Raw genomic sequence first — 72,089 nt, forward strand, 5'->3', positions numbered from 1 at the left:
CATAGAAGGCAACCTTATTATTTTATTTTATTTTTGTGGTTTTGTTTCTTTTTCCTTGGGATTTCTTTTTTTCTTTCCTTTTTTTTTAACACGTAAACTTTCATCTTTTGTTTTATTTTTTTCTTCCTTTTTTCTATTTTATTTTATTTCTTATTTTGACCCACTTTTCTTGTTGATTATTTTTTTAGTATGGTCGTTTTAACAAAATCAAACTAATATTCTTCTTTTTTTCTCAGATTCAAAATTTTCTAGCGAATAGAGAGTTTTGATGTTCGAGATTTTCTATGTGTAGAGGTTAAATTTTCATGCCGCAATTATTTTATGAGTTCAGAAAATCGACTCAAAATTGCAAAAATTTTTACGTACATTGAGGACCAAAGACTACCACTTTGCACCATCCAATGTACTTTTTGTTGGGACCAATGACCTGCTCGTTCGACGTCCAAGGCACTTTATGTTGAGGACCAAGGACAGACTCATTCGACGGTCCAAGGCACTTTGTATTAAGGACCAAGGATATTTCTTCGACCATTCAAGGCACTTTGTGTTGAGGGCCAAGGACTTGCTCCTTCGATCGTCTAAGATAATTTGTTTTGAGGACCAATGACCCGTTCCTTCGACTATCCAGGACACTTTGTTTTTGGGACCAAGGACTGGCTCCTTCCACTATCTAAGGCACTTTGTGTTGAGGACTAAGGACCTGTTCTTTCGACCGTCCAAGACACTTTGTGTTGATGACCAAGGACTTGTTTCTTCGACCATCCAAGGCACCTTGTGTTGAGGACCAATGATTGACTCCTTCGACCGTCCAATGAGCTTTGTATTGAAGACTATTGACCTGTTCCTTCGACCATCCAAAGCACTTTATGTTGGGGACCAAGGACTTGTTCTTTCAACAGTCTAAGGCATTTTATGTTGAGGACCGAGGACCCGTTCCTTTGACCGTCCAAGGCACTTTGTATTGAGGACCAAGAACCTATTGCTTCGATCGTCCACGACACTTTGTGTTGAGGACCAAGGACCTGTTCCTTCGACCGTTCAAGGCACTTTATGTCGAGGGCCAAGGACCTGCTCCTTCGACCGTTCAAGTCACTTTGTATTGAGGACCAAGGACCTGATTTTTCGATCGTCCAAGATACTTTGTGTTTGAGACCAAGGACTAGCTCATTCAAGTGTCTAAGGCACTTTGTTTTGAGGATCAAAGATCCGTTCCTTCGACCGTCCAAGACACTTTGTGTTGAGGACTAAAGACCTATTCCTTCGACCGTCCAAGGCACTTTATGTTTAGGACGAAGGTTTGGCTCCTTCGACTGTCCAAGACACTTTGTGTTGATACCATTTACATATTTTGGGTGGCTCATAATTTTAGAGGATAAATGAATTTAAAAGATTTACTGTTCCCCTTTTTTGCTATTTTTTTGTAGGTATGGTTGGAACAAGTTCTAATGATAAAGTATACTATGACATACACGAAATTATTGAGCTCAAAAATCAAGGCAAAATTTATTTGTGTTTCAAAGATACTAATGTGAAATACCACGCCTAGACTAGCCTATGAGGTTAACTTAAATTTAGCATCCATAAGCCAACGATAGATCCTTCTTTTGACCTCTTGGAGCCATTGTCGGAGTTGCATATGCCCACCATTAGTAAATGTCACGAGAGTTTGGAATCTTTGGATAATGGCAAGTCCAACCGCTCTGACAGTCATCTTCCCTTTCCATGTCTTCCGTCTCATCATTCCCAGAGCATGGAGTGCATCCCAAAGGCTGTAATTTGTGAAGGATTGACAATAAAAAAAATACGATGGGAAAGTGCACTAGCCAGTTGATGAGAGGTTTCTTCACGAGTTGGCTTTTGCAGTCGGTTCTGCAAAAGATCATCATTGCCTAAACTCTATCTATAGAGCTCTTTGTGAGGTTTGGTGTTCAGAGATCAACAACTTTGTGACTGTCAATGGTGAAATTGACATTTCTCTTTGGGACATCCACGAGATAAGTGGACTTTCGATCATAGGCCATTACTATTAGGAGTAGTCCCAAGCCTTTCGTAGTTGATGGATTACCTTTTTAAGTCTTGTTTGTACCTCTTTAATGTCTTCACATTGATCACCAATGCGAATGAACCAGCTTGGGTTATTCATGAAAATTGGATTAATTTTTGGTTTCGCGAGAATTATTGTATCCAGAATCCTTAATAACACAAAAATTATAAAAATGCTATAATTTTAAATCCGTTCAAGAGGCATCATCAAAAAGCATCGAACAAAATACGGAGGCCAGTAGTGGTAGAAAAGTCGAGAAATATTTCTTGTAGGGTTCAACATCATTGGAGCAAGAATAATGCTTGGTGTACATTATAGACACCATTATGGTGTCCATAATGTACCCATAGCACAACCTTTGGAGCAATTTGCCAGTATCTCTGTCTATGGAAGAAGAAGAAGAAGAAGAATTGGAGAAAGCAACTTATCTCTCCCTGTAGCTTTGTCGCTTTGTTATTCCATCGAGGGACGAATGCATAAGAGTTGGGACTTTTAAAGCGTCTTCTAAAATGGCAAGCAGGTACACTTACAGCCTAGTTCCACCCATATTGGCAAGCATTTATATAGGACTTTTTGGCTCGATTTCATATTCATTTCCTGGGCATTTTCATTATGCATGGACGGCAACTTATTTTGTCCGAGGTGTTTATGCTCATGTGGATAAAAGTTATTCTCATCCTACAATCCAAAGATATGTTAGCATTTTAAATGCCTTTTAGTCTCGGGAGGAAAATGTTGTTAATTGTTGGGATATTATCCATAGAACGATGGAGTCAATAACTTTAGCTGGAATCTATTTTCCTTATCGTCTCATCCTGATATACGTGTGGATGACCAACCGAGATCTGTGGATACTTCAGAATTCATGACGAGTATTTGATTTGGATTTGTTTCTTATCGTCGAGGAAATTCACATTTCATTCTTAAGGAGTATAATTCTCACAGGTTTGCGAGACAACTTGACTTTAAATAGAAACATTTCGATTCACCAAGAAAGTTGGACATTGCCCCCAATGTAGGCGACATGTATCGCGTTTGGTTGTCTTTGACTCGGATAATAAGTGGGTCTGTATTTCATATTTCAGAATATGTGAAGGATACACATCCAAACGTTGATGTTGAGTATCAGGCCTGGTGGGATAGCTAAGTGTTACCAATCTTGACCAGGGTTCAAGTGTAGGTCTTATCTTCTAGTGAGGGTTGTAACTTTGTTCTTGGCCCAACTCCAAACAAGGTCATAGCTAGAGGGTTAAACCCTCCAAATATTGTTCTTGAAGAAACTTCTCGAAGAGGGAATCAAACCATTAAAATGAAAGAAGTATTAGGAGAATTAAAATTATTATTCTGTTAGCAAAGATTGCTACCACCTCTGAGCCTGGTGATAAGGTGCCAAAAATGATTTTGATTTCAAATCACATTAGTCCTAAAGATCGAGCATCCCAAGCGTCAAGAAAAACTTTAACTCTAGAAGATGAAAGTTCTAGAGATCATGTATAGTTCTTTTTTATTCTTTTTTTAATGTACTACCTATATTTGATTTCATGTCACAATCTTCAATTTCAGGCTCATCTTTCCCGAATATGCAAAATCAAATGACCGGTAGAACCAAGGTCGCTTCAAGCTATTTCGAGTTCTCAAAAGGTGAAGTTGAAGCTTCTTACATTAACATCAGGCTCCCAAACACACAATCAGACGGTGAATTTTTAGACATGTCGCCTAGAACACGAAATGCAGGTATGTTCATTATTTTGTTTACCCCTTTTTTTGAGATCATACTTCATTTTTGTAGGTTTTCTTAGCGTCTCTAAGGACTAAATTCTTCATGAAATCCAAATGTTTTTTAAGATCAGATTGACTAGAATGACAGGCGAATCGATGCACTTTAAAGAATAGATGGAACTCATAATTCTCACGACCCTTGTTGCAAATATCCAAGCACCATCAATGGAGGTACTTTGGTGCTTATCATGGATGATTTTAATAATGAAGATGAAGTGAATTCAAAGACTGTGAAGGCTAACATTTCAGAAATCAGCTAAGAAGCTCCAGTTGTTCCATCTTCATTGGCTTTAGTTAATATTCCACCTTCAAAGATAAACAATCATCGGGCTGCATTGATTTGCTCTTTCATGTCCTATCCGCCATCTGGAATCACCCAAGAGTCTCCTTATTCGAAGGTTGCTCTGCAAGAAGCTATGACTAACTATCTTTAAAAAAAAATTTGAGGACGTCTTGAAGTATGGATTCTCCAACATCCAATCTCGGTGGGATGAAAATGATTTAATTCTTCAAAATGTGATTACGAACTCATTCCACGTGGATCTTTTGATGAAACACATGGATGTGTTTCTGAAAGAAGTTGACTCTTACTTATTTAAAAGAAAACAACACTTGGAGTGTCCAACCGTTGAAGAAAAGATCGAGCAGTTGGAACTTTTGAATATTTAGCTGTAAGTAGAGGATTTCACATGTTCTTCACTGGAAGATAAAATTAGTCAGCCAACCTTTGAGCTAGACAGGCTTCGTGATGAGCTTCAAACCCATCAGGTACAAAAAAGCATGCTTGGAACTGTGAAGACAGCATTGAAGAGATCACAGACTAGAGATGTCACTAACATAGCATCCATTGATCAGAAAATGAAGGCCCTTGAAGATAGTTTCCTGCAAGTGATCAATGGCGAGTGATCTTGATGAAATCAAAAATTTCTGATATTTTTCTTAAGAAGATATTGTATGAATTTTGGCTTGCTATTTTTTTTTATGAACTTTTCTTTTTTCAAGTTTCTTATGTTTTTTCTTTACTCCAAAAAGTGCAAACAAATTGAATGAATTTTTTAATTGCAACTGAACTCGAATTTATAATTTATCCAAGCTACCTACGTTCCCAAACAAGATCAAGTCAAACGTAGTTTATTACAAGAACACAGTTTTTTTTACAATTTTTTTTTACGATGCAAAAACTAAAAACAAATAAAGAACTTCAGGCATAAAAATGCTTTAAAAAATTTTCATTGATAGGTCGATTTGCAGACCATCTTTGTCGACGAACTTGTATGCTCCATTAGTGAATGTATGAGTAACAAGAAAAGGACCATCCCTTTTAGGCTGGAATTTTTCCATATATATTTTTTTGTGATTATAATCGGCCTGCGTATGAAAAGTACCAGATCCCCAACTTGAAATGAACATGATCGTATCTTTTTGTTGGAGGATTTCGCCATTCGAGCTTGATAGCATTCCTGGTGCATTTGCACTTCTAACCTCTTCTCATCCAAAGCTTCTAACTCTTCCAATCGAATACGGGCATTTTCTTCTGTTGTCAAACATTCTTGGATGGCAATTCGAAGTAATGGAATTTGATGCTCTAAAGAAAGTACAACTTCTACCCCATATACTAAGGCATAAGTAGTGGCTTGTGTCGAAGTCCGATAAGTAGTTTGATAGGCCCATGAGACTTCACCAATTTTTTCATGGCAATCTTTTTTTAATTTGGAAACAACCTTTTCCAGCAGACTACACAATATTTTATTGAAAGCCTTTGCCAATTCGTTAGCTGCCGCATTGTTCATGGAGGAACTGTACTGTTTGAACCCAAACTTTGCACATAAATTATTTATATGGCTATTGCAGAAAGGTTTGCCATTATCAATTATGATGTGCCATGAGACACCATATTGATAAATAATTTGGATACGAATGGCCATAAAAATACTGCCGGATGTAATGGTTCCAAAGGTTGACGGATGACATTCGCATGGACTTGGCAAGCTTCGCATTTTTTTGTATAATCCATGGAGTCTTGTACCATAATCGGCCAATAGTACCCCATTCTCTTTATTCGAAAAATGGAGTTTTAGTCCAGACTGATAAGCAACACAAATTTCAGAGTGGGTTCTTCCACAACATGTGTTGCTTCATCATTACTTAAACATCAAAGAAAATCAGATGATCGTTGATATAGTGTTCCCTTGTAAAAACAAAGCGGGAGGCACGCCTCTTGATTTCAGTTTTTCGCCGTAAACTATCTAATAGTTTTTTATGTTGAAGGAAATCGATTATTGGTTGTTTCCAATCTTCTCTTTCTTCATCTTCGACTACTTCGATACTATTATTTTCTTCCAAATTATTGGACAGTAATGACGAAAGTACCCATCTTTGAGCAATTGATATAGAGTGGAAATGATCCTCATTCGATCTAACTAAAACATCGACCAAATTAGCTAAGGCGTCAGCTTCTCTATTTTCACTTCTAGGGACAAATTTGATATTTAGCTAATCAAATTGTCTCATAAGCATTGATGCATATTCATGATATGGCTTCAAATCTAAATTACGGACTTCATACTCAACTAAAAGTTGGTTGATTATCAATTTAGAATCTCTAAAAACTTCTAGCTGGTAAATATTCACATCTAACGCTGTCTTTAAGCCAAGGATAAGGGCTTGATATTTTCCCATGTTGTTTGAACATTTCTCTATTGAAGTAAAAGATTATGGCATGACGAGATCATGAGGAGTGAAAAAGACCACTCTTACTCTGGCACGTAACTTTAGGCTGCTCCATCGAAGTATAGCCTCCATGATCATATCACTTCAGTAAATAAAATTTCCTCATTGGGAAGATCTTCCTGAAGTTTTCATTCTGCTGGAATTGAATAGTCAGCAAGGAAATCTACCAAAACTCACCTTTTAATGGCATTTTGTGGAGTGAATTTTATATCAAACTCAGACAACAGCAGTGCCTATTTTCCAATCCTTCTAGAAAGAAGTGAGCTGGACATTATGTACTTTAATGGATCAATCTTCGAAATAAGATTGATTGTGTGTGATAGCATATAATGTCTCAACTTTTTAGCTGTGAAGATTAACGCAAGACATATTTTTCCAATTGGTGAATATTTCATTTCAGGGCCTACTAGTGTTCAACTCAAGTAATAGAGCGCATTTTCTTTTCCTTCATGTGTTCCCAAAGAACTAGAGCTGTGAGTACTAGTGGACGAGATAAATATTGCTTAATGCTTTGAAAAGCATTTTGACAAGTGTCATCCCATTCAAATAGTACATCTTTCTTCACCAATTTGTTGAATGGATGACAACGTCCAACAAGGTTAGAGTTAAATCTTTGAATGTGTGTAAGTTTTCTTTGAAAACGTTTCAACTCATGTACATTTCTTGACTCTGGCATGTTGATTATGGTTTCGATTTTTGATTAATCTATTTCAATGTCCCAGTGTCAAACAATGAAGTTGAGAAATTTTTCAAAGGTGATATCAAATGCACATTTCAACGGATTCATTTTCACTTGATGTCTTCGAAGTCTTTGAAGACATCCCGTAAATCTTGTAAATGATCGTCTCGTCTCTTTGTTTTAACAACAAGATTATTTGCATAGCATTCCACGTTCTTATGCAATATATCATTGAAAATCTTTTGCATTGCTCGCTGGTAGGTTGCCTCTGCATTTTTTAATCCAAAAGACATAACCATATAATAATATATGCCCTTAGGAGTGCGGAATGATGTAAGTTCCTCATTTTTTGGATTCATCCGTATTTGATTGTATCCAAAAAAATCCATCTATGAAAGAAAAGACTTCATACCCAGTAGTTGTGTCCACCATCAACTCTGTTATCGAAAGTGAAAAATCATCTTTTGGACATGCTTGATTCAAATCCCAAAAATAAACACAGATTCGTAATTGCCCATTCTTCTTTTTGAAAGGAACAATGTTCACGATCCATGTTGGATATTTCACTTTACGTATGAATCTAGTTTCAATAAGTTTGTAGACTTCCACTTCAACTTGAGGGATCAGTTCTGGTCGAAATCTTCTTTAAGGTTACTTGATCGGTCGAACTCCATGTCTTACTACAAGATAATGCACTACAACCTTATGATCTAATCCCGAAATTTTCTTGTAAGACTATGCAAATACGTCTTTGTATTCTAGAAGCAAATAACTGTACTCGAATTCCTCTTTTTGATTGAGAATGGCACTTACAAATACTGATCTCGTGTCTTTTTTGGCCCTAAGTTCAATTGTTTCAAGTCATCCACAGTAGCTTATCTCCCTTCTTCAAATATAGGTAGGGTTTGTTCAGGTTCATCAATTGTGGCAGAACTTTCGAACTCCGATTCTGTGTCGGGAGCTTCTTCGAAAGCTACGTGATTGATAGAAACTTCTTCTTTATCTTCATTACCCTTTAAGGATGAGCGAACTTTTTGATGTCTTCGTCTTTTCTTGATTGTTGAGGTTTCAGAGTTGGATCAGAAGTTTTAATTCCTAGTCGAGAAAATATAGATTGTCTTTGGGATGGCATCTAGGGAGCTTGTGCATTCTTATCAATTTGGGTAGAAGAAGAAGGATCTTCAATCACATTTGGAAGATAAAAGCTTTACTTTTTATGTCGACCACTAGGAAGGGTTCTTCTTTTAACCTTTTAACAACCAAAACTCTAGCATTCTCATTTTCAATTCTATCGAACACTGAAGGTCTCAGCTATTCTGATTTCTCTTCTGCAATCTCATAAATTTGAATCATGATGGGGTTTGAGGAAACCTTCTAGACCTTAATCTTTCTCGGTGGACTGAGATCATATCCCAAATCATATGTGGGTCGAGACACCAGGGCTCTATTAGAATTAGAAGGGACATGCCCTCCTGAAAAGATAGCATCAAAGATCACCTAATTTTCGAGGCTCTCCTTTTCCAAATTCGACATTTTCAAACAAATTTTTAACTTGAGGATTATAACATCCTTCGAAAGTCTATTTGATTTAGTAGCTCCTTCAGTACCCGTCACTTCTCATTTGGACGAGCCGAAAATACAGAGCTTTGATATGTTTAGAATGTATGTCGAAGCTTCCGATATAGATTTACATTCTTCCGGGACCGCCATGAGTTGATGCGACAGAAGCAATTTTGGAATACTAGGTATTGGAAGAGTTAACTCTTTTCTCAATACCTCAGCATCAGTTGATTCTATTTGAGGTTTTTTGCCTTTAGAGAATCCCTCGGATGTAAATTTTGACTTGCCTTTGATAAGCTGATGAGATTGACCAACACTAGTGTATCATGATCATCTGCATCTTCTTTGATTTTAAATCCATACATGGTCAACCCTAAAGAATTATACTTTTCATCTTCCACGTAAAATTTGGCATCAGCGAAATGAGATTCTTTTTCAAGGAATGGTTTAGACTTAAATACCACACATTTAACTTCTCCATCTCGGCTATATTTGAAGCACTGGTGCAAAGTCAAAGGTACTCCTCCAGTTTCATATAGCCAAACATGTCCAAGGAGTAACTCGTATGATGTTTTAGCATCAATGACATGGAAGAGAGTTAAGGAAATTAACTCTCCTATTTGTAGTTTCAGACCGAATCGTGCGAATGGCTCGTTGACCCTTCTGGTTGAATCCTTGAGTTATGATTTTACTCCTAGACATATCACCAAAATTAATTCTTATTTTCTTCATTGTTTTGACCGGCATAATGTTCACAGCAAATCCACAATCGATCATTATGCGATTTATCTTGCACTCTCGAATATAACCACTAACATACAATGATCTATTATATAAATGAGAACCCAATTGTAAATCTCCATCATTGAATGTTATGGCAGCCATCCAACCTTGTTGGGTTGTGGATTCAATATGTTTTAAGACTTTGCCTTCATATTCTTCCGGATCGATTAATGTCGCGACCAAGGCCATTCGATCATCGAATGGAAGACTAAGAGATTCTGTTAAGCGACTCTTGTATCGACAGGAATATTGTTGAGTCTTGAGATAGTTTTTTCTGCCTTGAACTTTGTCCTGATATGTTTATCATCTCATTTTTCTCCTCTCCATTGATAACATTGGAGGTAAGACATTCCTTATCAAAGAAACCATTGGGAAAATAATCACTCAAGGTTGGCAGTTTGGGAGGAACGCATAAAGCAACTTCTACCTCCGTTGATTTAATGAATTCTATTGACTTGGTTTTAGACCTTCTTCCTTGGTTTTTCATTGGTCTTGATTTCTTATCATAAACACTAGAGCTTGGAAGTTGTGGAACCTTTCGACAACGTCTTTTTACAAGGGTCCATGCCCTTGATCTTCTTCTAGTGTTTCTTCATTATTGGGCTGAAGTTTCGTACCCAATTCTTCCATCTTTGGTTTTGGAAGAGGCGTAGAAGGTGACATTTTACCTATTTTATTTGACATTTTGTATTTCTCTTTCTTGCTCATGAAAGCGAACCAGCCGTCATTGGTCTCGTCTTCAGACTCTGAGTTAGAAATCCAAACATTGAAGTCACTTGTCGTAATTTCATAAAATGTTGGAAGATTGGGTGCACTTGGTCCATCCATCCCTAGATAGACGTAACTGACGGTGATTTCTCCATCTACCTCAAACTTCACTGGGATGGCTCCTTCTGGAAGTTGAAGTCGAAACTCCTCAACTGAAAATTTACAGGCATCGTGTACATTAAAAAATATTTGTTTCTTCCCTACAATGGGAATTGGATCAAATGATCCAAATGAAACCATCGAGCAGACGGTTGTTGGATTCTCTCTGGTTTCAAGTTTGATTTTATTTTCTTTGTCTAGGTAAACAATAAGATCTTTCATGATGAAACATTTTTCCACTGGGTGGCTAATGATTCTATGAAATTTATAGTATTTAGGATGATCGATCTTACCAGTTTCCTTGTGTCTTTTTGGTAATGAAAGTTCGATTATCTTCTTTTTAAAGAGTTGATCAAGAATTCCAGAAACTTCAGAATCTGAGAATGGATACTCCTTTCCTTCAAGTTCCTTTAGAATTACACAACCTCTGCCTTGGACTTGTCCTTTGTTAGGTCTGAATTTCGGCTTTGGTTTTGGGTTCAAGCTCGTCCCCCAACAATGTACGCTATATCCCTGATGTGAACCCAGATAGCAACGAATACTATCGGACCCACACGAGAGTAACACCAATTCCAAGAACGCCAATTTGATTCGAAGTCTAAAGATTTAATTTCTAAACGATGAATTAGGCAACCAACGATATATTAAATCGAAGACCTCCTAATTACACAATTTAAGAGCCTCACCCAAGGTTGCGAACGCCACAAGAAATCTCAACCGGATCCCTTGATAAGTTCAAAGTCCCGAAGAACAAAGATTTGGAAGCAAATCGCCTCTCTGAATTAATTCTCAAATCAAGTTTGTTCAATAATGAAAGATAGAAAATAATTTATACTACCCTAGGAAACAAGGAAACCACGAAATTCTAAAGTCCTAAAATAATGAATCTTGCTAAAAATAAGAAATTGAATCAAATTAAAATTCTCACAAAAATTGGAAATTAGCGTCTTCAGTTTTGCCCATGCGACCGCATGGTAGAACTTGGTATGGTCGCATGGTTGAAGATGTTACCGCCTCTCGAGTTTCGATAGCCACCTGTGCGACCGCATGCCTGTGACACAGTGTGGTCGCATAGAGTTATGGTTTGATCCTTTCTTCGGCTGCTTGAATCACGTTATTTTATAGGCTTTCGGACTTCAACCCCAACACGAAAGTTGCCACTTAGCTCATGGACTTCAACATAGTATGCTCCGTGCCTCGATCCATCAATTGTGCCACCCGTACTAGCTTCCCGAAGACCCGAACTTGGTTTAGGTTTCTTCCAATCCAACTCCAATGCTTTAGTTCGTTTTGGCGAAACCCGTATCACATCATCCCCCCTCCGAGAGGATTCGACCTCGAATCTGCACCTGGTTCAAATACTTGGCCTGTGTCCACTCCTTAATTGATATTTTTGAACCCCATAACGCCATGAAAGATATTCCCGTCGTCGAAGTTCATGATGCTCTCCAAATGCGATGCATTGACTGGATATTCAAAAGGTGTTATCCCTTTACGAAAATTTGAATGCATCAACGTCTCATAGTCCTGCATCAAAAAGTTATACAAATTGGGGAGGGATGTGTTAGACCTCTCCAACTCCCGCTCAGACTCACATTTTTTCGTGAAGAAACTCGCTTTATAATTTTCTCTCCAATCAAGTGCTCATTCTTTTCTTTCTTGTGGCCCCACTCGATTTTAATCACTCCTAGCCACCTCTCCATTTTCTCTTGAGCTCTCGTTTTGTTTATCTTTATTTTTTCTCACATTCTCACCTCTCAACCTCAGTTGATCATCATACACTTGTTGCGGCGTCATTGATACAAGCGTAATAGATTTTCCACCCATTTCAAAGCTATACCAATTTCTAAACCCATCATGCCTAACCCTCCGATCATATTGCCATGGCCTACCCAACAAAATATGACTCATATCCATAGGCACCACATCACACAACACTTCGTCGTTATAACTCCCAATATAAAAATTAACAACTACTTGTTCATTCACCTTAGCCTTTCCATGGTCATCTAACCATTGTAATTTGTATGGCCTAAGGTGTTTAATTGTAGTTAAACATAATTTTTCAACCAACCTAGTACTAGCAACGTTTGTACAACATCTCCCATCAATTATTAACCCACATACCTTGTTTGCAACGTGGCATCGATTATGGAAGATGTTTTTCCGTTGTTGCTCTTCTCCTTCTACCTTGATTTGAATGTTAAATGCACGCATAACCACAAGTGCTTCACCATCCACTGGATACTCCACCACTTCACCACCACTAACATCCTCTAGCTCGAGCATCCCATCTCCATCGCTATCACTAACCACTTCTCATTGGGCACTCAAAATCATTGCTCTTTTATTAGGACATTGAGATGCAATGTGCTCCTTCCCTAAACATTGAAGCAAGTAATGTCTCGACTCCTAGTATTTTGTGAACCCACCTTGTTTGTAGTATTGCCAACAACCTCTTCATTCGCCTTCGGTGCGCCGGTTTTATTGTTTGTCATAGCCACATCAACCCTTTCTTCTTCCCCTCTAGGCTTCCAAGATGAATTATGACCCGATGGAGTCATAGCTGGCCCTTTCCTCTTCAATTGCCGCTCCACTTTCATCGCCACATGCAACATGTCTTCAAGTTCTACATAGTGTTGCAACTCGACCACATTAGCAATGTCTCGATTCATCCCATTCAAGAAACGTGCCATGGTGGCTTTCCATTCATCCTCCACATTAGCCTGAATAATTAAAATTTCCATTTCTTTGTGGTAATCCTCCACACTTTTTGACCCTTGGTACAACCCCTGCAACCGTTGATAAAGCTCCCTATGGTAATGGCTAGGTACAAACCTCTTCCTCATAACTGTCTTCAACTCATCACATGTCTGGACTGGTCTCTTCCCATTCCTCCATCTTGAAGTGAACACCTGATCCCACCAAGTGATAGCGTAATCAGTGAACTCCAAAACTGCAAGCTTCACTTTTCCCTCCTCCGAATAATTATAACACTCAAAGATAAGCTCCAACTTTTTCTCCCATTCTAGATAAGCCTCAGGGTCACTCCTACCCTTAAATGGAGAAATGGACATTTTGATGTTGCCCATACCTCCATCCACGTCATCTCCATAATTATTTCAACCCCGACGTTCAAACCTGTCTCCTCTATTCCTCATTCCACCCAATTCGACTCCATTGAATCCAACGTCATCCACATCACCACCATAACCAAATTCATCATGCAATTCCACTCTTGGTTCCCGTCGTCCCGGTCTCCTAGCATTAGGCACCTCAACCCGTTGTTCCATACGCAAATTGGTAACCGATTTGTCAATCCTTTCTATCCTATCACCCATATCCTTCAACATTCACTCAAACCTACACATCACATCCTCCGGCATATTTGTTCGAGCACCAACTCGACTTGAGTTTGACCCTTCACTGCAAGACATCCTAAATACTAAATTTTATATGCCTCACTTTTTATATCGCTCGGAAATCACTCAATTTAGGCTTTGTTCCTCAAATAATCTCACCAGTTAGCCTTTTACCTCTCAATTGCTTCCAGTCAGTGTTCTCAAGAACAATAGGTGGCTTTGAACTGGTGGAATAATAATTAATTGTTCATGACTCAATAATCAGGAAGCTAAAGGACTAAGACAATAAATAAAATTTTTGGAGGGCCAAAAAAAATTTTTTTTTTTACACGTGAGCAGTGACGACGGTACGGACGTGAACAGTACGATGAACAAATTTTTTTTTGGACTCTTACGAAGGGAAAACGATTAGGACACTAACAAAACAAACGGAATTGAATTTGGACTCTAGATAAACCCGAAAAACAACTTTGAAATTATTTATTTATTTATTTATTTTTTTTGGTATTTTGACAGATCTAAAATAAGACTCTAACGAAGAACGACAAAGAACGCAAGAACGAAAGGAAAACAATGAAAATGACTCAACAAGACAAATTGAAAGATATAACTTCGAACCTGGAGCCTAAGCTCTAATACCACCTGATGCGAACTCGGATAGCAACGAACACCATCGAACCCACGCGAGAGTAACACCAATCCCAAGAACGCCAATTTGATTCGAAGTTTACAGATTTAATTCATAAACGATGAATTAGGCAACCAACGATATATTAAATCGAAGACCTCCTAATTACACAATTTAAGAACTCACCCAAGGTTGCGAACACCACAAGAAATCCCAATTGGATCCCTTGATAAGTTCAAAGTCCTGAAGAACAAAGGTTTGGAAGCAAATCGCCTTTCTGAATTAATTTTCAAATCAAGTTTGTTCAATAATGAAAGATAGAAAATAATTTATACTACCCTACGAAACAAGGAAACCACGAAATTCTAGAGTCCTCAAATAATGAAACTTGCCAAAAATAAGAAATTGAATCAAATTAAAATTCTCACAAAAATTGGAAATTCGCGTCTTCAGTTTTGCCCATGCGACCGCATGGTAGAACTTGGTGCGGTCGCATGGTTGAAGATGTTGCCGCCTCTCGAGCTTCGGTGGCCACCTGTGCGACAGCATGCTTGCGACACGGTGTGGTCGCATTGAGTTATGGTTTGGTCCCTTCTTCGGCTGCTTGAATCACGTTGTTTCATAGGCTTCTAAACTTTGACCCCAACACGAAAGTTGTCACTTGGCTCATGGACTTCAACATAATGTGCTCCGTGCCTCGATCCATCAATTGTGCCACACGTATTAGCTTCCCGAAGACCCGAACTTGGTTTAGGTTTCTTCTAATCAAACTCCAATGCTTTAGTTCGTTTTGGCGAAATCCGTATCACATCAATTTTGGGTTCAAGCTCGTCCCTTAGAAGGCTATCTTTGTAGGAACAGTAGAAATTGTCATAGCTTCTTTGGATTTACTTGCCTTGACGTGTTTCTTTATTTCTTTCTTGGGATTTTTTTTGTCATATGGATCACTTGGTAAGTAACTTCCATACTTTGCAATTTGGAGCTTCAGGTCATGAGCACGTGTCACCAATTCTTCGAATGAATGAGGCATATTTGCTTGGAGATTATAGAGTAATCCTTAATGCATGCCTTGTATATACATATCAATGGAAGATACTGCGCTTATTCGTTCTTTGCAATTAAGCACGATGTTCCTCTAGTGTTCTATGTACTCTACAACTAGCTCTTCCTTGCTCTGCTTCGTTCAAGCAAGTTTTGGAATGCTGACAGTTCATCGGGTGCTGTAGAAGCGTGTTAGGAATTCTCGCTCAAGTTGATCCCAGCTATCAATTGACCCAACTGATAAGTCTGTGTACCATTCAAATGTGGCACCTTTGAGGGAATGTATGAACTACTTCACCATGGTATAATTGTAAATGCCTGCATTGTTACACGTTTCAATGAAATGAGTAACATGTTGCTTTGGGTTCAGAGGTTGGTAACCGAGTGGCATCTTCATTTCGTCGATTTGATAAGTATAGGGCTTGGCATACACCAATAAAAATTGCAATGAACTACCATACAGGGCACAAATGGTATCCGCAATCATATGTTGAAATTGTTGGACGAACAAATAGCTAACGGAGAGTTGAGTGGTATCACGCAACATGTTTTGAACAACTGTCCGATCATGCATCTCTTGCTTTTGTTGGTGCTCTTAGACTTTTAGCTCTTTAGCCTTGGAAGATCTTGAATTTTCCAATTCTTCTTTAACCGGTGGATTTTGCAACTTTAGGTTGTGTATGAGTGCAGCAATCTGCACATCTTTGTCTTCTAGTAAGTTTGTTAATTCTTGATAAGTGGTATGAGATGATCTAGACAAGAATCTTACACTGGAGATGGAGCCCGAATGAGAGATTTTCGCCGAACTCATGGTCTTGTTTGTCGAATGAGAGTTTGCTTTTTGAAGGCAATTTTCATTTTGCCTTTGTTGGAGAATTTCTTTAGTAGTGAGAACAGTTGAGTTTTCCTAGTTTTGTTTGGACCCTGGTCACAGGGAAGTGTTCGGCAAGTGTCTCTTCAAGATGAGTCATTGTATGTTTCGCCTTTTCGCTTGTCATTGCTGATGTAGTGGTTGAAACTTGAAGATTCTAAGATCAAAAGATGAGAGGACAAGAAGGTCCCATAGGGTATGACAAGAAATTTGTACGACGAATTTCGTGTATTAAAATACAAAAATTGTTACAAATTATATTTTTGAGAAATACAAGTGATATTAATCTTCTTGTAATTGTAAAATTGCAAAAATCCTCTGATTAATGATTTGAATATTTGAAGACGAGCGACCACGCGACTTGAATCTTGGTCTTCGAGAATTTATTGAAAATTTGATTTGTTGATGCTTGACCTGTTCCGCACTTGGATTTCGGGACTTGGACTTGAACTTGAATTTGATTTGATGTAAAGAAGATTTTGATCTTCTTGAATTTGGTGTGAACCTATTTGATTCGAAGAAGATTTTGATCTTCTTAGGGTTCACCGAATTTAGATTTGAGAAGATTTCTTTTCTTCTTCCGACTTTGAAATTTTTTCAGCATTTTGTGATTGCTTTCTATGCCTTCACACTTCTTCTTGCTTTGCTTTCCCTTCACCTCCCCTTTCTTATGGACCATCAGTCTTGTTTATAAGGAAAAATTCGTGCTAATTTTGGTAATCAATTAATTATATTTAATTAAAATGAATAATTAAGTAATTATGATTTTATTTATTTAATTAAAAAGTGAGATGTGTTTTTGGTTTTTATAGATCTTAGTAGACTTAAAATTTAATTGGACTAATTGTTTGAATCGACCCAGTCCATTTATTATTTTTTTTTATGCCTGTAAGTAATATTTTTTTGTTGATCCTTCAATAAATTTATGAAATTTCAAGATTCAGGCAAATGAAAAATGAAATAATTTTTATTCGTGTTAGAGTAAAAACAGATAAAAAAAAGTGATTTCGTTTTGAAATTTTAGTGGGAAGTGTTTGGAATTCTTATAAACTTAAAATGGTATAATAGTCTTTTAAATAACACCACATTTTTGTAATTATATAACAACTAACAACATAAGGGTAATTTAAGCATTAAAAGGTCATTGTGGTGAGTGACAAAAATATTTTGGCCAAAGTGAAAAATGGAAACTTTGACGGTCTTTTTAGAAAGTACCCCCACCAAGTACATGGTCAAACGTTGTACGGCATGTGAGGTTTGGCTGACTGATGTAATTTAAATTTTTTTTTTTTTAGTTATATACAATTTCCTCCAATTAACTCAACGAATAAAAATTTATGCCAAAAATAAAAATTAGTAATTGTTCAAACAATTTGATATATTAATTACTGATTATTTAAAGTACCCGTGACTTGAACGAGTTATTCTATAAGCCCGTGTTTGATAAATTTTATAAATAAGAAGTAGATCTTATATAATAATGAATATTTATAAATATATAATTAAAATTGATGTTTGATTTTGATTGAATTTAAAAATTGTTTTAATTTTTATTTTTTTTGTCCAAACCGAGGCTAAATTAAATATGTCGTTAGACTATAGAATTTGATTAACTTCAGGTTAGGTCACTCTAATTTGTTTTTTCATACTAAAGTTCTTTGAAAATTTCTTGGTAGGAGGGCATTGTCACTTATTTGTTTTTAACCAAAACTAGTCTTCAAGGGTCTAATATAACAATTAAATAGTCAATATAGGAAATGACCAATTTGCTTTTTGTTGGAAATATATTAGCGTCTGAGCATTTAATTGAGCCCGCTTCTATAAAAATTAACTTTTTAGTAGATTTTGATATGATGAAATGGATGGTTGAAAAATTAATAAAAGTTATGAGTCCCATAAAATATGGGATTGAAAATAAGTTTTAAAAAATGGGGTCAAACAGGAACTGAATAATATCGCACTTTCATTCAACTTAAAATTTTGTAGTTTTAAAATCATGTTTAAATCGTCATGTGATTGCCTATTGTTGGGCTCGACTCAGGTAGACTCAAGAAATGGGCACGAGTAGGGAAGAGTCAAGCGGGCTCCCAAGCCACTCATGACTCACCTCGTCTTTTATGTCGAAAATTTCACTTTTTACAACCCCTGGATCAATCTGAAATCATATAGTTAACAAAATTTTGAGTCCATAATATTTATACAATGTAATGAAAACAGAAACGGTTCGACAAATGAAGCCTATTACAGTTTTTATCTTGAACTAGTGTTTTCGGCACTTGATAAATAAAAGGTTGGATACATGGATGTCAAACTTAAGAAAGATGAGGAATGTCCGGAGGAAATTATCTTAAAATATATAATGTTTGATGTGTTTTCGAATATTCCTATCATGTTTCTTGAAAAGTTAAGTATCAACACTGCCATCTTTAGTCTATATTTGAATTAAACAAGACATAGTATCCTTAATAGGCACGAAGATTTTGTTTCTTTGAATTATGTATCATCTTTTTTCCTTAATTTTTTATAGCTTTGCCTTTATGTACATTAATCACAACTTTCCATTCTCTCGAGGATCAAGTATGCACCTCTAATCGAACTTGTTGAAAAGTTAAGTATCAACACTGCCATCTTTAGTCTGTATTTGAATTAAACAAGACATAGTATCCTTAATAGGCACGAAGATTTTGTTTCTTTGAATTATGTATCATCTTTTTTCCTTAATTTTTTATAGCTTTGCCTTTATGTACATTAATCACAACTTTCCATTCTCTCGAGGATCAAGTATGCACCTCTAATCGAACTTTACTATTTAAGGGTTGATATTAGATAATAATTAACCACATATTCGATAAATTGAATTAAGCAACATTAGCAAACAATATTAATGAAAAACAAAAGTTCAAATTCTTTATTCTAATTATTATCTAGTAGTGTGTATCAAGACATATATACGTTGCAATATATGGGCAAATTTTGTAGCTGTTGATTATTACTAGGTAAAGTGAAAGTTTAACACGTTAAAGAAATATATGTGTGAGTGAATTCATCGATTATTGAAATGTCTTTTTTTTTTTAAATTCGGACAGGAAAAATGTTGGGAAATTATAATTCTTTTTAATATTTTTTCTTTTTTTCATGTAGAAGGAACATTTCAAGCCGTGGACACCTTAAACAGGGTTACAGGGAGTTATTGTGTGGAAAAAAGGATATACATTCTTACCATGTAAGTCAATACAATTGCATGACCCCTTTATTATCTTTTAATATATTTGACGATCCAATTTTACGCATGAAAAAACTATGCCTAGTAGCTCATGTCGCAAGGACTTTTCTCATAACCTGTAAAAATAATAATAATAAATAAAAATAAATAAAAATAAATAAATAATGTATTGTGAGTTACTAAAATTAAATAACGAATAATTCTCCGAAACAATTATAATAGTTAACAAGTTCAATATATTTGAAATTAATTCATTTAATTAGGAGGTATATGAGCAACATCCATTCATGTCATAATTAATAACTAATTTATAAATTTTACCAAATAGTGAGTTAGACTATAGAAATGTGCAAAAGGCTAATAGCATACATACCGTGTACGCCAATGCATTCATTCATTTACTTACCTTTCCTAGTCCATTCTTTATTGATTTTTGTAATACGTTAACGACCTTCCAAATTATTTATCAAATTAACTAATTAACACTATCTTGCACTATGCACATAACAAGTTAATTGTTCGAAAACGAGATGATGACGGAAAGATTCTAACAAATTTGTCGTAAAATTTATCTTCTCCAACTCAACGTACCAAATATGTCTTACACTAATTTGTTTATTACCATATAAATTCACTACTATGTAATAGCTAACAGGCTGTAAAACCTTAATTGCAGTAAATTACTAGCATTGAGACTTGAAAAAAATTTATGCATCTGCCGACAGAGAATTCAAAGTTTCAAACCGTCCTAAATATTGTATCAAACGTCAAATACTATGAGAAATTGACATGACTTTGTGCCAAACCTTGGAGTGTACTCACATCATGTCCTAACTACTTATATCCTCTGCAACAAACCATTCCCTTTGACATTTTCTCAATAACCTTAGTCGTATACACAAAATATTCCATTTTTTATACCATATATTCTCTATCTCGATCTGATAGTCACAAGATTTTCTCTTCGTTTCCTCAGCCAAAAGACAGACATCAATTTTCGCGGTCGATGGGTGTAAAGAACATTTTCGCTCTTGTAACGGCGTCCCTGCTGTTCACAGTCGGCGTCGCCTGCTCAAATTTTAATTATAGATTACCATTAGTTAATATTATAATTGATTGCTACCATATTTAATGGTAATTTTAGTTATATATAATGATAGAATCTCTCAGATCAAGGGGCATCAAGTCTTATTAAAAATCGTTGAATATATTTGACAATGCATTTGTTGTTGGTCGTGGTTTAGATCCTTTAAGGGTAATGGTGGATCGATTTGTAGTGGTAATGGTGGCAACAGAGGAGGATGGAGAGCGAGTGTGTGCAAGGGGAGACGGGGAGGGACGTAATGTTGGTGAGAAAAGTATAAGGATGATGCTATACGTATATAATAATGTACACCCAATTTTACACCCTTCTCACAAGGAGGGGGCTTCCCGCACACAATTTATTATAGAGGGGGCAAGGAGGGACATAAAGTTGGAGAAGTGAGGAAAGTATAAGGATGATGCTATACGTATATAATAGTGTACACCAAATTTTACATCCTTCTCACAAGGAGGGGGTGTAAACCCAGATGTACATCGTGGGGTACAAGTATCATTTCCCAAAGTGTAAACAGTAGAGAGAGAGAGAGAGAGAGAGAGAGAGAGTTATTTTAAGGTTAATTTAAGTAATACCTGATTTGTAAAATTATACATAAAAACACTTGTTTTTTGAACTTTCAAATATGATGAGGTCTCTTTCTTCTTAAATCAAATATTTAGACGATAACAGAAAATATATGTTCATAAAATAATTCTCATGCTTAAAAAGTAGAACAAATTAAGTTACTTATTTTAATTAATTTATTTACTTTTTAAATTACAAAAAAAAAAAAAAAAAGATCCTATGGAATTTGTGCTAATCACAAATCACACCACTTATTATTTTAAAAAATTACACAAACCACCCCACCCGCAAGCTCTCCCCTATAGTATCATCATCGCAATAGAGTTTAACTACCAAGTTGGGGATGGATTAGTGTGGTTTTTCTACTTCTACGATACTAGAATATCTAAGCATGAAAAAAAATGCATGAGAAAAAAATGTTTATTGGCTAGTAATTGTGATGCCCTAAATCTTAATTGGATGGGACACCAAAGGCCTTTCCCATTCTATCCCATGAATGGATAGAAAGGGACGGCAAAGCTTTTGGTTTTTTCATGTTGTCCAAGTCATGATTTCTAAAGTTTGTTCTCTATAATGGATGCGCCCTATCAGCCAAAAGTAATGAATATTATTATTATTTTAAATTATGCACTAATATACTATAATATAGGAAAACACATTGTTACTGGCTAAGATTGTTGTAATTCATTGTACAGACATAGAGGAAAACACATTTTGAGATGGAGGGATTTCACTTGTAAAAATTATCTTTTAATATAAAGTAGCATTCTTCCAAAATCTTCTTGTAGTCCATTTCTTCAACATTTCTATCTTGTCTGCTTTAGTTAGGTTGCTATTTATTTAACATCAACAAGGTTAAATTCATGGATGGAAATAGACTGAATAAACTGTTAGAATTTTTTATGGAAATCTAAATCTCAAAAACTTGAAAACCTAATTACTTTATTGTCAAAATCTTCCATGTCAAATCTCCAATAGAATTATAAAGTGTAAAACATACCTTAATTCATTGGAAATGTTTCTTTAATACTGGATTTTAATTCAGGATCTTGAATCTTGAGTTATAATATTTGCATATTGTCTTTGCAATCTTTTAATCTTGATTTTTGATTATGAATTTTTGAGTTCTTGAATTCGTCTTCTTGATTTTTAATTGTAGATTGTCCGTTCTTGATTGTGAGCTTTTTGGATCTTACTCTTCAATATGCTTTCTCTTGTAAGGGTGATGATGGGCTGATATAAATAATGAGAAATTGCATATGAATTGTGGATCATAACCCATATATATATTTTTCATATGTATTTCGCCCATCATGAAATACAATTTTAAATAATATAATCTCTATACATATAATCCAACCCATACTTTATTTAGATACTCTAATTATTTAATTCTTTATTAGATCAGTTTAATTTTGAGCTTAATTTTAAAATAGCTTTTAGACGCAACTAATTACATATGTCGTCCACATGACAAATTAAAATTTTTCTAACAATAACGTATTCTTGCAAGGGCAACAACTTGACAACATTAAGGTTGCATGGAACTTGAAGTTTTTGATAAAAATACTAATCTCATGATAGTTGGTATGACTTCTTCTTTTTCTCATTTCTTATGATTTTTTAATTATATGTTAACATTTTTATTAGTTAAGATTAATGTTGTTAAATTTCGGTAATAGTGATTGAATACAATTTATTTTTCCATTTCATCTTTATTTTTGTACTTATAACTGGTAAACTATATGAAGTTTAAAAATATTATTTTTGTAATACCAAAATACAATAAAAAATGGCAATTGATAAGAATCATTTTCCCCCTTTTTCTCTCTCTAATTATAATTTTTAGAGTGATCAAATATGAATATGGGAGAGTAGAGCTCAATGTAAGCATGAAACCATTAATCTCTACATGTGCCACATTTGGAGTTGTTAGCTTTTTGTAACTTTTATTTTTCGAAAACGATTCGTTGAAAGATTCTTCTTAATTATTGTTTGTTAATTACTAGATTACGTTATTCATTTTGCATTGTCATAAATTAGAATTAACACGATTCATTGTAGTTGTTAAGAATTTGTTTGTTTTACATCTCTCAATAAATCTAAAAATGAACATAGCGATATGACAAATTTAATTTAAAATATTTCAAGTCGACTCAAAATATTAGGAGTGAGATTGAGTTTGTGGTTGCTGTTGGTGTTGTTGTTGTTGTTGACGTATTTTAAATATACTTCTGGCTCTAATATTTAGCCTCCTTTTGGTTTAGCTTAAAATAAAAAAAAGTAGTAGATTTCAAGAAAATAAAGAGTTGATAAAAGTTAAGGGTCACATGAAATATGTAATTGAAAAAAAATAATTTCAAAAATAAGATCAAACAGAAGTTTAATGTCAAAGTCCTTCTTTGTTTGTTTGTAAGAGTGTGAGCTGTCAATGTTGGATTTAGAGGGTATTTACGAACTTCATAGGCTAATTTGTGTTTATAAGATTGTATTTAAAGTTTTCACAATAACTGTTATAGGAAGAGTTATTCTTAGGTGACAGGGCCTGTCACAAGGGATTAAGCCTATACGGAAAAGGAGTAACTTTCCATTCACTTCAATGGCATCATCGTAAATTAGATGATATGACGGCTAGTCTATGTGTAGTTGTTGTGCGATGACTCTTCTTAAATTGTCACAATATACAATGGAATAATGTTATTTAGTCTCATCGAAATTATAACCTCAGTATATGTGACGCTAATAAAATATTAAATGATAAGTGAAATTAAATAACTTATTTAAATTTATCTTTCATTTAGCCTATCTTTTATCATTACGTAAGTTGAGATTATAACTTCAGTGAAACTACATAATATTACTCCATATGATGACTCTTTTTCATCATTTTAAGCATTATGTAAAATTTTTAACTTCAACTGAAATTTGCCTAATGAGCTCTCCTAGAAAAATAGCCTAAAAGATTGTAACAAATAATGGTCCACGAGGGCGTCGAGTCATTAATGAATGTTCCTCCTATCGTACATTACTAGGGGGCTGTCCAAGAATGTTTCCTCTAACTAACAAAAAGGTGAAAAAAATAATTTAAAATTAACTTGGTTAGCACAAATTTTTGGTGCGAAACAGTTAGAAGAGAAAATCACAAATCAGATGGAAGAGCGGAAAAATAAGAAGGATTTACAAAAACACGCGTAACTTGCAGTTCAAATGTCAAACTTAAGTATCGAGTACATTTCGAAAGTATTTTTCAATATCCTACAATTTTTTGAGTGACAATCATGGCCTTTCAAGGTCAAATTTTATCGTTTAGAGGTCCATTTTAACTTCTTCTTTTTTTTTTTTTTTTGTGAGTTAGCTTAAGTATATTTTTGTTATTTTTGAAAAAAAAAAATTAGTTTCATTTGAATTTGTCTACCAAATTAGGGTTTTACGTTGATTAGGATTCGCTTTGACTCTTTAAATACGTGCTATGAGATTTGAAAACCCTATGGCCATTTGTTGATTAATAATATTTTAAATTTTTCATTCAATTCTAGTATTTTTCACGTCCGTTCACGTGAAATTCGAACAAAACTCTTTTTCGTGTATTATGAGCAAAACTCTTTTATATTATCCAAGTTTTCGTCTTACCTCAATGTTTATATCAAAATAGGATTTGATTTGCTGTCCGAACATGTTCACTAAACGTAAAGAAAAAGATTTTTATTTGAACACGTTTGAATATTTATTCTTACTTTAAAAAAATCAATTCTTTGAAGGGAAATTGGATCAGAATCTGGTCCCTAACTTTTGACTTTTGCATGCAAATGTTCCTCAGCGTTTATTTCTTGGCATGAGCATGAATAACCTATGTGTTTTAGTGTCCAAATTCGTCCTATATTTCACAAAAGACCAATATGCCCTCAGTTTTATTTAGAAAAAAATTGTAACTAGGTATCTAACATTTGGAAAAATGGGTCCTAAAATTTTATCTAGTAATATTTAATTCAGTGTACCAAATATATTGTTATAGTCATGCCAATTAGATTGTCGAAAAGGAACTAAATACTTTATCCGTCCCAATTATATAGGTTTGTTTCATTTTTTACACGGATTAAGAAATCTTTTTTAATATCATTGGAAAATTAATTTTTACTAAGATCTTTCCTAATTTACCCCAATTTAATTTTTCAGTATGTAGTAGTAAATTATTTTTGGAATTAGTAAAGAATTTGAATGATTTAATTTGAAAAAAAAAATGAGAGTTGTTCCTTATATCCAAGAAGTGAGAAATGTTTGTATTTAAATGATTTCAAGAAGTTAGCATATTAAATGGGAAAAATTGAATAAAGATGTATTGATAAAAGAACAAAACAAAATATTCTAAATTAAAAAACATGCCTATATATTTTGGACAAGAGAAATATGAAACTTGGCCTCTATCATTGGGACGGAAGGAGTTGTTAAATTATGGTGCTTATATAATTGCTTTGAAATATAAAAACTTGCAAAAGGATTAAAGTAAATAAAGTTGTTTAACAAAGTTAAATGCTTGTTTAAAACTACATAGTAAATTAACTGAAAATCATGAGATGAGAGTCAGTCTTGCCTATAAAGTTTCTTCGACATTGTATTTAACGAATCAAATGACAGGCTCCGTTTGGTACCCATTTTTTTTAAAATGCATTTTTCTCTTTTTTCTTTGCAATCAGACATTCTTTATTAAAATAATATCACACGTAAATAAAAAACTTTTCCTTATTTTTCAACCACACATTTTCGATTAATTTACTATTCAAAAATGCATTTTTACATAAAAATGTCTCCCCAATCACCAGTAAGAGATTTTTTCTCATTTCTTGAAACAAAGACTAAATTCTCAACCGAGCTTAACCGATTCCAACTACCCACTTTCTCTTTCTACGACTCAGTATATTAAACAATAAACACCAGCACAGATACAGATGTCTAAGGGAAAGAAGTGGGTATCAAGAAAGTGTATTCTTGCAAGACATTATGGTCCATTTCTCAAGTAACTCGAATTTCAAACTTATATTGTACACTTTTACCTTGCACCACCCACAAATATTGCATATTTTTGTGGAAATTGAGAAAAGGTTGGGGCTAATAATATTTTTTGATAGGGACTGTAGTATTAGTCTCAAATACACGATTTAAATAACACAGGATCTAGTATGAAACTAAATCTGGTATCAAGAATGAGGGCGGACTATACGTCGATATCAATGTTTTCTATATCACCTTTAGGGTGAGGAAGGCGAACCACCATGGTGACAAATCTAGCCCATGTTTTGTGGGGGATTAAAATCAATTTTTTTTTTGTAGATTTTGATAAAAGTTGATGAAATGTGGAGTTGGAAAGTTGTATATCTCATGAAATATGTCGTTAAAATTAATTGTTGACTTGATTTTAATCTCTATCAAATAGGGGCCTAGTCTTTTTCCTCCTTTTTTTAATGTTTACATTGGAGTGTCTATAAACAACATTCAATTAGTAAAAACCGATATCAAGAAAGGATTGGTGGCTCTATCCTCTCCACTATTCAAGTTAGTCATGAACCCATGTTTGATTTAGGTGGAAAAAAATAAGATTTTTAGTAATTTTTGATAAAAAAAATTGATAAAATGTATGGTTGAAAAGTTGACTAAAAAATTGTGAGACCCATGAAATGTTATTAAGTGTACGAGAATGTTTTATTTGTACTCTTATGGAAAGATATTACCGGTCTTCTAGAGCGTAACTTTCAATATTTATATTACATGTCCTCTTTTGTCTAACCTTTCTACTCTACCTACGTTTCAAAGTTTGATAGTTTAAGAGGGTATTTGGGAGTGATTTTTCACTCAAAAAAATTATTTTTTTTTATCGTTATTTCACTATTTCAATCGTGAAGTTTGACTTCTTCTCTCATAGATGACCCTTGTTGGGAATCTACTTATACATGCACAGCGGAATTTAAAATATATTTCGATTCCCATCCAATAGATCTCATTGTGTTTGNGAGACCTCATTAACATGCTACCAACCTGTCATGATGTTGCTGCTAATCGTTGGGCTAATTTCGTGGCCGTCGATTTTTACAAGGTATTCCTTCTCTTCTACCTTTTATTGGATTGTCGGGTTCGTAAGTCAAATCGTACAATATTTGACTTCTTAGTCCAATTGAGGTCCCATAATCCATTGGCAGAATCTCTATTTTTGTATCTACTTCTTGTATAAGGGTTTCTTAGGCCAACTTTCTCTAAAAATTCTTTTTTTTTTTTTTTTTTTTTTTTTTTTTTAAAAACTTTTTAAAAAAAACCCCAAACTTTTCAAAAGTCTTATCAAACGAACCCTAAAGAAGCACTAAATATTAAATTTTTCTTACAGACCAATTGTAATGTTCTTGTTAATGCAGAGGAGCGAGGGAGGAGGAAGTTTCCAAGCGACGGACACCTTAAATGGGGAGTTACTCTGTGGGTGTAACAACGTACACGCATGTGTTGTAAGTAACGCTCTATTTATGTAAATATTATTACCATTCATCTTTAAGTCGTATTACTTTCATAATTTTGTGGCTTATTTAACTTTGTGCATGTCCATTATTTCTATTTGAGTCATTTTTTTATAAGTGTTTATCTGTTACTTTGATCCCTATCTAACGGACTTGATATTTGTTAATAATTATAGCATGTGTTACGAAATAGCAGTGTAATACAGTATTTTTGTAAAATAAAAAGTTTGAACAGTATTATGGAAATAATTTATATACTTCGGTTACTTATGAAAATAAGCCGGGCGTGCCTAGGATGTTTTAGGCCCTTTCTAACAAAGCATTGTTCATAAACATTCATTTTCGAGTCCACATTGGGTGCTCTTGCAAGAAGAAAAGTGCAATGAGAATTTTTGTTTTTGTTTTTGTTTTTTGTCATAATTGGATTTTATTTTATTTTCTGCATTATTAAATTTTGTTGGTAATATTAAAAATTTTAATTTGCGAAGCACTCAACGCATGAAAATGACAAGAAATTAAATTTTGCAGGTGGGATCAACTTCAGGAACATGCAATTCTGTACAATAATGAATTGATTTCACTATCTTTTAAAATGTATTTGGACCATAATTTTCCAACAAGTGTATAATATACATTTGGATGGTATTGTGCATTTCAGTCCTATATTTGGACTCGACCAACACTATTTTGATCGATCTTCTTACATCTTTGTGTCTGTGAAATTGTTTTTTGTTAACTCATATTTTGTATGTTGATCAAAATCCATGAAAGTAAATAATGATTTTAAAAAATATTGAAAGAATGGATGTCCCACTATTTGTAATTAATACTTATCAAAAATCAAAAGAGATTTGCATGTAACTTGGAAACGATCAAAAGCTAAAACAAGCTTGTTTAAAAATCAAGATTCGATGGCTTTTTAACACTAAGTGTTAAAAAATTCTATGAGTTTATCTTTTTTCAAATATATATGTTTTTTCACCAGTTACTCCAAAATTGAGATTTAAAAGGCTTGAGCCGTGGAGAGGAAAGGAGAGAGGGAAGTGGAATGAATTGGGCTTGAGTCGGAACGGGAATGTCCTCTAATTATAGAGAAATCAATGTTTCAGCTTTAGCTTTCTTGTTCATTTATTTATTTATTTATTTTAATCTTGAATTTGGCATTTTGGCTTTGTGGTGGCAGCAACGGTTGAAACGGCGAGGTGATTTTGGTTTTTTGGGTGGTTTTAGGGTGCGTAAAGAAGATGTACTTTTATTTATTTTCTGGATTTTTATTTAATTATTTTTATTGTTTAATGTGATAAATATAAAATTACTATTTTGACCTTTTGAAATTATTTAAAAAAATGGTCAAGTTCTTCGGTCAACTAATAGAAATATGGATGGAATTTATCCGTTTGGACCTTAGCTGATACAGATTGAAAGGTTAGGGGTGACGTATGCAATGATTAATAGATTAAGAAACGTTTACAAGTGTTTAAAAAGTTTGGGACCTCACTGTAATTATCCCTTAAATATATATTCATGCTAGTGCACATTTTCTTGATTTGATTTAGCCAAAAAAATTTATAAATGGTTTAATCTATAAATCAATAGAAATGAATGATCAATTAAAATATCCGACTTACATCTCCTGTTCGCTTACCAAGAACGCATGTTAAAATTGTTATAATTTCATGGACTTTGAGAAACATGGGAACCACTTAGTTTCCAGTGGTTTGCTTCGACTTCCAATAGGTTGGTATGCATGTGCTTCTTTACAGTCTTTTTCTCTCTTCACTTTTATGAAAATATTAATCAATTATCAAATGATTAAAGCATCAGAATAATCATGATATACATTGATGGATTGCTAACCAATCAAATTCCCTATTAGATGATATAATCTAAAGGGTATTGATCATAGTGATGTGATGAAGATGTTTGCATGTACAATAATTAGTTATCAAGAATTCGTATCTAGTTTTGCAACTTGTTAACGATTTCATTTTAGTTTTGGTCATCACAACGTTGAGATGGACACTTGAAAAGCACGTCTCACAGCCCACATGGAGCGCTTGCAGGCCAGCATGGCCCAGCACAGTTGGTGATGACTGGCCGGCTGGCCGGACCTAGATAATTTTAGACATTCTATGCCTAAATTGAGGTCGGGCTGCCAAACCGGGCCATCTCAAAATTGAGCCATGTCTGCCTGGCATGGTTATATTTACACATTTAGTAAGGTCTATATAAGTATAAACACAATAATCACTCATCACTTGAACACAATACCATCAAAAATTTTCTCTCTGATCTCTGAAGTGATTGGAGCTTCTAGGGAGAAACTATGGCTGTATTCAGTCTAAGTTTTGGTATATTATCGGGGCTTCATCTTGAGTATTGCTTTACTAAGGTGGAACCAAGTAAGGCACAGGAAGAAAGGATTACCCCCCGGTACCATGGGCTGGCCAGTTCTGGGCGAAACTAACGAGTTTCTAAAGCAAGGTCCAGCCTTCATGAGAAACAAAAGAACGAGGTCTCTTTCACCATTCTAAGATGGTTCAAAATCTTGCGAATACTTGTGACTAATTTTTTGACCTCATGCTTCTAAAACAGGTATGGAAGTTTTTTCAAGTCCCACATTTTTGGGTGCCCTACAATTATATCCATGGATCCAGGGCTAAATAGATATATACTAGTGAATGAATCAAAAGGCCTTGTCCCTGGCTATCCTCAGTCCATGCTTGACATCTTAGGTAAATGCAACATTGCAGCTGTCCACGGTTGTACTCATAAGTACATGAGGGGTGCATTGCTCGCTCTCATTAGTCCCACCATGATTAAAGACCAACTTTTGCCGAAAATCGATGATTTTATGAGATCCCATATCAGCAAATGGGATAACAAAATCATTGACATTCAACAGAAAACAAAAGAGGTGTGTAATGGTGATCACGCATTGGTTTTCTTCGTTTTCCCTCATTAATGATATGCATGTCTCTTATGATTTTGTTGATCAGATGGCTTTTCTCTCGTCACTGAGGCAAATCGCAAGTGTTGAATCCGTCTCTGTTTCTCAAGAATTCATGCCTGAATTCTTTAAGCTAGTGCTGGGAACTCTCTCTGCCTATCAATTTTCCTAATACAAACTATTATCTCGGCATCCAGGTGACTAAATTGTCTTACTATCTACCAAACATACACATACCTTTCTGAATGAAATGCCTAGAAAATTTAATATTGAGGCATATCACAGGCAAGGAAAAACATTAAGAGTTTGTTGAGAAAACTTGTAGAAGAGAGAATAGCTTCTGGAAGAACTCATCACGACATGCTTGATTACCTACTCTACAGCGAAAAGAACAAGTACAAGCTAAATGATGAGGAGATGATTGATCTGATCATCACAATTTTGTATTCAGGATATGAGACTGTTTCGACGACTGCAATGATGGCCATCAAGTATCTTCATGATCATCCAAAAGCACTTGAAGAATTAAGAGTAAGTCAATAAAAGATTCGGTTTCATCTAGCTTATATATTTTGCATATATTCCAACCTGATATCATGAATTCTGTAGAAAGAACATACGGAAATCAGAAAAAAGAGAAGGCCAGAGGATCCTATCGACTATAATGACTACAAATCAATGTGCTTTACGCGTGCTGTAAGTGTTCGAATTCTCATCTGAAATAGATAATTAGTAGGGAAATTTTTCATTTAGTTAAATTGTAATAACACGATGATGCAGGTTATTTATGAGACCTCAAGATTAGCTACAATAGTTAATGGAATTTTGAGGAAGACAACAAAAGACATGGGAATAAATGGTATGTAAATTTAAATCGTAAGTTCCTCAAGAATCAGAGACCTTGATTCTATTTTTCACTTATTTTATCACAGAATTGCTTATCAATTTGTTTATTCCTTTTCAGGATGTGTAATTCCCAAAGGATGGAGGATATATGTGTATACAAGAGAGAATAATTATGATCCATGCCTTTATGCTGATCCATACACGTTCAATCCTTGGAGATGGCTGGTTCGTAATCCTAAATCCTAAATAAATACTCGCGATATAATGGACAAGATTTTAAAACTTCAGGTATTCATATAAAATGGTGAAAAATGCAGGAAAAAGGCCTTGAAAACTCAAATTACTCATTCATCTTTGGAGGAGGAACGAGGCAGTGTCCCGGAAAAGAATTTGGACTAGCGGAAGTATCTCTATATTTCTTCATTACTTTGTGACGCTATACAAGTGGGAGGAAGTGGGAGGAAACATGCTGATGAAATTTCCGAGGGTCGAAGCACCTAATGGACTTCATATCAAGGTTTCAACTCAATGACATACTGAAAAAATGTACATAAAAATAACATTATTGGAGACGCATTGGATGTACAGTAATACTTTTAGCTAACATTTTAGAAAATTGAAACCCTGTTGCATCGGTTTAAATCCGAATCAATCTGATATTCCTCCCAAATACCCAAAAGTTAAAGCTTCTTCAGTGCATAGCCATAAAATTGTCGACCTGCTTGCCTGTACACCAATATTTAGTCATTGTTTGGTAGAGATTAAAATCAATTTTTTTTGTAAATTTTGATAAAAGTTAATGAAATATGGTCTTGAAATGTTTTCCTATTAATTATGAATGTAGAATCCTACCTAACAATAGTGATATTAGAGAATCACCTGGAGGCTCTTTAAATACAAAATACTCTTTATTTTAGAGAGTCAACGTTTAAAAATGAACTCCAAGACATTCTCTATTTTAACTTTTAAAATAGAGAGTGCGTTTAACTTTTCAAATTCAGATAGTCAAACTCACTCTATATTCTTAATGTATTGTAATTGCATTTAATATATTACAAATTTCAATAATCTACAATTTAAATTTTTCTAATTACATTTGAATTGATTGGTCAATAATATATTAAAAAAATTATATTCAAATAAAATATGCTGTAGTGGATCGGAGACCTTGTAAGCAAAATTGTGGGAAAATTGCACCAATTCGGTGAAAAAGTTGCACCAAGGTGCCATGGTTGAAGTGGAAGTGTCAAACTGTCAATATTACACAGATTATATGCAGAGAACTCAATAAAAGACTGAAAATTGCAATTTTTCTTATAATTTAAATGGATATAATCAAACATTTTGAGACTGCAGATTTTTACTTGGAACAAAAACATTGAAAATAAACAACAAAATTAAGATCTCAGAAAAAAAAAATCACAAAACAATATGAATAATATAATCAAAGATCTGAATCAATCATTGCTGAAACCCATTTTCAAGCTAAAGTGATTTATGAATAAAAGGTTAAACAATTTTCAAAGAGATTTTGTCCATCCAATTCAAGGAGTACCATAAAACACGAGAATCAATTTATGAGTTTAAAAGATATTCCTCAAACAATCAGTACTTAAAAGTTTGAGCGAAATTGAATCAGATCTATACATAATAAGAGAAATTGGAAAGTAAGACAGGATCAGAACGGGTAGATGCGAAGAAGACAAGGATCGAAGCAAGTATAAACATGAATAAACGGACAGAAGGAAAGGGGAGGAAACTTCGAAAACCTTCGGTATGGGAGGTATAGGAAATGAAAGGAATTTCTGGAAATGAAACAAATTCAATTCCTAATGCCTCCCAACCGAAATGCTTCCGGCAGCCTTTCTCTCCCTTTGCCTCCTGGTCCACCACCACCATCAAAGCCGCCGTCACTCCTCCTATGAAAGGACAATGGTTCAGATAGTTATATATAGAAACCAACTCAGCGGCGGAAAGATACACTAGGGTTAGGGTTTGAAGGTTCACAATACTCGGAGGGCTCTGCTCTCTCGGGTCTATGCTCTGACTATGCTGGGCTTTCGGGTCTACTTCCTTTGGATATGAAGATTTTGGGCAATTGACATTCTACTTTAAAATTTTAAAATAATATTGTGTAAGCCCCATTGTTATCAAAAAATACATTTTGAAATAATGTTATGATAAAAAATGGGTGGTTAAAAAAATAAAGAAAGTTTTGGATTTGCGTATAATATTATTTTATTGAAAATTGTGTGGTTAAAATGATATCAAATTATTGTTGAAATATGCATTTTGATGGAAAAAATAGGGCTCAAACAAGGGTTAAATAGTGAAAGCGATTATTTGAAAAGTGATTATTCAGTTTCATGTTAGTGGATAACAAGTTGAAGTAATTCGTACCAACATTGTCAATTAGATAATTGATTTTCAAGCAGGCGAATTTGAACTTCTTCCTATCTCCATATTGTATTTGGAATTTTTCTATTCGAACTATTAAAATCTAATCCCAAAGTGATAATCTAATATGGATTTCATTTATAAATGGCGAGTCTCACACAACAACAAGATGACAAAGGAAACGAAAAATGGAAAATTATTTAGTTGTTGATGATAATCAACGAGTAGAGATGTTCTCCTTCTTACTTTTATTGAGAACTCAGTAATACGTTTCTTTTGCAACAAAGTCAAAACGATAAACTATCATTGAAAAAAGTAATAGGGTTGATGAAAATATAATTTTTTTAAAGAAACTTGTGGTGTAACAAACAAAATTAATAATTGTATATTTGAAATATTAAAAAGCCTGATTATTAGTAATACAAGAAAAAAATAATGTTGTGGCGTAACCATTGAAATTTGTGGTGGTATTAACTTTTTGGAAATATTGTTTTCCTATTTCTTTATAAGTTATTATTTGCAGTTGCTCACTGTCATAGTATCGTAAAGTGGTATATATGTTGCGATTAGTGATTTGATGTATTAATGTGGTAATTTTTTTATTATCTTATGCATCAAATCACTAATCGCTATATGTATGCCACATAAAACGACTGCGATAGTGAGCGATTGCAAATAACATTATTATTTATATAAAAATTTAGTGAATTGATATTTTTACCTTCCTTGAGCATAATTCGCTCCTTTAATTAAGAAGGGAAGCTTTTTACTCCCTTCAGAATAGGATGGTAATTATTTTAGAATAATTGATCATGTAAATTAAGTATCCTAATTAGGGATTGTAAATGAAATCTCGACTCTTCTTTCTTTTTTTAGTACAAAATAAAACCCACTAAAGATATATAAACTAATCGATCTAAAAAACTTTTAATAGACTTCATTTAGGTTGTCCAATTTTATTGGAAGGCAAAGCTTCCTTATGGAGGATCTGACCCATCACGTCAATAAGATATCGTTGTAGATTCGAGGTGTCAAGCACAAAACTTGTCATCCAACACAAAAAATTAAAAGACTAATAAACTCGAACGCTTGACACTTTGATCGAAAACCCAGGGCAGCTTCATTTTGTAGAACAAAAGATGTAAACTCCTAATAAAAAATTCACTCAAGTTTTAGCCGCATCGGATGTTAATATGAAACTATTAAGTACCAATTTGGTGCAACTTTCTCGGGATTTTGCAAAGTTACCTTATGAGCATTAAACCAAATATCATACCAAACGCATTTTGCTTCTTTATTTCTTTAATTTTAAATTCTCACCCATTTATTTATTTGAAAAATTATTTAATTACATTTTAACAAACAAAATAAGAAAGTAATTTTATTTTAATGCATTCAATAATTATTATTTATTAAATTAAAAAATTATAATAATTATCAAAATTTGCTGTAGTGGATCGGAGACCTTGTAAGCAAAATTGTGGGAAAATTGCACCAATTCGGTGAAAAAGTTGCACCAAGGTGCCATGGTTGAAGTGGAAGTGTCAAACTGTCAATATTACACAGATTATATGCAGAGAACTCAATAAAAGACTGAAAATTGCAATTTTTCTTATAATTTAAATGGATATAATCAAACATTTTGAGACTGCAGATTTTTACTTGGAACAAAAACATTGAAAATAAACAACAAAATTAAGATCTCAGAAAAAAAAAATCACAAAACATAATCAAAGATCTTAATCAATCATTGCTGAAACCCATTTTCAAGCTAAAATGATTTATGAATAAAAGGTTAAACAATTTTCAAAGAGATTTAGTCCATCCAGTTCAAGGAGTACCATAAAACACGAGAATCAATTTATGAGTTTAAAAGATATTCCTCAAACGATCAGTACTTAAAAGTTTGAGCGAAATTGAATCAGATCCATACATAATAAGAGAAATTGGAAAGTAAGACAGGATCAGAACGGGTAGATGCGAAGAAGACAAGGATCGAAGCAAGTATAAACATGAATAAACGGACAGAAGGAAAGGGGAGGAAACTTCGAAAACCTTCGGTATGGGAGGTATAGGAAATGAAAGGAATTTCTGGAAATGAAACAAATTCAATTCCTAATGCCTCCCAACCGAAATGCTTCCGGCAGCCTTTCTCTCCCTTTGCCTCCTGGTCCACCACCACCATCAAAGCCGCCGTCACTCCTCCTATGAAAGGACAATGGTTCAGATGGTTATATATAGAAACCAACCCAGCGGCGGAAAGATACACAAGGGTTAGGGTTTGAAGGTTCACTATACTCGGAGGGCTTTGTTCTCTCAGGTCTATGCTCTTACTATGCTGGGCTTTCGGGTCTACTTCCTTTGGATATGAAGATTTTGGGCAATTGACATTCTACTTTAAAATTTTAAAATAATATTGTGTAAGCCCCATTGTTATCAAAAAATACATTTTGAAATAATGTTATGATAAAAAATGGGTGGTTAAAAAAATAAAGAAAGTTTTGGATTTGCGTATAATATTATTTTATTGAAAATTGTGTGGTTAAAATGATATCAAATTATTGTTGAAATATGCATTTTGATGGAAAAAATAGGGCTCAAACAAGGGTTAAATAGTGAAAGCGATTATTTGAAAAGTGATTATTCAGTTTCATGTTAGTGGATAACAAGTTGAAGTAATTCGTACCAACATTGTCAATTAGATAATTGATTTTCAAGCAGGCGAATTTGAACTTCTTCCTATCTCCATATTGTATTTGGAATTTTTCTATTCGAACTATTAAAATCTAATCCCAAAGTGATAATCTAATATGGATTTCATTTATAAATGGCGAGTCTCACACAACAACAAGATGACAAAGGAAACGAAAAATGGAAAATTATTTAGTTGTTGATGATAATCAACGAGTAGAGATGTTCTCCTTCTTACTTTTATTGAGAACTCAGTAATACGTTTCTTTTGCAACAAAGTCAAAACGATAAACTATCATTGAAAAAAGTAATAGGGTTGATGAAAATATAATTTTTTTAAAGAAACTTGTGGTGTAACAAACAAAATTAATAATTGTATATTTGAAATATTAAAAAGCCTGATTATTAGTAATACAAGAAAAAAATAATGTTGTGGCGTAACCATTGAAATTTGTGGTGGTATTAACTTTTTGGAAATATTGTTTTCCTATTTCTTTATAAGTTATTATTTGCAGTTGCTCACTGTCATAGTATCGTAAAGTGGTATATATGTTGCGATTAGTGATTTGATGTATTAATGTGGTAATTTTTTTATTATCTTATGCATCAAATCACTAATCGCTATATGTATGCCACATAAAACGACTGCGATAGTGAGCGATTGCAAATAACATTATTATTTATATAAAAATTTAGTGAATTGATATTTTTACCTTCCTTGAGCATAATTTGCTCCTTTAATTAAGAAGGGAAGCTTTTTACTCCCTTCAGAATAGGATGGTAATTATTTTAGAATAATTGATCATGTAAATTAAGTATCCTAATTAGGGATTGTAAATGAAATCTCGACTCTTCTTTCTTTTTTTAGTACAAAATAAAACCCACTAAAGATATATAAACTAATCGATCTAAAAAACTTTTAATAGACTTCATTTAGGTTGTCCAATTTTATTGGAAGGCAAAGCTTCCTTATGGAGGATCTGACCCATCACGTCAATAAGATATCGTTGTAGATTCGAGGTGTCAAGCACAAAACTTGTCATCCAACACAAAAAATTATTATAGATTTGGGGAATTGGCACATTCTTTGGGGAGGTCTTTCCAAGAATAATTATGAAAAGATTTTAAATGCAATAATAATGGATTATTGTTGACAATCCTATTTAAAAATGTTAGATGTCGATAATTTAGATAGAATTATCAACGCACGTCTGTCATCTATTGCCGAAAATAATATTATCGATAATTTTATCATCAATTATCAATTATGCTTCAATCATTGTGAATGACCAACGAAGTTTGACAATCAAATCTTATTATTTCTTCGCTATATTTTATTTCTTCTATTTATAGTATATCGATGTATAAGTTAGTTTTCAGTTTCCATTCCATCTTCAATGTATTTATTGTAATTAGTATATATTTTATATATGTAAATTAAAATGGGCAACAACAATATCATCAATTATATTATCTACAATTACTAGTAATTCCTTGGTCGCTGATGATCGACGGAGAAGCCATAGGTGTTAATGACTCAAGCTTTTCTATCTTTATTTTTAATTTTTTTTTTTACATTTTATATTTTTAGTTTTTATTTTATATTTTTTGTTCAACATCAAATAAACTATTGTCTAAGCATTCAGGTAATTGAATTGTGCTATTGTCTACCAAACATACACGTACTTTTTTGAATGAAAAGCTTAGAAAACTTAATATTGAGGCATATCATAGGCAAGGAAAAACATTATGAGTTTGTTGAGAAAACTTGTAGAATAGAGAATAGTTTCTGAAGAAACTCATCATGACATGCTTGATTATCTACTCTACAGCGGAAAAAAACAAGTACAAGCTAAATGATGAGGAGATGATTGAACTTATCGTCACAATTTTGTATTCGGCATATGAGACTGTTGTTGGAAAAATATACATGCATAAACTCTATTCAAATAACATATCTTTTATGTGCATAAAATTAGATAGTATTTTGACTTATCAAAATCGAATACGTAAAGTAGAAACAAAAAATGCATGAATATAACTTTGGTCGAGGCAAGAGTTTGACTCTTTTTTCTTAAGACGATAATGCCTTGCACTGGTGCTATTGGTTTTTCAGCATCCATTTCCCAAGATAAAATGACCACATCTCACAATAGAAGCGCTCCAAATTTCATAGACCAATAAACCTATTTATGTTTTGAACATTCTTTATGAAACTTGATTCCAAAAAAATACATTATTTTAAAGTGAATATGCATTAGTATGATAATAAAATTATGAAGTGAATGAATGAATAAATATATGGGGTCTATATATAGGTGTTCGAAATATTTGTTTCAAATGACACAACTGTTGGAATTAGTCTCTATATTTGAAGAAACGCATATTTTGAAAAACGATAATGTCAAAAGTCACAATCTTTCATATAGAAATATAAATTTTCAACCAAATAATTTCTTGAATATTCTATAATCACATATATAAGTGATTTAAATTTAGCTTAATTTTTCATTCACCAAATAACAACTTTCACTTAAATAATTAAGAATTGATCACCAATTTCATATACAAAATTCCAACAATCCCCCATATGAATGAAAATTAATGTCTGTGCAGATGCTAAACAGAGTTTAAGAGGAAAGCTACTGTATTTGGATAGGTACCTTATGGATTTGAACATTCTGTAGTGAACTACTTCGAATTTACTTGGCTAATTAGTGAACGGATGTCTTGAATTGTCTGTTGTTGATGTAAACTAAGACAATAGTACTCACACAATAATCTCTCTAATATTTTTGAGTCTCACTATTATGTTCATGTTGACCATGAACAACTCTTGAATTTCATAAATGCTTTAAAGAATTCAAGCCTTGAAACATTCTCATTGAAGCGGTCCCACTTCACACTTATACAGATGATCTCTTATTAAGAGTACCTGTCACACCCTGCTTGGTTTGTTCAAGATATAGGAATCATTAAAAATATAACTTAGCATAAAACTTTCTGCATATAGCACTTTACCTATCATAGGAATGGCTATGAATTAAATCCCTAGTGCTCATTGAATCTTCATAACTTAGTTATCCCATTGAACCAAGATTTTGGAATCTCCAATCAACAAGGTTGGGTTATCATTACAAAAATCCTTATGTAGTAGACTTTTAAGCACATTCTCTTCGATATGCAGTATTCTTGATCTCTCGATAAATCTTCTCTTAGCGGATCCATGAATTTATGCCATATGAGATCAATTGCTTAATGATATTATGTCTATGACATATATTATAGGTGATTCTGTATCTCATTAAATATAGTTAGCAATCACGATAATTCATTTAATATATACAGATTGTGACAAACTAAGAAATCCTCTTATGAAGCTACATACTTCTATATAACTTTAATATAAAGCTATATCATCTTCCAAATAATAGTATAGTTGGAGGATTTCTAGATCATTGCACTAGTCAAACATTTTTACTACTGAATTTTGTAAAATGGATAGTCAATTTACTACTGAACCAATATCAACTACAATATAGTCATCCTTTGAATATTCTTCAAATATTCCAACAACTATCATTGCATATCCAATACAAATACAATAATCGACTTTTCATCCTATTTTAACCATATCCAGTTTAAGGTATGGCACATATGTGAATCATCCTCATACATCTAAAATTAGTATAAGGGCTTTCTACCTCTTCACCTTCATAGAGTAAATTTCTATGACTAATAAGGTATAAGGAAATGTAGCTTTTTAAATAAGTTACACCTACAATTCCTCAATTAGAAATGTACGTGCAAATAGTAGTATTGCATCCACTCATCTTGAACTTTCAATATAGGTTCACAAGCATTAATAATAACCCCCACATATTTAGATTATTCTTTGAACTAAGAGTTTTTCAACACTTTTATAATTCAATTCATTTATCAAAAAGATAATGTCTATATCGAATGTTTCGTGAAAGTCTAATTACTTTCAATTTAGGGTTGCCAATTCACAAATAGTACAAATGAAATATACTTTTACTTCAATCAATTCTTTTTAATTTGATCGTAAAAATTTGATCAAGGTCAACACATAGACCCAAACACAATTTAGGATTCGTAAACCAACAATGCTTTCAAAACATATATCAATTTAATTGATTCCAAGATTGAAGTTAATATGTTACATCTATACACATATATTAGCATAATACCAAATTGAAGACGCTAAGCATCTTGATCACAAGAATTGCAACTACTCGAAATGTATGCAACTTATCAAACTTGTGGCACTTCACGAGATAGTACCATTTGTTTCCAATATGTGTCATTTCATATCAAACAATAAGGCACATATTCAAAAAAGAATATCAATCTGCCTTCAATGAAAGTTCATGTACATTCAACCGATAATTGGCATCCTTCCAAATATTGGGTGTAGTCCCAACGGTATTCATTTCTATTACCAAAACAGAAGTTCAATATAAAATGAAGAGAGCATCTTATTTGCTTATTCCAAACCATTAATTCATCCATCTCTTGTCCTTGAACCATAAATTTAAAAACACCTGACAATGGTTTCTATCTATAGGAATGCCAACGTTTCTTGTGAAGCCCATATGCTTTCACTGGCACATGTTCCTTCATTTAAGAAATTTTTTTAGTTTGGATGCGGTTCCATAAATCGACGCCTCCTTCCTCGAATAGGTTCATGCACACATGCTACCATGGTTTTATTCAACCAATTATTGGCATCTATTCCAGTAATATCAGAGTTTTATCAATAACATTGATATAGAGATCATATTTAAGTAAATATACATGTCATTTTATTTGATCTCTAAGTAGAATAATCAATTTGATGTTCATGAAAACTGATTATGAAATATTATGCTACCCAGAATACTTCCATGCTTTATCATTCAATTTACCGAAAGTATTATCCAACAAATGCACAAAATCAAATTACTCAAAAAATGAATTGGAAAATGACGTTGGATTCGTTTGCATAGTGAAATCAATCGCCGAACAGTCACCATTACCAAATAGATCCTTCGCCACCACAACTGGTTTGAAAAATGCATTTAGAGTAGTCATAAACTTCCTTAAAAACCATATGCACTTGTTGAAAATAAACCAATTTTCATGGTACTTAACTAATTTATGGAAAGACACATATTGACAACCATGCATTTTGATTTAACAATTGCAACCATATGCAATTTATATAATATTCTAGTTTCATGATTCACTTAACAAATGGACAGCATGGACAGCAACATACAATTTCATACAATAACATTATAGTTTCTCATGTATGTATCGGTTCAATTTTTAAGAGTTGCACAAAACCCCATCCAAGCATAAAAACATAAATTGGTGTTGAAATCATGCAATCAGATTCATGAATAATATAAAATGCACGAATTATCGTATAAAGATTATTGGAAAAATAGACTTGCATAAATTACATTTAAATAACATATCTTTTATGTGCATAAAATTAGACAATATTTTGACTTACCAAAATTGAATACGTAAAGTAGAAACAAAAAAAACATGAATATAAATTTGATGAAGACAAGATTTTGACTCTTTTTCCTTAAGACGATAATACCCCGCACTGGTACAAACAATTTTTCAGCATTCGTCTCTCAAGATATAACTACAACGTCTCATAATAGGAGCACTCCAAATTACGTAGACCAACGAACCTACTTATATTTTGAACACTCTTTATGAAACTTGACTCCAAATAAATGCATAATTTTGAAGTGAATATGCATTAGTATAATAATGCAATTATGAAGTGAATGAATAAATAAACACATGAGGTCTATATATAGGTGTTGAAAATGTTTGTCTCAAAAGACACAACTTGCGAAAGAGACACAACTCTTGAAATTAGTCTTCATATTTGAAGAGACACATCTTAAAAAATAATAATGCCAAAAGTCACGATCTTTTATATAGAATGATACATTTTTAGCCAAATAATTTTTAGAATATCTCATAATATTTTACGCAATTTTTCAATAATGCACGTATTTAAATGACTTAAATTTGGCTTAATTTTTCATTCACCAAATAAAAACTTCCACTTAAATAGTCAAAACCAATTTCATATACGAAATTCCAACAAGTGTTTCGACTACTTCAGTGATGGCCATCAAGTATCTTCATGATCATCGAAAAGCACTTCAAGAATTTAGAGGAAATTAATAGAAGATACAGTTTCTCAAAAAAAAAAAAATGTTGTCTATCTCATATGCTTCGTATATTCTAACTGATATCACAAATTTTGTCAAAAGAACATATGGTAACCCTAATTCATGATATAATAGACAAGATTTTAAAACTTCAGGAATTAATATAAAATGATGAAGAATGCAGGAAAAAGCCTTGAAAACCAAAATTACTCGCTCATCTTTGGAGGAGAAACGAGGCAGTGTCCCGAAAAAGAATTTGGACTAGCTGAAATATCTATATTTCTTCAAAAATGATACAAGTATAGACAAGTTATCACAGAATGCGTACAGAATTTCGAAAATGGAATGACATCATCAATACTTGAAATGGAAAAAAAAAAAACAAACAAACAAAATCGAGCAACAAAACCCGCAATAACATTACCCAGATGGTTTGAAGCGTTTTCCCATTTCCCCCAAATCCGGCGTCTCTTCCATTTGCCCCAAATCATCCAAGGAAATTTCTTCCCCATTTCTTCCAAATCACCCACGAAATTTCCTCTCCATTCACCTAGAACACTGTTCCTGTCACTACGTGAAGCGTAGTCTGGCAGCGAACGGGAAAATCGATGTCGCATTTAGCGAGAATCTTTGAAGCCGCAGTCGCTCCCCGCCATTGCCACGCTAAGAAGTTTTGTTTCTGGTATTGTACATAGATTTCCACATAAAAAATTTTAGTACGCCTTCGTTTTGGTTCTAAAAGTTTCAATTATGAAAATGCTACATGGATTTCAACATAAATTTTTTTTAGTACGCTTTCGTTTTGGTTCTGAAAGTCTCACATTATGAAAATGCTCGTAAGCTCATGTGGCTGGTAATGCCTAAACTGTATTTCTTTCCCCCTTCTGTTATTGATGTGAATCTTGTGGTAATGCCTTGCATATGAGATTTTGTCAGTAGTTTATTTATGTGTAATGGGAACGCGGCATTAAATGTTTCATCAAATGTTGAAATGAATCTAGTAAAAAAAGGAAAAAAGAGAATACAAGAAAGAGCGAGTTCTTGGATAGCTAGAGTGAAGACTGATGAGGGATGATAAATATGGAAATATGGTAATATTAACTCGATGCTTTCATTCCGAATATCTTTCCTAAGCTTTCTCGTTACTCCTCCCTATAGTGCTTAATTTTTACAATGGTATTGTGTTAATGTTGGCAATTGAGATTGAATACAGTTTATTAGTTGATGTGGGATTTTATAATTGAGATGAATTCATCTTTCTTCACTTGTTTTTGCAGCCTGGATTGACTACAATGAGAGGAAGGAATTTAGGAGTTTGTCATAGTTGCAGAAGCAATACTCACTACTTTGGAGAATGCCAAACAAAGCGCCGATGTCCTTCATGTAAACACAGATATCAAAAGTGTTTTGAGGTCGAATGGGATACTCATAACAAAGGCCGATTGTTCTTCACTTGTAGTAACGATTGTGTATATTTTGACTGGGTGAACGAAGATCTTCTAAGCGAGGAGTCAAGTTCCATTAACGAAGCGGTGAATCATGAGTCCAATGTTGAAGATGAAGAGTTGCCAAGACTCTTTGACAGTCTAGCTCGAATTAGCGAGAAACGAGGCGTGGACATATCAATGCACTTGAGTTTTAGCAAGGGAAAAGGCACACTGAAGTGCGAAGGGAAAGAGAAGGGTTCAAGTTGAACGGTTTATTTGAAGTTGCTTTATGGATGTATATGTAAGCTGTAGGCTATAGTTGAACTTGGTCGCTGTAGGCTGTAAGATATATGGATAATCTTATCAAAATTGTTCGATCGTTTTACATGATTCGTATTAGGTTTGTTGTAATATATGTCATGGTTGCTACAACTTTATGATAGACTTCTTCTCGTTTTTGTTTGCAAACATCTCGGTTGAATTGTTTAACTTTATGATAGACTAGTGTGAGCATTCAGCCTTCTGAAGAGTCATACATTAATAATAGGACAGTCGAGACAAATAACAGAAACACCTCCAACTCCCTCGCGCTTTGTATGCATAAAATAGAGTTAATTTTTCATCCAATGAATTTTTTTAATCTTTTGAGATTTTCAGAGAGAGCTCGCGAAGGAATGTGGGAAGGGACTACAGGAGTTCCGCAGAGGAAGAAAGGCGACGGGATATCACAAATGATGCTAAATTCACAATCGACAGCCATATCCATTAGAAATAGAATCATAAATTTGTAGCATATAATTCATGGTATGATTACAATCTGAACAAATTTAGAAAAACATTATTTTCAACAAGTGTATTTCAGCAGCAAAATTTAACCATCTATGCATTGTTCAAACAAATTCTTTATAACTAAATCCTACAACAACCGTTCATCCCTCTTCCTCTCAATTTAGCAAAGAAAATAACACATTCTATAAGTGAAAAAATTAAAATAGGCAGCAAACATGGTATGGTCTTTATATACACAGAATGCTTGCAATAATTTGTGTAGGACTATAATCACGATGCTCATGCCACATGCGGCTCATGATGCGAATAGAACTCTAAAATCTCCCGTCTACCCCAGATGGAGAGCCAAAACTTCCAGAATCACGAATATATTAATGAGAGGAGTAGCTAAACCTTGGATTTCAAACATCCTTCAAGATTCTCGAGTAGCTCCGGCTACAAGAAAGCTTGAAAGCTTTCCTTCCAACTCTTCAAGCAAATTATGGTATGCAAATGCTGGGTGTGTCTGCATATTTTTTATAACATGGCAAAACCAGAGTGAGCAACGTAAAAATGATTAAGAACTACTGTCATAATTCCATAAAAATCCGTACCTCTAGAGTAATGCTATAAGCTTTCCACAAAGCACTAACACAAAATTCATGACTTGCATGAAAGAAATATAAAAAACACTCTGATGTCTAACAACACCAAAAAATTAATTAAAAAACAAGTCTTCTGATGTCTAACAACACAAAATTCAGTGAACGGCTTTAAAGGATTTCAACTAATCAAAAAACACCATAAATTAAGTTAGCCACAAGTGAACCACACAACAAGTTTTCACAAAATTATCCCAATTCACAACCGATGTCTAACAACGCCAAAAAAAGCTAAGTGGACATCAATAAACAGACCTCACATTGGCGGGCGTTACTGTCATTCAACCACTGAAGTAAGCAATCCTCGGATCAATATTTGTCCAAAAAGATGGCAGTGACTTGCCTGGATTATGTGATAGATAAATAAAAATTTGGGGCAGCAAGAATGCAAAAAGATGGCAGTGACCAGTTGTTCAACAACACAATTTGTGTTAAATAATCTGTGCCATCAGAAGCCTACAAATGCATAAATTCAGAAAAAACTTGAAGCATAAAAGCATTGTAAAAGTCTAGTAGAAGACACAACAAATAAAGAACATTGAATCCGACAAGCAACACATGAATTTAGATTGACTTTTAACATAAACAAAGCATAATTGGAAGAACTGTCAATAGACTTATGAACTGTCAAAAACTTGCAACATCAAAATTCTATAAAGTAGTGTGACTGTTAACATAAACCAAGCTATAGATCACCAAAATGAGTTAATTCCAGTGCCAATATTTTTCTTCATTCGATCAAAACTCGAGACCAAAACTCCCTTCGATCAAAAAGTTGCAATAATCTTTTTCTCCCTTCCACGGCCACCAGTCAAAAGAAGCCTGTGGAACCTTCACTGGGCAAATGTTGAGAGTAGTTTGGCATGACATCACCTGAGTGAAAAGATAAACAGTTACAACGTCGCAATATACGAAATTACCAGACATAAATACGTACGAAACCCGAGCAATATATTACCTTGAGCATTGATTATGACATTTGTTGGTAGCAACGTCTGACTAGCATTGTAAGCCTAAATGGAAAAACACAATTTTAAGCAACTTTGACCGTGTAGCGGACCTAAAACAATTTACTCACCAATAGGTTTTTGTGACGATGATAAGGGTGACGGCCTAGAACTCTGAGAAGGTTGAGATGCCTGGACAGTTGGTGTTGCCTCTTGTGTACAACGAGGCCTAGCTGTCGATTTTTCCCCTTGTTTGACAATGAAGTGACTTGGATGTTTAGCAATAAAAATAATCATTTTGTGCATGCAAATTTTCATAAAAATAATTTCGAAAATTACCTTTTCCGATGGACCCTTCCGCCGGCATTTCGTAGGCGCACCCTTTCTGCTCGATGATACAAGGTCTAATATGCTGGTGGTGCTAGTATTCAGTGAATCGTTACAAGTCGAGCCCATGTTTGTCATATTTTGCAAACGGCCAGCGTTTCAGATACTCGATATCGACATCCGCAAATCTGATGCTTGAGATTTTATCCAATCCATTATACTACGGGTCCAACCATCATCATTTGCTGCGAGGTCTGCGACCTCTGAAAAAGCCCGACACATGTCATCATACCTCAACTGTTCAGGGGTACTCATCAATCCATCGTAATTTACTGCAACCCTTGTGTGTGCTCTACTGACATCTCTCATCCACCTCTTGAGTATGTACCTATCTGGCATTGTCGTAATGTCATTACGAATCAATATTGCGATCGCATGCCTGCAAATGATTCCTCGAAACTCAAATTGGCGACAACTACAAATCAACTCACATGACTCCCTCTGAAGTGACACGTGAAAAGTTTTCTTCTTCCTATGCTCCTGATATACAACATGTTCCCGCACATCGTAGGTCGTCCAAAAATGATCATTGGTATTTTCAGATACGATGTCACAGTATACTTTCCCGATGAACTCTTGTTGAACTTCCTTGAACTTCGGAATGGTGTATACTGCTTGAAATTGTTTTTCCATTTGAAATGCCGTTGCACAGGGCACCATTTGGGAAAATGACCTGAAATCGGCTTGGAACTCTTTCTCAACTTTACTTCTCAGTCCTCTTTCATATTGCTCCACGAACTGCTTCAACGAAGTCTTTGAATGCATGTACCCATCGAAAAATGCATTCATACTCTTAGATCGTTGGGTTGTTGACATCCCTGCCCAGAATGTAGTCTTCAAATAACATGGAACCCATCGATTCCTATTCTCATACAATCTCGATAACCAATCATTATCATGTAAGTCATATGTATCAAGCATCGATCTCCAACCTTCTTCGAATTCGTCAACAATATCTGAGTCATACACCAACCCATGTATAGCAGCAAAATTTGAGCTCTTCTGACTGAGGTAGCCAAACTTTTCTGGCAGTTTCTTCATAATGTGCCAAAGACACCATCTGTGCTTCGTTTTCGAAAAAATTATTTCAATGGCATTTTGCATTGCTCGATCTTGATTAGTAATGATCCCTCTGGGTGCTTCACCATGCATGCACTCGAGCCACGTCCTGAATAACCCCACAAAAGTCCCTGTTTCTTCATTAGATAACAACCCACAACCGAGTAGTGTATTTTGTCCATGATGATTCACCCCAACAAAGGGGGCAAAGGGCATGTCGTACTTATTTGTTATATACGTGGTATCGAAAGTGACCACATCACCAAATTCTTTGTAAGCTTGCCTGCATCTGTTATCTTCCCAGAAAACATTCTTTAGTCGTGACTCACCATCTAAATCCATACTAAAAAAAAATCCTGAGCACCTTGCCTGCATCTTTGAAGAGTACGCCTGTAATGCAATGGCATCTCCTTCTCCAAGGCGTAATCGTCTCTCTTGGTCAACATAGTTCCGACAATCTCTCTCCACAAAAGTCGTATTCTCATACCCACCTGCTTCCACAACTGCGGAGTTGTAGCTCTTGTGTAAAGGAATTCCTGCCATATCATTCACTTGGAGTTTTCGCTTCACACTCGCACTCAAAATTCGGTTGCATCGGTACAATCTAGACTGTGAAGGACTTGTCTTATGATTATGATCGAGGTACACTTTGTTAATTCTCCAAACTCCAAGATTATCTAAGGACGCGGATATTCTAGCTTTGCAATCAGTCTGACTTGTTGGTTGCGGCTTCAATGAACCGCCTGTAGCATAATTCCTTCGCCCTTCGCGACTACATGTGAAAGTCACGTATCTCATAACTCCATCATCACCTTTTTTCGAATTCCTTTTTCGAACTGGAAAGCCTACAACGTAAGCATATCTTTTGTAGAACTCCAACATTTCTTTCTCATCATTAAACATCATGCCTACCTCAGGCTCAGAGGCAACATCTCATGCTACATTTTCATTGTCCAATATGTTCAAATTATGCTGGATATTCTCGTTGTCACAGTCAGCCAACACATCATGATTCTCATCTTCCATAATTTCTTTTTCTGAATAGAGTAAAAAAATGAGAGATTTATAAGTACAGAGATAATAAAAAATATTTATGTACAGAGATAATCAAAATTGCAATATCATGTACAGCCAAATGAATATCGAATCAAAGCCCATTCTACTCAATTTAATTTGAATCCCAATATTTGAGACACATCATTTTTCAAATTAGACTGTGAACCAAAAAAAAAATTGAAAACCCAGGTGGTTTCTCTATATGATTAAACCATTGAAAGAGGTTAATTTAGTGTGATCTTCATGATCTTTAACCATGAAATTTTATGGGAATGTGAATTAGCAGGGAAATAATAATAAAAATTTAGCACGAATTTTAATTTAGCTGAAAGTTAAAATTTCTAAAATTTAGAACTCACTTTTAGATTATTTTTTTTTCTAATTGCTCTTATTTTACAAAAACTGGAAATGTCTTTCCTCATACTTTCTATTCCGTAAGTTATTCTTTTCTAATCTTATAGACACTCCAGTTTTTAGTTTTTTACGAGTCGAACAGTAGACTAAAGATGACCGCACTCAACTTTCATTTACTCAAGGAGTGAAATTATCAGTTCTCAAGTCCTTTTACCACGCCTCAAAAATTATTACTGTTAAAGACTTCAAGACGATTTCGACTATGGCAGATTACGCTTGGTAAGTTACGTTTGGTATCTTCTTATCTTTCAATTTTTCCCTAGTATTTCTTATTCAGCCATGTTTAATACAACATAAAGCAGGGAAAACTCCTTCAAATGACGCAACCCTTAATTGCTGCCCCTGTAGTTAATTAAAACTCAACATAAACCAGGGAAAACTCCTCCTCCATTGCTACCCACTTAATTGCTTACCCACCCAATAAAGCATAAAAGCAACCAATACAAGGAAACGCACAAACGGGAAGAATTTATGTAAGCAACATTTATATTTTGTGCTGGAGAAAAACTCGAAATCAACGAAGATGCAAGAATGAAACGAGTAATAAAAAGGGATTATTTTCTGGGTAAAGGGAAAGAGGGTTTGGTGACTGCAGATTTTGGACACATTGACAACCCAACAAAGAAGATGAAACAATACCTTTGTCTGCCATATTGGGTGACTGAAGATTTTGGAGTTCTTAATGAAAATGGCGTCGAGAAATGCTCGGAGATACGCTGGTCACTTCACCCGAAATTTTGGTCGGACGACACGAGTGAGTTGTCAGTGGCGGGAGTCGATGCCAATTGTGGGAGAAGAGTGGGCTAAAATGCTGTGCCCTCCCGAGTTTTTGTTTTCTTGTTTTTGTGTGTGTGTTTTTTTTTTTAGTGTGCCACGTCATCAAAATTTGAAAATATGTAGTGCTCCTGTAATGACTTCCTGTACTTATATCACTACTCATATTTCTTAGTTACTTTGTGACGCAATACAAGTGGGAGGAAGTAGGAGGAATATGTTGATAAAATTTCCAAGGTGGAAGCACCTAATGGACTTCATATCAGGGTTTCAACTCAATGACACGGAGGACAAAAATGTACACAAAAATAACATTAGTAGATTTTGATAAAACTAATGAAATGTGATTAAAAAATTGTGGATTTTATTAATTATAAATAGAATAATACTATCTAACACTAGTGATATGATAATAAGGGGTGGACAAAATGTCCAAACCAAACCACGTGGTCCGATTCAATTCGATTTAAAAATAAAAAAATTTATGGTTTTTGTTCTTTGAACTGAAAATCATTTGATTTTGGTTTTGGTTCAGTTCTAGTTTTAGACCCTACTTTTTTATTCATTACAGACATGCCATTAATTGTTTAAACCCCAATTTTGTATTCATTTGAATAATTTCTCTTTAATTCATTTTCAATTTACACAATGCTGCGACACTCAACACCGTATTTCATCACGTCAGTGGAGGAGACTCTCTCAAAATCGAAAAAATAGAATTGGCCAATCACTTAAAAAAAGCATTTAAACTATTTTTTCACCATAATTGTTTTATGAATTATTTGTAATCTTCACAAGTAGAGGAAAATTCAAAAACCATGCGCGAAGAATTAAACGATTAATGGTTGCCTATCAAAATGAATTATAAAAGTTTTGCATAATTCATTATTTATTACAGGTGTGTGCCATCAAAAATATTGCAATTAATTTAATGAATCACTTTTATTATTTATTTGATAATCTTTTTATATGGAAATGAAAATTAATTTGTATTTTTAGATTACGACTATATTTTGTTTATTAGTTTCGATATGGTGCAAGTCTAAAATTTAAGAAATGAAATTAAAACCAAACCAAATCAAACTAGAATCGAATGGTTCGATTTCGGTTAAGTTCCATATCTTGAAAAAATCTTTTGATTCCATTATTAAAAAAAAAATATTTGTTTATAGTTTGCAGATGATATGCCACAATGCAACCAAGGAAAAAGAAATGGCAAATTTGTAATGGGTTGAATTCAACGAGTTTTAGCAAATTGTTTATGACAATACAACCATAAAATCTCCAATTTTGGTTGAACTTAGTAGATTAATCAGTGCACTCTCATAGACTCAATAAAGACTAATCAACTCGATCGCTTGCAACTTTGATCAAAAACTCAGGAGAGCGAAACACAACTAATAGTCTGACAACATATGGAGGAATCCTCTCGGTCAACGAAAACATCAATCTATGAAAGGTTTAGACATTTCTCAAACAAAAGATAATGCTTGATAGGTAAGTATGTTGAGGTTGTCCTACATCGATTGTGGAAGAGTTGGTGGTCAGTTTATAAGTGTAAGAGAAAGTCTTACCTTTTGAGCTAGCTTTTGGGACTAAGAAGACTCAACACCACCCAACACTAAATATCAAAACCCAGGTTATCAACAAGTCTTGGGTCCATCAGTCATGGAAGATGTGGGCTTGTATGAGAGGGAGAAGGGTTTGGTCTCACTCATGGCCCGTTGCATGAGGGGAAGTGGGTCTAGTCTCGCGTAGGCTAGATATGTGAGGGAGAGATGGGTCTAGTCTCTTGCAAAGCTTGATGTGAGAGGAGGAGATTGTCGAAATTATCCCACATCAACTGTGGAAGGAGTTGAAGGTCAATTTCTAAGTGTAAGGAAAAGCATCACACTTTGAGCTAGCTTTTGAGGTTGAGAAGACCCAATATCACTCAACAAAGTATGCTTTCTTTTGGAACCCTAGTTGTAATTTCCTTGCATTCAACGAAATGTCCACTCCTGTAATTAGAATAAAAACTTAATTTCTCAAAAATAATAATAATAATAATAATAATAAATAAATAAATAAATAAATAAAGCAAGCTAATTGTGGAATAAAATTTTTATGAAAATAATATATATTTACTCAATTCAATAATCAACCTTTGAGTATAGCCAAGATCTACCTTATGTGTATGTGTATGTGTATACCATTCATGATCGATCAAACAAAGCTCTTAGGATTTTCAATGATTAAGAAGTAATCTCTAATTAATAGTGTCGACTTTAATTTATCTTTTCGATATGTATCACTAGATTAAGTCTAAAAATACTTAAGATACACGCAAAAACCTCTTAACCACTTTGAGTGACGATGTCGACAACAGAATACGTCAACTTTAAATAATTTACTCTTGGCACAATCAGATAATGAATCTAGTACAAGCTTTACTTGATCTTGTGGTACTCTTCCAGATCTTGAATATATATATATATATATTAATGGTGGTATGGTACACATCATTACCTATATATATCTTTATGCTATAAATTAATGAGTTTTTCAAATTAAAATATTTTCCATTCACATTTTAATATTGCAACTCGTGTCCACGCGTCCACGAGTTGACTCCACTCCTCATCGATCCATTCTCCCGTCTCTCCATCACAATTGTCGCCAAAAATTCCTCGTCGGTAGCGTTCACGACGTTGCACTGTAGCAGCGACGCTCTAAAGACCGACGTTGCTGCAAGAAGACCGACATCACTATAGGACCGCGACGGAGATGTTATTTTTTGCCAAAGAACGCCACTGTTGCGCGACTTCTGCCCAGGAACACCGTATGCAAGTGGCGCTGTTGCACTTCAACACGTCACCAAAACCACACGACCATTTATTGAGAACTATCCCATACACTTCTGGCAGGAGCACCGAGCTCGGGATCACAAATAATATTATCACCTTTAGGTGGTTTTGGTGACGTTGTAGGGATGACGGTGTGGTGATAGTGGTGCGGTGGATCTAGGTAGGATGGCGGAGGTGGTGATGGTAGCGACAGTGCTTGGGTTGGCAGTGATTATTGTGGTTATGCTGTGTTGGAGATGAAGGGCTAGTGGTAGTGTCGATGGCATGGTTGAATTGTTGGTGGTGCAAGTGCTAGCAGTGATGGTAAATTGGTGCTTGGTTTCAATGGTGTCGACAGTGTTTGTGACCAATTATATAGGTTGTTCGGTTGCTGTCATCGCAGTGGCGATTTTCGTGGTGTGTGTTGGTTTGTTTTTGTCGGGAGGTCGTGGTTTTCATGGTGGTAGTGGTGGTTGTGATGGTGTTATGGCCGAGATAACCAAGTATTATGGTGGATCGAGATCGATTGTTTGGCGTCTGTGATCAACTATTTGGTCCCCTCTGACTGTATTAATCCGCAACTTTAAAATTCAATTTTTTTGTAACTAAAAAAGTAATCTTTGACCATCAAATTTAAAAATATGTAATCTGTGACCTATAATTTTTTAAATTTTTGACCATTCGTAACATATAATTTTTTGATCTATGACCTCGAAATGATCTGTGATGTATCAAAATTTTGATTTGTGACCTTGAAAAAATCTGTAACCAATTAATTTGATTTTATCATCATTATTTGATAAATATTTTTAATTAATTAGTTAAAACCTAATTTTTGCATTAATAAAACTTGTAACTTGAATTTTGCGTTATGCATAGCAGAAACTTGATTTGTGAACTCTTCTCATGAAGATTTTGCCCAATAGACATGCTACTTTTAAATTTAAAAATAATAAGCCCTTGTTTGATATCCATTCTTCTCAAAGTACATCTTTTTCTCTTTTTTTTTTAATTACACATTATTTAATAAAATTATATTACACGTAAAACCAAAATTCTTCCTAATTTCTTAACTACATATTCTTCATCAATTAACTATTTCAAAATACAATGAAAATAGAAAACAAACAGCCTTTAATTATGAAAGCGATTATTCTATTTCATTTTAGTGGATAACAAGTTGGAGTAATTCATAACAACATCATCGATTACACTTTCAATTCGGAGCGGGCCAGTTTAAACTTCTTCCCGTCTCCATTATTGTATATGGAATTTTTCTATTCAAAATATTAAAATATACTCCAAAATGATAATTTCAGATCGATTCCATTTATAAAATGGCGAGTCTCATTCAATAAAGAGATGGCAAGGGAAACAATAAATGGAAAATTATTTAACTTTGGTTATTAGTAAATAGAATCTTATTTTGGGGAAAAAAAATGTGGTGTGACCATTGAAATTTGTGCTGGTAATAAACCTTTTTTTAACCTTTCTAAATTGTGTCATGCGCAAAACACGAGTCTACATAATAGAGGAAACACATGGAAGCGGATGGAAAGGATCATTTAAGCAATGAATGTCGATCTGAGATGCAAATGTCAAATTTGAAGCGTCGGTATGATCATCACAAGGAGGATAACGTCAATTTATTCTTATAATTGTAATGACTATAACTTAATAAGTTTTTGTTTGAAACTCGAATGAAAATTTGGAGATTTTTTTGAAATTATGAAGCTGCTAACTATGATATGATCAGAGAAAAAGATGAAGGTTTTAGCTTCTTCAGAGGTTAGAAACAAATGGGAATGAAACTAAAATAAATTTAACTAGTTTAATTCAAAAATTAAAAACAGAAAAAAAATACGGTAAAGATCCTTATTATCACTTCAATTTGGCCCTTGTGTTCTGTGAGCCTATTTTAGAATGGATTTGCGCATTATATGTGGGCTATTTGGTTGCCAACAGGTTGGTCCCTGTTTTCGTAAGACTCGTGCCTTCTGTTCATATTTTTGCCGATAAATTCGTATGTGCCCTATTATTTAAAAAGAATTTACATTTTTTATTACGTAATGGAAATTAACTATAAGTACTAACTTATAGTTAAATGAGTTACACTATTTTACCAGATTGATTTTATCAGAATTGTGCCAAATTTTTCAATTTCTATAAAGTCTAAACATATGTCTTCATAATCTTCATAAAATTCTTCTAAAAAATTTAATTTTTCTATTTCTTCATTTTCTATTAATTGACATTCTCTTTCTTTACTACACTCACATTCTTCTTTGCACAAAGTGTAAACTTTTGTAATTGCATATAATCTTTACTTATTATTATACTACCATTATCTTTTAGCAAGAAACTTAATTATATACAGTGAATTTTGTTGAAGATTTCAAACTACTTAATATTTCAAAAATGGTGGGGCAATATAGAGATTGAGATGCACACAAGATGAACAACCAGCAGCAAAGCATCTTCAAAGGCATGAAATAAAGGGTATGTTCGGTAGTGATTTTGAGAATTGATTTTTTGACCGTTAAGAGAATCCCCCACTTATTCAAAATCTATTTTAATCACATAATCAAATATCAATACTTATGCATAAAATTAGATATCTTTCGCTTTAAATCTATTCATAGTTTAAATCTCATAAAGTATTATCAGAATTACAGGTGGCTAATGTGCCTTGAACCAATTATTCTTCGTGACAATACCGATGAAATCACACACACAAGTGTTATACTTTTCACTAGTTCTTCTAACTCGCTTAGTGCTAATATGATCTTGCACTAATCCTATTTCATTGAACTTTTAAAGAGAGAAAACTCCAACTCTCTAATGAAGCGGCACCACCTCGAAGTTCAAATAGGTGAAGTTCTTCCAGTATGTTTGTTATTTTTATAGATACGTGTACTCCATACTGAACTTTATTAAGAGTTTATTTTAACTCATCCCTCTAACAGTAACAACTAACACTATTTTCAAAAGATAATATTAGATATATTTAACAGTGTTGAATCCATCCACTTATCTAATAACTTGTTGTTACCTCTTGAACCTCTATATACTAGTTTAGTATATTTTGGTGAGATTGCTGTTATTGGTGGATCTATTTGAGGAGTTTTAATCCCATTTTACTTGATGTTGATCTCACTAACTCTTTTGTGAGAGGTTTCGTAAATGGATCAGTTAAATTCTCACTAAACTTAACAAATGTAAGAGAAATTACTCCATGTTTGATTAATTTCCTTACATACTCGTGTCTTAAACTCATGTGTCTAGACTTTCCATTGTATATTTCGTTATATGCTCGAGCTAGGGTGGCTTGACTATCACAAAAGATAGATATAGAAGAAATATCCTTTATATCTAAAGGTATTTCATATAATAAATCTCTTAGATACTCAGCTTCTTTCCCAGTTTCGGCCAATGCTACAAACTCCGATTTCATTGTTGAATGAGTAATACAAGTTTGTTTCTTATACTTCCAAGAAACTGCACCACCTCCAAGAGTGAATATCCAACATGAAGTAGATTTATTTTCTCTCGCACTCGATATCCAACTTGCGTCGGTATATCCTTCCAAGATTTTAGGATATTTCGTATATTGTAGCCCAAGATTTTTGATTTTCTTTAGGTAACTAAGAATCCTACCGATGGCTTTCCAATGTTCTGAACTTGGATTGCTAGTAAACCACTTAGTTTACTTACAACAAATGCTACATCAAGTCTTGTACATTGTGATGCGTACATAAGACTTCCAATTGCACTTGCGTATTCCATTTGTGCAATTGCTCTACCTTCATTTTTTTTATCAATTTAACATTTGGATCTATAGGAGTGTTAGCCTCCTTACCATTCAAATGTTTGAATTTGTTTATCACACTCTCAACATAGTGTGATTGGCTTAATGTAAAATCCCCCACCATCCCTTTTAACTTTGATACCAAGGATAGTATCAACTTCTCTAAAATCCTTCATTTTGAAAGTAGAGGATAGAAACAATTTTATTTCTTTGATCCTGTCTATATTATTGTTAATGATTAGCATATCATCAACATATAGATATACTAACATGAATATATTTTCATTCACTTTCGTGTAGAGGCATTTATCTACTGAATTGTGAGTAAATTTATTTGACATTATTTTAGAGTCAAATTTCTCATCCCACTTTTTGGGAGCTTGCTTTAGTCCATATAAGGATTTAATTAATTTGCATACTTTATGTTCATTTTCCGGTAGAACGAACCCTTCTGATTATTCCATATAGACATCTTCTTAGAGATCTCCATTTAGGAACGCCGTCTTGACATCCATTTGATGAACATGTAGATTATAAATGGATGCTAACGTAAATAAGATCCTGATTGAGGTTATCCTGGCTACGGGTACATACGTATCAAAGTAATCAATTCCTTCTCTTTGACGATATCCTTTAACCACTAATCTAGCTTTGTAGGTATTAAGTGATCCATCGGAATTGTATTTCTTCCTAAATACCCACTTACAACCAATAGCCTTAGATCCTACTGGCAAGTCAACTATTTTCCAAGTGTTATTTGAAATAATAGAATCCATTTCGTTGTTTATGGCTTCTTTCCAGAACATGCAATCTCTAGATTGCACCGCTTCATTATAAGTCTTAGGATCACTTTCCACTTGAAGAGCAAAGGGAATTGTTCTTACAACATCCTTCATATCTCCTTCTACTAAGTAAAAAGAAAGAAGTCGGGGATCTATTACATCTGATCCCAAGTTCTTTTCTTTTCTAGTTCTTTTACTTCTTCGAGGTTCAATTTCAACATCCTCTATGGATGTCTCTTCTGGTGTGCTTCTAAAGATTAAAATATCATTATCATTAATTTTAGATTTTCTAGCTACCAACATTCTCGAAGAATTCCACATCTCTTAATTCTATTATAACATCTGTTTCTAGATTTAATAATTTATAGGCTTTGCTATTGAGAGCATATCCCAGAAAAGCACACTTGATACCTCTAGGACCTAACTTTGTTCTCTTAGGATCCATATTCTTACAATATACAAGGCACCTGAAATTTTATTCTTTTTCATAGGAATCCTATTTATTATATGGCAAGCACTAAGTAAGGCTTCACCCCCTAAATTAAAGGGTAATTCAGAATTTAACAATATTACATTTATCATTTTTAAAAGAGTTCTATTCTTTCTTTCTGCTAATCCATTTTGTTCCCGTGTTCTAGGTGCAGAAGATTGATGTATTATTCCATTTTGTTCACAAAATATGTTAAATTCATTAGAAAAATATTCCCTACCTCTATCACTTCTTAAAGTCTTTAATTTTCTTCCTAATTGATTTTCAACTTCAATCTTATAAGTCTTAAAGGCACTCAAGGCTTCATCCTTATGTTTTAATAAGTACACATAGGTTTATCTAAAACAATCATCAATAAAAGTAATAAAATATCTATTACCGCCTCTAGTTAACATTCCATTCCATTCAATTCACATATGTCAGAATGAACAAGTTCAAGTAATCTTGTTATTCTTACTACGCTATGAAATGTCTTCTTAATCATTTTTTATTTAACACATGTTTCACATTTTTCCAAGTTGTCAATTTCACATTGTATTAATCCACATTTAATCATTCTTTTCATAGTATTAACTCCTATATGTGCTAATCTACCATGCCATAAATTAAATGAATCAGTAACATACGTAAAATATTTAACTTTATTTGAGTTATCCTCAATAGTATATAGTTTGACCATTCTTTCGATGGAATAACCCTTTCCAACAAAATGCACATTATGGGTTAATACAAGCTTTCCAGATTCAAAACCAGATTTAATTCCAGGTTTTTCCAAGAGTACACCACTTGCTAAGTTTTTATTCATTTTCGGTACATGTAAGATATTTGTCAAAGCGATCTTCTTTCCCGAAGAGAAAATGAGTTCCACATTTTCTTTGCCAATCACTTTTGATATTCCTTCATTTTCCATTTATATCACTTGATTGTCTTCAATGTCATGATAGGTTTTGAAGAAAGACTTATCATAACATACATGAATTGTAGCGCATATATCGTACCACCAACCTGGAACTTTGCATTGATTTCGCTCACCGTGGCGATAATCTCATCAACGGAATTCACTTGTCCTTCTTTCTTTTGTTGTTTCCTATGTCTACAATCCTTGGCATAGTGTCCCGATTTTTCACAAACATAGGAAGGTCCTCTGGCCTTGTTTTTGAACTTTCCTTGATCCTTTCTAGGACCAAGAAATTTTCCTTTCTTTTTAAATTTGTTGAAGTTGTCCACGGCATTAGCCTTTGAAGAGCCTTCATAAGAATTTTCAATCTTATCTCTTGCCCTTGATTCTTCCTCAATACGAAAATGTTTTGTATATCTTCCAAAAAAAATCTTCGAAATTGTGAAGAATCTTCTTCCTATATCATTTCCAATAACCAGGAAATTTAGCAATATTTGCTCCCACTTTCAATTTGTTTACAATTATTTGTAACTCATGTACTTGAGGCAATAATGGTATATTATCCAAAAATTTGAAATCAAAATTGTAACGACCCGGACCTCTCGCCCAAGCCGTTAACTTTACGTACTGTCCGCTTTGGGTGGGCGTTGCACACACTTATCCCTCACGGCTTTCTTTCGCGTTCCCCAGGATTCGAACTCTTGACCTCTACATAAGAAAGATTTAAGTTGAATCCTGGTACCAATTGGACAACTTGCCGGGTCACCGAACTTTAAAATTCATCCAAATCATCACTAAACTTTGTAAAAAGTTTTCACAGAGTCACTGAACTTTGCAAAAGATTTTCACGAAGTTACTGAACTTTAAAAATTATCTCATTCATTACTAAACTTTGCAAAAACTTTCCCAATAGTCATTGAGCTCAGTGACCCCTGGAAAAATTTTTGCAAAGTTCGATGATCCCGTGCAAATCTTTTGACAAGTTCAGTGATGGGTGGAGTGATTTTTAAAATTTAGTGATCATGTGTAAACCTTTTACAAAGTTTAGTGATAACTTGGGTGATTTTTAAAGTTTAATGACTTGCTGAAAACTTTTTACAAAGTTCAGTAACCATTTGGATTATTAACCCTAGGATTTTATATAAGCGATAAAGCTCAAATCAGTGGGAAAAAGCATATTAAAAAAATGATTTTGTGGAATAACGCTATGGATTAAGTGGTTGATATCTTAATAAAATCAAATTCTAGTATGGTTTTGGAATTTTTTGAGATGTTTTCTCGTTTGAGAAGATTTGGAATTGGATGGAAAGGTGGAAAGTGAAAAGGCACAGATTTAGGGATTATGCACAAATTTAGTGAATTGGGATGCTTTTACCTTTTGATTTTATTGTAATAATATAGTATTTGTGGCGAAAAAAGTTGTAAAGTAATATTGGAATATTAATTAAATGATAATTAGGAGGCGTAATTTCCACGTGTTTTTATAGTGTTTCATAATATGCTCTCTATCTATGTCATTCAAGTTGGGCTTCTTGGCCAATTTCATTTTTGGACGTTAGCTTTTTATATTAAGGAAATTATGCCTGGCATTGTATATTTCATATTAAAGATGTTGGCTTTCTTTTTCTAAAATACATTGTCTAGCTGGCAGCTGAAAACACCATTGACCAGCAACACCCCCACCTTCACCGACATCTCCGACACCACGTTTCAGCCTTCAACTGCCATCGTTGTCCACCACCATCTCGCTAAAAATTTGGATTAGACTACCACCATCTACCTCCACACATTTCGTCGCGGATTGAGATCACTACCATAAACCATAACCTAAAATTTTTGTATGGTTTGAAATTGAAATTTAATTTTTTTTTTTTTTTTTAATTTGGGCAATAGAGTGCAAAAATTGCAAATTAAAAAAACCAATATGTAGTATAATTTCTACTTAATGGTTATTTTAATTTGGGCCCACCTTGCTTGTAACAGCTTTATCTTATGATTTGGGGGGATTTAGCTTTTAGACTTATTCTTTAGTTAAAGTCAGTGATGTTCAAACTTAACCAACCCCCAACTTTAGCTCCTGAAGAGACCAAGATAGATTAGGCTGCAAAACCTTTCGATACAATGGGACAAGTAAACTAAGCAAGACCTAAAGTGAAAGAGTCTGGACCAAGAGATTTTCCCCTGGAAAGGGTAACAAGCAAGAAAATGGAGGGCGCACTTCACGGAATTAGTAAGGCGATTGAATATATAGAATGCAAGGAAGCTGCTACAGTACTTAAGACCCTAAAACACAACTAATAGTCTGACAACATATGGAGGAATCCTCTCGGTCAACGAAAACATCAATCTATGAAAGGTTTAGACATTTCTCAAACAAAAGATAATGCTTGATAGGTAAGTATGTTGAGGTTGTCTTACATCGATTGTGGAAGAGTTGGTGGTCAGTTTATAAGTGTAAGAGAAAGTCTTACCTTTTGAGCTAGCTTTTGGGACTAAGAAGACTCAACACCACCCAACACTAAATATCAAAACCCAGGTTATCAACAAGTCTTGGGTCCATCAATCATGGAAGATGTGGGCTTGTATGAGAGGGAGAAGGGTTTGGTCTCACTCATGGCCCGTTGCATGAGGGGAAGAGGGTCTAGTCTCGCGTAGGCTAGATATGTGAGGGAGAGATGGGTCTAGTCTCTTGCAAAGCTTGATGTGTGAGGAGGAGATTGTCGAAATTATCCCACATTAATTGTGGAAGGAGTTGAAGGTCAATTTCTAAGTGTAAGGAAAAGTATCACATTTTGAGCTAGCTTTTGAGGTTGGCAAGACCCAATATCACTCAACAAAGTATGCTTTCTTTTGGAACCCTAGTTGTAATTTCCTTGCATTCNCTTTTGCTCGGCTCAGGCTCGAAAAAAGCCCGTTTCATTTTATTTGAGCCTTGAGTTTCGACTCGCGAGTCGACTCGACTCAACTATTTGACATCCCTACATCAGGCTTGTATTTTAGACCACCGTTTTATTTTCTTGATTTGTTGATTTGTGCGATCCTACTATCAAGTGTGATGAAAAGAATGATACGAGCAAGTGAGAGGTCATTTTCATTATGTTCAAATAAAACATATAAGATAATGCTCTTGTTTGAGCCCCATTTTTTTGGAAAAATTCATTTTTTAACTATGTTTTGACATCATTTCAATCACATATTTTTTAGTAAAATAATATTACACACAAATCCAAAACTTTTCTTCATTTTTTAACCATACATTTTTTATCAATACACTAATCAAAAATTTATTCTTCCCCAAAAAATGGGGCTAGGGCAATATTTGAATAAATAAATAAATTTGATTATGTACAATTTTCTCGAGACCACTATTTCCAAATTAATTGGACAATAATACTTTACTTGAACTTTGTCAAACAAATTAATTTACATAATGGTAAAAGAGTAAAGATGCGTAACCCACAGATCAACCGACACGTGTATCCATTTTTAAGATTGATGACGGCTATGTGATATTTTCTGATGGACATTGCATTAAGACATAATCGACCACCACGCTTCTTCTAATAAGTGCGTTTCTTTTACCGCCATAGAGATTTTCAGAGCGTGTAATTCACGTGCGACATCTTGAACAGAAAAACACGCGTTTATTACAATGCTTAAAACACTAGACAAATTTGAAACTCCAACCCTAAGTTTTTGATATCTGATCTGAAATTGCACATGCCAAATCCTGAGGTTCTTAGAGAGAACCCAAAATCTGGAACAACAAAGAAGTCCACAATTTGCACATATATACATTCAGTTCTTCAGTATATAAACTAATGTTTTCTGGTTTTTCTCTTAACACTTTACAGGGCTTTCAAGATTTCAACTTTTTAGGTTAGCAAAAAATTGTTTAAAGAGCAAGAGAAAGAGGTCCGACGGAAGAAAGGGGGAGTAAAGACTCGTATGTTTAGATACATATATAGATACATAGTGTTAAAAATATAAGTGGAAGAGAGATCATGGGCAGGGGGAGAGTGGAATTGAAGAGGATTGAGAACAAGATTAATCGGCAGGTGACATTTGCGAAACGAAGAAATGGGTTGCTCAAGAAAGCCTACGAACTCTCTGTTCTGTGTGATGCCGAGGTTGCGCTTGTCATCTTTTCTAACCGCGGGAAGCTCTACGAGTTCTGCAGCACCTCCAAGTATTTTATTTTATTTTTTTATCTTAAACCTAATAATAGTTATATGAGACTACAGTATAATATATTGACCCTATTCTATGATATGTATTTTATTTGTAATTTCTTTATATGTTTGTCCACGCGTCCACGAGTTGACTCCACTCCTCATCGATCCATTCTTCTTTTACATATTTTATTATTCCCATTACCCAATTTAGCATCATGAAGGTTCTTAATGCTTTAAATTATATAAAGGATCTAAAACATCAATCACAAGTTTTTGCTTTAATTAATCTAACATTGCATGATATTAATGTGGAAATATTTATCCTTGTGCTTCATATTATGGTAAAAAGGGTTTTGTAGCAACACTTGTTTACTTTCTATTGGACTTGACTTTTCCAAATGAATAATATGATTACATTTGGTATATTAGTCTAAGATTGTAGGCATAATTAAGTTTGGTTAAGTCAATTATATCAACTTAATTAATGGCTTAAAAAGGACATTGAAATTGACAAAATAAGAAGATATATACAATATATAAGAAAGTTTGCTTATGGGTTTTGTCATAAAAATTTAAAGCAAAAAAAAAAAAAAAAGGTTGAAATGGAGAGTTGGGGTGCTTCAGAAAAAGAGTGGAGAAAAGGACCTTGGACTCCTGAAGAAGATAAGCTGCTTGCAGAATATGTGAGTCAAAATGGTGAAGGGAGATGGAGTTCTGTAGCTAGGTTTGCAGGTATGTGTAAAAAGACTCATTTTTCGAGTTCTTTTTCGACTCTTGATTGTTGCTTGATTACCTATTTCGCTTCCTTTAACTTATATATATTATTTTTTTGTATATATTCAGGGTTGAATAGGAATGCAAAGAGTTGTAGGCTAAGATGGGTGAACTACTTGAGGCCTGGACTAAAAAGAGGCCACATAACACCTCAAGAGGAAGGAATTATTATTGAACTTCATGCCCTTTGGGGAAACAAGTAAGCATACTATTTCTTTATCTTCTGATATGGATCGACTTCAAATTTATTGAGAACAAAACATTATTGTTCTGTCATCGACAGATGGTCGACTATAGCAAGATACTTGCCTGGAAGAACGGATAACGAGATAAAAAATTACTGGAGAACTCATTTCAAGAGGAGAAGAAAGACATCTGAAAAGCAAGAAAGGAGAAAAATTATTTTACAAGCACAAGAAACACAAAAAGAAGAAACTTATGAGGAGAAGGTGGAAGCCATAAGCAACGGAAGTTTACTTTTCGAGGCAAATGAGAAACACGTAATGGAGTTGGAGAATGAAATGTTACCTACCATGTACGAGGATTTCGTGTTCTGTCAACATACTATCCCAAATGATAGTTATTTATGGGGAGGGTTGTGGAACTGACAGTTGAATAATTGCAGTAAAATGGCTACTGCTAATTCTTGTGAGCCTGATGCCATTAACATGAATAGTAATAGTGGAGGATATATTTACTGAGGAATGTTTAATATTATCAAGCACATGTGCATGTAGTTTATTTCTCTATTTAATATAATTTTATATATATATCAGAGTCAATTTAAATAGTTTAAAAAATAGAGTGTTGTAATTCGTGACTTATTAAATGCAATCAATGGATTTTAACAATAAACTCTCTATTTTAAAAAGTTAAAATAAAGAGTTTCTTGAAACTTAATTTTTACCATTAACTTTTTAAAATAAAAAATATTTTTATTTAGAGAATATCTTGAAAATGCTCTTAGAACTTATATGAGTTTGAGAATTGAGAGGCTCTAAGAACTCGTGCAATGTTACTATAAATAATTATTGAGAGCCCGAAAAAAAAAAAAAAAAAAAGAAGGATGAATATTAACAATATTTGAAATTTTAGGGAAATAATTGACAAAGGTGTAAAAAAGAGGACACATGCGCAATTAAGTTGAAGTTCTTTTGCTGCATTAAATAATCTTCAGACTGAAAAGAAGAAATTTTAGAAAAAATGGCCCATGCAGGTCTCGAACCTGCGACCTTCGCGTTATTAGCACGACGCTCTAACCAACTGAGCTAATAGGCCGTAGTAGGAAGGTTGGAATTTTTTATCATTTTGTTAATAAACTTTGAAATGTACCATTAGGCATTAGCAAGCAATTTTGGTCAACACTGACCACTTAACAGATAAAGCTGGAAAATTTATTTCCATTATGCTATTAGAATGATGGAGATTCATTTCACATTGAACTAAATTCATTTTTTGTACTTCGCCTCTCTTCAATTTTTATTTTTGTCAAAATTCATTTTCAACCACACTTTTTCTCATAAAATAATTTTACACATAAATTTAATTTTTATTTTTATTTTTTAACCATACATTCTTCAAAAAATCATTATTCTAAAACACATTTCTCCCAAAAAAATAGATCTCAAACAGGGGCTTAGTTTTCAAAACTTGTTTATTATTGAATACCTAATATTTAACAATGTGTGAAGAATGTAAGACAAATCATTGAACGCAAATTCTGAACTTAGATAATAATTTGAGAAGATACATTTTGTTTCATTTGATAATTATATATTATTTGAAAGCTATCTTAAGGCTTCAATTTTGTACACTATTTGTATATTTAACATAATAAATTGGACTGCACTTGAAACGATAAAAGAAGATAGAGAATTAAACATACAGTTCAATACGACATACCAAACTTGCATTAAAGTTGAGACGTGGATGGCCAATACCATCTAATGTTATTAGGTTTCAAGTGAAAAATAACTCGAGAAACTAATGAGAGAGATTCTCGCAACCAACTTAAATTTCAAAAAATATTAAATTTCAAAAAATATTAAATTTCAAAAACTAATGACACTAACCACCGATATTATTGATTTTTATATTTTATTTAAATAGACTTTAATTTCAAGAATATTGTGCATAATGTAATTTTTAGAGAAAAATGGGTGAAAGTGAAAGTGAAATCAGAAGATCGGTAGTAGAATCTTAAGTAATTCTCTCAGAACTGCTAACAAGCCTCTATAGCCGTACATTGATATCATCAAGGGGCATGCCTAACACACTATTAGCATAGTCCGTTGTGCTATATGTATATAATTGTTCACATTCATATGATTAAATTAAAATTACTTCAACTAAAAAAATAATAATAATAAAAGAACTTCATCATTCTCTTTTTACACTTTACTTGTATGTAAACCATTATATAGTTATGTATAAGTAGCATCATTCTAGTATGGATTTGCAAAATGAATTATGTCATTTAATTTGTTGACTATCGATACTAATCGTGACTTGTAACATTAATTGTAACTAAACTTTTATCTTAGACCCAACTTGTTTTGATGTAAACGAGTTTGATTGAACACAAAATGAATGAATCTAAAATTTAAAATTACATTTCGTATTATCTCATTTAAATATTTAAATTACTGGAGTACGTAATTATTTTCATAGTACACTCGTAGTCGTAGTTGAAATTGACTCTGCATCGTGTCGAAGCAACTTGGGCGAAATAGTTATGTTCGTACCTTGATATGAGTGGAGAAAGCACTTTTAAATGTGACCGCCGACAAAACAATTGGGAGGTTGGGCTTAGTTGCTTTTGAATGTCATTCGATCAAACAGTGCCCATCACGATTTCACTATGCAAAACATGTCAACATCTATGCCATTTTTCTCCACTCAAAAACTAAAAAAAAAATAAAAAAAATAGAATTAAACTAGTTTGTCAAAATAATTTGACATGCTGCTTGACATCTTTTCATATATGCTAGAATCCAAGCAGTGACCATATGAATTAAAAAAAACAAAAAATTCTGTCCCCCTCTCCCCATTGTGAGGGGGCTATCAAGAAACGTGTCAAACTCTTCCTAACAGCTGAGCAAGGTTGAACAAAATATTATAATATCGTTGACAATTTATAGAATTGTTACATATGCTCGTGGAATAAAAGTTCAACAATGCTACATGTACAATTGGGGTTAACAACTCTGGTTGACAATCATACACATGGAAGGGGGCTCACGCTAAATAAAAAATCGTGGACTCCCCTCCTATGAGTACGATGTCAACTGGAGTTGTCAATCCCGATTGTACAACTAAAATAATTCATAAACGTTTCCATTTGTGAATTAGACTCACTAATTTTTTTCTGCATACAATAATCTCATTTTAGTTGATATTTTTAAAAATAGCGCGATTGACTTTAATTTTTGCCTTAGTTGTCACCCATTTTTCTTTATTGCAACTTATTCTCGTGTTGTTTGTCCTCTCCCACCCTCTCTATTATTCGAAAGCATCTTAAAGGTTCCTAATCTTTTACTCAAAATTTTGGATGCTCCTGAGTGGGATGGGAAGGATGACCAGAAAGTGTAGCAAGTGGGGCACATTGGTAGTTGGCGTCAAAAAGGTGGAGGGGGGGGGGGATTTGGGGTGGGGGGGGGGGGGGGTGTTGAATAAGAAAAAGACAATTAACGTGTTATGATGCTGAAATTTGATAACGGTAGTGAATTTCAATTCAAATCCCTCTTATCATTCATCATTCGTCCTTTTATATAGGATGATGGACTCAAACATGCCACCATGTTCATGTTAAGCTACAATTTTTCAACATAAGATTGCGCGCCATCCATAATTTGATTGATTGGTAAGTTTGTCTGTGGCAAGATCATAGCGGTTCTTAAACATCAGGCTAGAGATGCCAATTGTGCTGGCTTGGTCCGAAAAAAGCCTGAGCCGGCTCTGTTGAAGGCTTAGGTATAGCCCCATTTTGAGGTTCCTGGCTTAGCCCGAGCCAACCTGTGTAGCTCGCCAGTTCGGGACTTATTTAAAAAAGAAAAGTAAAAAAAAAAAAAAAAGGCAGCTAGCGGTTGCCTTAAAATAAGGCAACAATAAAATAAGGCAGCTAGCAGCTGCCCTATTAATTATTTAAAAAAAAAAAAAGAGGGAAAAAATCGAGTCGGCTCGGCTCGGGCTCGGCTCGCTAAGGTTCAAGCCAAAAGCTCGAGTTAGGCCTTTTTTTTCGTTGAGCTTTTGCTCGGCTCAGGCTCGAAAAAAGCCCGTTTCATTTTATTTGAGCCTTGAGTTTCGACTCGCGAGTCGACTCGACTCAATTATTTGACATCCCTACATCAGGCTTGTATTTTAGACCACCATTTTATTTTCTTGATTTGTTGATTTGTGCGATCCTACTATCAAGTGTGATGAAAAGAATGATACGAGCAAGTGAGAGGTCATTTTCATTATGTTCAAATAAAACATATAAGATAATGCTCTTGTTTGAACCCCATTTTTTTGGAAAAATTCATTTTTCAACTATGTTTTGACATCATTTCAATAACATATTTTTTAGTAAAATAATATTACACACAAATCCAAAACTTTTCCTCATTTTTTAACCATACATTTTTTATCAATACACTAATCAAAAATTTATTCTTCCCCAAAAAATGGGGCTAGAGCAATATTTGAATAAATAAATAAATTTGATTATGTACAATTTTCTCGAGACCACTATTTCCAAATTAATTGGACAATAATACTTTACTTGAACTTTGTCAAACAAATTAATTTACATAATGGTAAAAGAGTAAAGATGCGTAACCCACAGATCAACCGACACGTGTATCCATTTTTAAGATTGATGACGGCTATGGGATATTTTCTGATGGACATTGCATTAAGACATAATCGACCACCACGCTTCTTCTAATAAGTACGTTTCTTTTACCGCCATAGAGATTTTCAGAGCGTGTAATTCACGTGCGACATCTTGAACAGAAAAACACGCGTTTATTACAATGCTTAAAACACTAGACAAATTTGAAACTCCAACCCTAAGTTTTTGATATCTGATCTGAAATTGCACATGCCAAATCCTGAGGTTCTTAGAGAGAACCCAAAATATGGAACAACAAAGAAGTCCACAATTTGCACATATATACATTCAGTTCTTCAGTATATAAACTAATGTTTTCTGGTTTTTCTCTTAACACTTTACAGGGCTTTCAAGATTTCAACTTTTTAGGTTAGCAAAAAATTGTTTAAAGAGCAAGAGAAAGAGGTCCGACGGAAGAAAGGGGGAGTAAAGACTCGTATGTTTAGATACATATATAGATACATAGTGTTAAAAATATAAGTGGGAGAGAGATCATGGGCAGGGGGAGAGTGGAATTGAAGAGGATTGAGAACAAGATTAATCGGCAGGTGACATTTGCGAAACGAAGAAATGGGTTGCTCAAGAAAGCCTACGAACTCTCTGTTCTGTGTGATGCCGAGGTTGCGCTTGTCATCTTTTCTAACCGCGGGAAGCTCTACGAGTTCTGCAGCACCTCCAAGTATTTTATTTTATTTTTTTATCTTAAACCTAATAATAGTTATATGAGACTACAGTATAATATATTGACCCTATTCTATGATATGTATTTTATTTGTAATTTCTTTATATGTTTGTTGTTTTCCTTCTATGAAATTGTCCAAGATTTCCATTTTTTGTTCTTGTTTTCCTGGTCAGTTTGATCAGTAAATATTAAATTTTTCATGGTCTATATATTTATATTTTGAGATAATTCTTAATTACTAAATATTGCAAAAGTAAAAAGATGGATTCTTATCTTCTAATTTTGGGTCTAGTAGTAAGATAAGTTTTTTCTTTCTTTGTTTTGTTTCCCTGGTCTGAAATTGCTCATATTACTGATAGGTGAGTGGCAATTTTTGTCCATCTATGATCTGTATGTTCTGAGAAATACACGTCATATTTTTCGCAGAGCCTTGCTTTTACCTAGTTTCAAGCCTGATCCATCTTCCTTTTTTACTTTTTTTTTTTTAAAATTTACAAAAAGCACGACGTTTGCTTTCTAGGGCTTCTATAAAGCTAATTAAACAAAAAAAAAAGCTATAGGGGATTTAACTGGCCTGATGGGGCACATCACGCGATTTACCTCCCTCACAAAACTTTAAAGACGGGACGGTGGACCCTTAAAGTTGGGGTTCAACCTTTTATTTTTAAAACAAAAAAAAGGTCGCAGGTTTCAGTCTAACAAAAACTGACATCGGAGATTGATCAGATATTGCAGGGCATCATAAATTTGTTGTATATCTTGACATGACATAACTTCTGAGTACTTCAATTGTTGATTGAAGTCTAAAAACTAAACAGATTTGACATTTGTTTGATTCTTGAAATATGCTTGAAGTTTATTAATAAAGAAATGCATGTTTTGTTCCTAATCTTTGACAAGGTAAATCTTATATTTTACAGAATTTTAGCTTATATTTTCAAATTAAATGATGAGTATTAGGTAACATTTAATCATATGTACACATTAATTTTAATGGTAGGTGTGTGTTAAAATTGTATTTATTTTTCAATCTCTTAATCGATTTGATATGCTAGTTATCGTAGAACGATTAAGATAATTCCTACTAATTTTGTATATGTTAAGAATCCATTTCTTTTTGTTTTGCTTGACGATCTTAAACCTCTATTATGTATAATTCTTTAAATATATTGAAATAATTTCAATCTAGTTCTTGTAAAATTGGAATTTGGGATATGAAGAGAAAAGTTTGACTTATCATCAATTTCATATGAACGAAGAAGAAACTTGTGGTTGTTGGATATGATATGACATATTACAAACTTATGGCCTGGGGAGAAGCCAAAGATCTTGGAGTGGTGTTTCTAATAACACTCCACATCACACCTAGTAAATGAATTTACTTGTCTATCAATCGTTTAACTTAAGTGAATCCTTATCTTTTTCGTTAATGTAGTTATATATATTTCTCTCATCAATACCTTGAATATTACTGCTACATCTTTCAGTAACGGCGTGGTTTTGAAGTCAAGAAGGGTAGAAATAATTTAACTAATCATGAATAATTTCTTTGTTTAAGAAAATTACCATTTTCAAGATATGGAAATATTCCATTTTCTTCGCAATGGAAATTGACATTTAAAATTTGTTGCATTATCACTTCTAATTTGTTCTCTATCTATCTCAATATTAATCCATTGTATCCTAGCTATTATTTGACACCCTTGTGTGCATAAGAAAGAAGAATTTAACCTTCATGTCGACTCATGATGTTATATCTATGTAGTTTACAGTTTTCACATTTCGATTTTACCAGCGTCATATATAGTCATGCCAATTCTACTATGTAATGTATTCTTTTTCTGTCTGATTGTTTCAGCATGCTCAAAACACTTGAAAGGTATCAGAAAATGAATTTAGCATGTAATGCCATGTATAGACTGGTGTCTAACACTAGTAAGGAAGAATTATCACTCAAAGATAAATAGTCTCCTATATATTATTTGTTTCAGAGACACAAGATAAATGTAGACAAAATTTCTCATGCAAATCATCCAGAGGCTTTCAAAAGCATACAAGAAGGTGGCAATAGTTCAGATTTCTAAGATTTATACTACTAAAATCATCAGACTTTTCTTTTCAGCTGCAACAATGATTTCATATATATATATATATATATATATATATATATATATATATGAAATCATTGTTGCAGCTGAAAAGAAAAGTCTGATGATTTTAGTAGTATAAATCTTAGAAATCTGAACTATTGCCACCTTCTTGTATGCTTTTGAAAGCCTCTGGATGATTTGCATGAGAAATTTTGTCTAGATTTATCTTGTGTCTCTGAAACAAATAGAATATAGGAGACTATTTATCTTTGAGTGATAATTCTTCCTTACTAGTGTTAGACACCAGTCTATACATGGCATTACATGCTAAATTTATTTAAATACTATGTCACATGATTCATTTAATTGAACATATAAAGT

General features: G+C 33.8%; 3 protein-coding genes, 1 long non-coding RNA gene, 1 other non-coding gene and 2 pseudogenes across 5 annotated transcripts; 5 read left to right on the top strand and 2 right to left on the bottom strand.

Annotated features, from left to right (window-relative positions):
* Positions 1-27,235: 27,235 nt before the first annotated feature.
* Positions 27,236-28,432, top strand: LOC111372619. Its single transcript, XR_002698802.1, has 3 exons — positions 27,236-27,318; positions 27,632-27,718; positions 28,256-28,432. It is a non-coding gene; the product is annotated as an uncharacterized LOC111372619 (long non-coding RNA).
* A 628-nt stretch (positions 28,433-29,060) lies between these two features.
* Positions 29,061-32,277, top strand: LOC111372644 (annotated as a pseudogene).
* A 14,830-nt stretch (positions 32,278-47,107) lies between these two features.
* Positions 47,108-48,973, bottom strand: LOC111372628 (protein FAR1-RELATED SEQUENCE 5-like). Its single transcript, XM_022995009.1, has one exon. It carries the CDS (start codon positions 48,971-48,973, stop codon positions 47,108-47,110), a length of 1,866 nt encoding a protein of 621 aa, XP_022850777.1.
* A 14,145-nt stretch (positions 48,974-63,118) lies between these two features.
* LOC111372629 (MADS-box protein EJ2-like) lies at positions 63,119-63,751 on the top strand. The gene is made up of 3 exons (XM_022995010.1): positions 63,119-63,387; positions 63,501-63,630; positions 63,719-63,751. The coding sequence occupies exons 1-3, from the start codon at positions 63,119-63,121 to the stop codon at positions 63,749-63,751; spliced, it is 432 nt and encodes a 143-aa protein (XP_022850778.1).
* A 129-nt stretch (positions 63,752-63,880) lies between these two features.
* Positions 63,881-64,780, top strand: LOC111372620 (transcription factor MYB59-like). Its single transcript, XM_022995002.1, has 3 exons — positions 63,881-64,021; positions 64,133-64,262; positions 64,347-64,780. Exons 1-3 carry the CDS (start codon positions 63,892-63,894, stop codon positions 64,669-64,671), a joined length of 585 nt encoding a protein of 194 aa, XP_022850770.1. The 5' UTR covers positions 63,881-63,891; the 3' UTR covers positions 64,672-64,780.
* A 487-nt stretch (positions 64,781-65,267) lies between these two features.
* TRNAI-AAU lies at positions 65,268-65,341 on the bottom strand. Its single transcript has one exon. It is a non-coding gene; the product is annotated as a tRNA-Ile (tRNA).
* A 3,734-nt stretch (positions 65,342-69,075) lies between these two features.
* The window catches only part of LOC111372646, a 6,645-nt pseudogene continuing 3,631 nt past the window's right edge, over positions 69,076-72,089 (top strand).

Source organism: Olea europaea, unplaced genomic scaffold (assembly GCF_002742605.1).
Source record: "Olea europaea var. sylvestris unplaced genomic scaffold, O_europaea_v1 scaffold1019, whole genome shotgun sequence".
NCBI classification, from domain to species: Eukaryota; Viridiplantae; Streptophyta; class Magnoliopsida; order Lamiales; family Oleaceae; genus Olea; species Olea europaea.

Excerpts from the sequence above, each read along its gene's own strand:
- LOC111372629 (XM_022995010.1), top strand. The coding sequence starts at position 63,119 with ATGGGCAGGGGGAGAGTGGAATTGAAGAGGATTGAGAACAAGATTAAT. Across the intron at positions 63,388-63,500 it reads TTGACCCTATTCTATGATAT|CATCATGAAGGTTCTTAATG; the intron begins GTATTTTATTTG and ends TACCCAATTTAG. Across the intron at positions 63,631-63,718 it reads TCCTTGTGCTTCATATTATG|TCTAAGATTGTAGGCATAAT; the intron begins GTAAAAAGGGTT and ends TTGGTATATTAG.
- LOC111372628 (XM_022995009.1), bottom strand. The coding sequence starts at position 48,973 with ATGATGTTTAATGATGAGAAAGAAATGTTGGAGTTCTACAAAAGATAT.
- LOC111372620 (XM_022995002.1), top strand. The coding sequence starts at position 63,892 with ATGGAGAGTTGGGGTGCTTCAGAAAAAGAGTGGAGAAAAGGACCTTGG. Across the intron at positions 64,022-64,132 it reads TTCTGTAGCTAGGTTTGCAG|GGTTGAATAGGAATGCAAAG; the intron begins GTATGTGTAAAA and ends GTATATATTCAG. Across the intron at positions 64,263-64,346 it reads CATGCCCTTTGGGGAAACAA|ATGGTCGACTATAGCAAGAT; the intron begins GTAAGCATACTA and ends TGTCATCGACAG.